The 56,917-nt window shown below is 38.1% G+C and overlaps 1 protein-coding gene across 1 annotated transcript; it reads left to right on the top strand.

Annotated features, from left to right (window-relative positions):
• Window positions 1-21,450: 21,450 nt before the first annotated feature.
• On the top strand, window positions 21,451-52,817 carry LOC306800249 (sodium channel protein type 5 subunit alpha-like; the record flags this gene model as incomplete). The annotated part of the gene is made up of 26 exons (XM_079302209.1): window positions 21,451-21,705; window positions 22,702-22,820; window positions 24,793-24,897; window positions 26,462-26,590; window positions 27,340-27,431; window positions 28,143-28,346; window positions 30,887-30,944; window positions 31,603-31,744; window positions 32,202-32,399; window positions 33,467-33,649; window positions 34,208-34,579; window positions 35,274-35,400; window positions 37,219-37,457; window positions 37,817-38,017; window positions 38,780-39,133; window positions 40,811-41,248; window positions 43,388-43,508; window positions 44,610-44,764; window positions 45,406-45,579; window positions 45,797-45,904; window positions 47,307-47,585; window positions 48,169-48,222; window positions 49,124-49,265; window positions 49,762-49,862; window positions 50,279-50,549; window positions 51,619-52,817. 26 exons carry the CDS (start codon window positions 21,451-21,453, stop codon window positions 52,815-52,817), a joined length of 5,820 nt encoding a protein of 1,939 aa, XP_079158335.1.
• Between the last annotated feature and the right edge of the window lie 4,100 nt (window positions 52,818-56,917).

Genomic DNA, 56,917 nt, shown 5'->3' on the forward strand with positions numbered 1-56,917 from the left:
GGGATTTAACAGATCATCCTCAGTTGCCTGTGCCTGAAAGTTGTACATAATTTGTTCTTTATATCATTCAGTGGATGAAAATTGTCATAATCATAATCAAAATCAAAGAATATTGTGCAAAAAATATTGTTCCCGTAAAAGAATAATAGTGCATAAAATTCCATCATTATCCCTAGAAAGCACTACTTTGTAATCTGAAGAGAAGTTCATGGTGTACCTTGTGAGATAATATTTATTAAAGTTAGAGAAAGCATTTATTTTATTGATTCTGAAAAAAAATGTATGAATGATGTGTAATAATATTTTACTGATTTTTTTTCAGTTTGGAATATGACTGGTTTGGATCCTTCAATAAAGACTTCAGATGCTTAACATGTTTTTGTCTATTTTCTAAGAAGTATCTTTAATTTCTTTTATTACAAGACATAATCTAATATTCAGGGGTAGAACAACAATAATATAATTTTCCCAAAGTAGCTGCCTATTTGCACAAGAAAACTAAAAATTTGCTCTTCACAGGGAGTCAGAAAAGATTAGCATTTTCAGGCCAAGAGTATCAAGAACAATAAAGTAATTTTTACTGTCATTTACCTTGTTAAAGATTATTAAAATAGAACAGGTTTAGTCAAAACTAAGCTATTTTCATGACAAATAAAGGCACAGGCAAGTGAAGAGTTAAAGACCTCAGATACAGTAAATGTATAAATTTATGTGGTCAAATATTCACCACTTAATATTATTATTATTATTATTATTATTATTATTATTATTATTATTATTATTATTATTATTATTATTATTATTATTTATATTATATATTTATTGATTTATTTACATGACCAAATAAATAGATTCATTATGGTCAAACATTGGAACAGCCTCCCCAGGGAAGTGGTGGAGTCCCTGTCCCTGGAAGTGTTCCAAAAATGAAATGAGTGGGTGTGACATTTGGTGCTTGGTGGTTTAGTGGGCATGAAGGTGTTCAGTCAAAGGTGGACTTGATGATCTTGGGGGTGTTTTCCAACCTTAATGACTCTGTTTGCTTTCAGAACCATCTTCTCTCCATGATAAAAAGGTCTGCAGAGCTCTCAGAGCCCAGCAGCCCTGGGCATGGGATTCAGGGATGCCAGGTGGGTCTGTCTCCTGCCCAGCCTGGGTTGTTTCATGCACAGTGAAACGATGAATTTTATTCAGTGTGAGCTGCAATGAGCTCTGGAATGAACCAAAAGATTTTGTTCAACGCTCAGGCTCCATTAGATGGCAGCATTTACTGTGGTTTAGCATGTGGCCAGTCTGCAGTGAACAGGTGAAACTCACACACTTCAGCATAGAGATACTAAATTAACTCGAAATTTTCGGAAGAAAAGTGTAACAAGTCTCTTTTTTCCTCTCCTGGGCTTTCAAGTTAGCCACAAGTCTCAGTAAGTGCTTGTTTGCTGACTGTTCTGGTGTCTGATAGACCTTAAAGGTTGTGGGAAAAAAAAAAAATAAAAAAATTGTTCTCCTGTGCTTGGACTTTCCAAAGGGATAGTTCAAGCATTTCTCTGTAGCACTGTAAAAGGAAATGTTTCTTAGAGAAGAGGTAAGACTGCTTTGTTCTAGCATATTGGAAAAGAAGGAAAAATGGAAATGCCATGTAAGAGAATTTTAAACATTAATCACTCTGATCATAACAATTAAAAAATATTTGTTTGAATGCCACAGCAGGTTTTCTGTCCATACCTAGAAATACTTCAAAGATGAACACTTTATTTCCATTGCAGGGGCAGAAATTTTGGACAAAATCACAGCTGGCATGAACGCATCCTTAGTGATGATGCCACCTCTGCAACATATAAAACCACCTGAATTCACCATGGGGCTAATTTAAAAGTCTGACTAATTTTTTAGCACTGCTTAAGCATTAAGACTGGCATAGCAGGCTCTCTAGTCTAGGGCAAATTAACAAGAGATTTCCCATATACACACCCCTGGAAACTAAATTATGAGTCCTCTGTGACTTCTACAATCATGTCAGGTTTCTTTCTGCAAATTTCCTCGGTACTTTCATCCATTAAATGTATTTGGATGAAGGTGCTGAGCAGTGTCAGAGCTGAATGTGGTGGCACAAGTTTCAACCCTTTGCTCTGCCAGTTCTGGGGAAAATATGTGAAGGCATCAACTTAATAAGTGGTTTTATTGATCTGCAGAGACTTTTGAAAGAACAGTAGAGATGTTTTGGCAGCTCCTCTGGAAAATATAGCTGTTTGGGCAAATCTGTTGCAGTTATCTGCTTTGTGGTTCTGTGGAGTTAAGGTGAGACAGGCCAAGCTGATTTTAATGATAGTTATTAACTGCAAAGCTGTTCTGGTTCTGGGTAGACTGAGAACAACTGAAGTTTCCTCTCCAGTTTCCAGGGAAATTTGCTTTATGCAGGAGCTTTCCAAAGTTATATACCCATAGGTTAAATTTCAGACAACAACCACCCTACCTCATCACATTGGGTAGAATTTGTCCCCAGGCTCAATTTAAAGTGGTCACCAGAAAGAGCAGCTCTTTTCTAAGTTTTCTTTTATATATTTTTACCTTTTTTGAAAAGAAGAGGGTAGAACTGGAGGTAGTACTTTAGTAATGCTCCCAGCCTCTGCAGAATTTATCAGCAAAGATTTCATACCCTTACTCCAACTATATATTTTTTCTGCTTGTGGCTGAAATAATAACACAGACATGATGAGGCAAATAAAAAGCCATCCTTGTGTTCTTCACTTGGTATAATTTTTGCTTCTGCTACCAGTGAAGCCTGTAATTTCTGCAGTCAGAAATCTGTGTTTGGATGATACATCTCCAACATCTGTGCACAGAAATTCACCAAAATATTTCCAGCTGTTTCTTCACCCCCCACCCCATCTTGAACAGTGTACAGAAAATTTCTCCCCCTTTCAATGAGACAACAGTAAGCTTCAATAAAAACAGCAGCAACAGGATTCCACCACAGCATCTTTAGAGAATGGCATTTCCTTCCTAAACATACAAGGTGCCCATCAGTCATTTATGAGGCTCTCTGACATCCCATTCAATAAAACACTTGTGCTTATGTCCATTATGTCCATTCCACTTACCTTCAGCTTCCTCCTATAAATTGTTTTGTCTGCCAGCTCTGCACAAGACAGATGATCCCATGGCTGCCAGAATATCAGATATGATGGGTAGTGGTTAATGTCCCTTACTTTCCTAAATGGGGTCTTACCCCTTAACAAACAGCCAATACAGACCCCCCCAAAAAAAATCCAGATAGGGAAGAGAGAATTAATGTAAAAATTGGGTAAAATCAATGCAGGCTGCACTTTCCAATACACCTGGGTGTCCACCAACAAGAGGGCAATGGAGCTCAGGTATGGTGATTGCAATCTTATTTTGCTAAGTGTAACCTTATACTTCTAGTGTGTTTTTGCCATAAATGAGTGTTTTAGGTTGCTCAAAGAATCACTGGCAGAAGCAGGTTCAATATGAAAGTGAAAGCTTGATGACGTTCATTAGCAAGGTTCACTCTACTACTTATTAGGTGGTTAAAGCACACAGAGAAAAAATCTAAAATCAATCAGCCTAAAACAAAAATCAAGCTAAAATGACCTGTATGGAGGCTGGGGGTGGAAAAAGAGCAAGGCTGGGAAAGCATAAGGATAAAAAGGAATAAAAAAATCCTCCCATTGAGTCACAAGTTTCACAGTGGATCATCCTTCCAAGCTTAGCCCAAGACTTCACCAACAGTTTAGGCCTAAAGGTTTTGACAATATTTGAATATATCAGGGTTTAATTGATAACCTAATTTAAACAATTTAACAAAAGATTCTATAGAATTTGCTCTAAGCACTACAGTAACTTCCTCATAGACCTACTCAAGACTTCAATGAATCCAAGAGAGCAGCATTCCTGCTACATTTGCTGTGTAATATTCACACTCACACATATGGAATATGAATTTCATTCTTATATACTTACAGGAATACAAGCATTTTCTGGGTGCCAGACAAGAAACACATTCAAGAAAAGAATTGTAGAGGCTGGTTTATTTCTCATAGCTTGTCCATCAGGTTTTCATCATGAGATTTCTTGCTACACATAAATACAAAGAAATTAATGTTGCAAAGGGGAAAAAAAAAAAAGATGGAAAAAGGTGAGAAGGAGAAGGAAAGAGAAATTTCCCCTTGGGTTCAGTGAAGTGCTCAGGGCAGATGCCTTTGCATCTTGTGGATGAAATATTGAGCCTTGAGGAGTGGCAGTGCCAGCCCAGGTCCCATCAGCAGATTTGAGCAGTGATGCTCTGAGCACAGAGCTCCACAATCTCCCCACTCAGAGGGGGATTCTGTCCCAGCCCTCTGTGGCAGGAGAGCTCCAAGGGTCTCACTTTGGACTGCTGGAACAGGCTGGCAAGAGATTTGCCTTCAGTCAAAATGATTTCCCACCCTGGACAAAATTTAGGTTGGTAACTTTCTCTGAAAGTTCAATAGCAAACATGATGTTCTGCTTGGGTTGTTATCCAGGCAAGATAAATGAGTTTTTTGTTGGTTAAAAAGCAGAAGCTCATTAGACAGCTCGAGTTCCTGGGAGCCTGTCAGGAGCTCCTGAAAAGCTCAGCCCAGGAGCTGCTCATCAAGGCTGGGACCTAATGAGCTTTTCTGAATTCTCAGAGCAGCCTGAAGGAGTGGGAGGGGAGCAATCCTACCTCCACAGATTTCAGCATATTATGTATCATTTGGCTGAATCAAAATCCCATGTAAAACCAAATATATTGAAATAAATAAATTTGACATTGGACATCTCATGCTCTGTGCTTGGAACAGCTGAAAGAATCTGCTTGGATTATTGGACTCTGAGAATCAGGCATGGCTGTTCTTCTTTCTGAAATTATCCAGGGTCAAGAATACAAATGAGCGAACATTTAGAGAAAAGCTTTTCTATTTGTTGAAGATGGAGCAATGGTAAAAGCAAAAATTATCATTTTGGAACCTTTTTCCTCACCTCAATGCTTATAGAAACAGTGACAACAACCATCTTCATTTAGGGTTTTAAATTTTGTATGTTCACCTATGTGCACCAAAACTGATATTTTAATTGCAGTGAAATTAAATTAACTCCAAAATGTTTTATAGCACACTATGAATAATATATAAGACAAAAATTAAAATCTGTCTCCATATTTCCACATTTGGTGAAGCGAATTAATGGATTTGAATGCCACACTCAGCTGTAGTAAAGGGAAACAATGGGCTGGGTGGGCAGAGCTTTTCATTTCCAGGTGCCCCTCATTGCCTGACTCATCTCATGCCAGTGCCCAGTGGGCCATTCCTCACTGGAAAATGCACATTTTCAAACCTGGCTTTGTGGTCACTGCTTCCCCATTTCTCATGGATTAAAGCAGATCGCTGTCAATGGCTGAGGGGTAATAGCCATTTTCTCACAAAACACTTTCTGGTTTTCTGAAGGTGATTTAGTTAACCTCCTTCTCTGCATAACCAAATGTTATTCCATCCTGCTTGCAAAGCTTTTGTCTAATTCCATCTTTCTGTGGTTGGAAGAGCATAGAGGAATTTACTGGGTTTTTAAGGCTGGTGGCCTTTTCCTGGTGCCAGTTCTACTAAATTCAAGGTTAAATTAAGTAAAGGCTTTGACTGGCCTCAGACTCCAGCAGCACTCCAGGAATTTTGCAGTCTTCCCTTCCCAAATACTTAGGAATCACACAATTATAGGTCATGTACCCCATGTTCATGTACGCCAGATAATGAATACAGAGAATTCTAAAATTTCCCAGGCTGTAAATAAAAAACATACTTGCATGTTCCCATAAATCCCAATAATTCTGAGATTTTTGGATGTAATCAAACTCAGGTATAAAGACCATACCTTCAGCTTTTGCTTGAATTTTAAACCAAAGACTCTTAATGGCCCCAACATCTCATAAATAAAAGTTTTTTATGTACCAACAATGTACCAGCATATCTGTAAAGATTCCAATGGATCCTATTTTTATTTATTTTATTTGTGTATGTGTGTTTGTGAAAAACACTGATTATTTCCAGATTTTGCTACTTTAAAAAGTAATCCCTGATGCACCAGCTCTGGTATTGTGAACTGATGATTTTTTTGCAAAGGAAAAGATCCTTAATGTCAAAAGTCAACTTCCCACCCAGAGAAAAAGAAACTGAACCAAGTTTCAGCAGAGCTGAGTAGGCTCAGTAACTGAGAGGGATATTTATTATGTGAACCTTGTGGATAAATACAAACATTTCCTTCCTTTTCCTTTCCCTTTCTCCTTCCCTTTCCCTCTCACCTTTCTCCATCTATTTCCCTTTGCGACCTTAATTTCTTTATATTTTATGTGTTGCAAGAAATTGCATGATGAAAACCTGATGGACAAGATATGGGAATTAAACCAGCCTCTACAAATTTTTTTGTTGAATGTCTTTCAAGTCTGCCACCCAGCCAGTGTAAGTAATAAGAATTAAAATGTTCATACCAGAAAAGTGTTTCCCCAGCTACACAAACTTTGATTTATTTGGGAGGAAAACACCCAGTTTTGGCATTTGTAGGTGTAAATATTTGGTTAGTGTGTCCATAGTATGTTATAGCAGGTATTGACAGCAGGAGACTTGAACTTTCTCTTCTGCAGGACAGTGAAGCTCACAACTTGAAAGAAATATTAGGGTGACTTACACAGCTGAGAAACTGTTGTTATTTCAGATTATTACTTCCTTCTGCTTTTATATTATTTTAGCACTAAAACACTTGTGACAGATGATTTGAACATTACACATTTCATAGCAGGAGAAAATCCCTTTGACCTTCCAGCTGCATATTCCTGCTGCCACAGATCCAAAACTCCAGTTTTAGCTTGGAAGGGTGAGAGTGAGATGAGTGATGAAACAAATCCTGGACATTTTTTCCTATTCTGTTTGCTGAATTTGATAGACTTTTAAAGCCTGGCTTCTGAGAGGCAATTTCAGACACTTCTCTTACCATCATCCAATTATGCATTGGCTGCAGCTCATTGCATCTATCAAAGTGTCACAGATGCTTTCATGTAGGCAATATATTGCTTTTTCAGGCCCAAGAGAGGGGAAAAATCAGGCACCCCAGCATCTTCTCCTTAAGTAGGTGTTGAGCAAATTAGCCCCATTACAATCCAGCCTGCATTAGTCCATTAAAGAGCTGGAGGAAGATTCCTTTGTGTAAATGACTAGGTGGTTTCACTGTATATTTGTATTAGTCATTTCCTGCTGTTCTTTAAAGAAAGTTCTTGATCACTGATGTTTAAAAGGTCTAAATTTTCACATAAGAGTAACTTAAAATAAAAAAAAAAAAAGGCAGGAAACATTCTCATATATTTTAAAAGGTAATTAATTGTTTTTTAATATAATAAATTAAACTCTGTGGCTCAAAGGACACAACAATTTGCAAACACCCAGAGAGTCATATTTTGATTAAGGTGGCTTCTTGTACACAAAACTTCTCTTTCTTTCCCAAGCCTTTTATGCTGCTGTTCCAGATTTAATGGTAGATCATGCACAGCAGGTATTTGGGGCTTCATTTAGAGGATTTACACATCCCACCTGGAATGAACCTTGCTGAATTCAAACCAGCAGGACTGGCTGGGGCTGTTCACCTGTTTTGAGGCACTGGGTTGGAAAGATTCATGGTGATGAACTGATGCCTTGGCCATGAATTTGGCCACTTTTCACACTCCTGTTGCATATGAAAGTTAAAGACAGACTGAAAAAGTACGAAAAATTGGGGAATAAAAACCTTAAAATATATATCTGCTCACTTCTATTGTACCACGGACTAGAAGAGCCTGCAAGGTCACCATTGGACAGGAAACCACAAAACCAGAGGTGGAGATGCTGAAAAAAAGAACTCACAGAAACATGTCATAGATGCAGAATTATGATATCAAGATTATTAAGGAAAAAGTGAAAAATTACTGCAGAAGCTGTTGAAAAGAGCAGGCAATGAGAAACTCCTGTGTTCCAGGTAAGGTGGAAAGAATAAAAGGTGTAATTTCCAGCACATCACCTGGCACACTGATCTGTTGGGGACTGTGCAGTTTAGATCTTCCTTTACAATTATTTTGTGTTGTGAAATAGGACCTCATTCTCCAGACAGTGCCTGACACTCGGTTTTTTTTCAGCTCTTCCTGTCTGATAAATAATACAGTCTCTAAATAACCACACTCTGCCAAACAGATGCTTTAGTCAATCATCTTATTATGTATTAAATAGCCCATCCACTGTACTCTGTGTTTAGGTCTTTAAAATTTGCCTCTCCTGGAGGCTGTGGTTCGTTCTGACCCATCTGAACCTTAATTCCAGGGTGTGGTATCTTCAAGTACTTAAAGCTGCCTCTGGTTTCCCTCAGATAATCAAATTTTTGTGTTTTGCTTCTTCATAAAAATAAAGGTATATTGGATAAAAAAAAAAAGAAGGTTTTTCAACATGTAAATATCCAGTGTCTGTAACAGTGAGGGAAATTTCTAGATACACTTAATGCTCCTTGATGAAGCAGAATTAGAAATATTAATATTACAACTTTATTTCCTTCACTACTCTGATTATCTTAGTGTTATTCTGATAGGCCACTGAGGAGAGAGAGAAGAGCAATCCATATTTTTCCATTTGAGTAGGTTATAAGCAAATTTTCCTTACGGAAATGTGCATTGGACCATTTAGCAAGCTGGAGATTATTGTGTATAACAGAATGATTTTAATACATACTTACAGAGAAAGCAATTTCCTGTTACTCTGTTATAACAATTATCCATTCAAAAGAGTCAGAATTTTACATCACCATGATTTTTTTCTTTAAATATAATTTCATTCTCTGATAAAAGAAAATGAGATTCCTTTATCCTAGGTCTTTTATTTTGACAAAAATGCCAATTAGCTACTTTATACCATTTAAGACTTCACTATTATGTGGGTCAGAAAATGGCTTCAGCTTCTTTTAAAGCAAAGTAGCAATGTAATGTATGATAAAAGCTATTCTAATCTCTGTGCAGTAAACAGCCTTCATAAATCACTGGAAGCTCTCTGCAGCACCATTCCCTCAGTTTCACACTGGGTGACAAATCCCACATATGTCAATACTCATCCCATAAACAGCAATTTATGAGGATTTCCCTTCTTGGCCAGGAGGTCTCAGTTTCTCTTGTGCTATGAAAAATCCCAAAACATTAAAAAGCTTCAACATGCACAGGTGAACACAATCCCTGAGCTGACAGGCAGCATTTGGGAGGTGAGTTTCCATGCCATAATTTCATTAACCAAATAAAATCAACACTACATCTCCAAAAAATGGGAAATTTATTATATAAACCTCATCCTATGGAGGGGAAAAAAAAAAGCCTAAGTGAGCATAAAGTTCTTTATCTTATCTGTGTAAAACTGTGTCAGTTAAGCGATTCTAAATTTGCCATCATTTTTATACTGAAATATTACTTGCACTGAAATTGCAAAATAATTTGTTCCAGTCTGTGCTGGTTGGCATTAGCAATTACAATGCTTTCAATTGAAAAGCTATAATTTATTATTTTAGTTAGAGGGGTGCTGTTCAGAATGTGTCAGATTCCTTTTGATTAAGGACTATAGAATTCTGCATTGCATATTCCAAACAGTCAACAGTGAGGGGAAAGACATCCCAACACTGATATTTTTTTCCATTTAAAGAATTCAGATGTTTTCACAAATTAGACATTAACACTTCCTATTTGGTTTTCATCTCCTTTCTCCCACATCAGGCAGTTGAAAGGGTTCTGGCTGATGAATCCTTATGCCATGAAAAATGAGGATCTGTTACCAGGCAAAACCCCACACTGTGTCCTTAAAGGAAGGGGATAGTGAAAAGCAAAGGGATTTTACAGCTGAGATTTCCCAATCATATGTAACTCCTCAGGAAAAGCCAGAAATTAATGTTTACCAAACCTGGTGATGTTGTGAGAGTTCAGAAATATATTAAAAAGGGATTGCACTCTTGAAACTCATCCTGTTTCTCCCAATTAAAGCTGCCATTGTGTTTCTGTTACTATAGTGATGAAATCTAGGTAGAGACCTGGAGAGATACTGATTGCTGCATTTCATATATAATTCTTCACAATTTACCTTCCATTCCTTACTTCCTAAATGGCCATAAAATAGCACAATTTATCATAACAGATGGGTATGTGCACACATATCAATTACAGCATCATCAGGAATCACACAGAAATAAATTGGTAGTTGTTTTTAAAAGAACCAAGGAAGGAAATTATTTTGTATTGGTTTGAAATAAACATTCCCTACCTCAAAGTTATTGCTAATCTATGGGGGTTAAAACTGAAGGGCAATTTGACTCTCACTTGAAGCTGAACAGCTTTATTTTAGATTAAACTGCTTTATAATTAATGAATATTCTTCTTTTGTAATAGCAAACATACATCACATGAATGTTTGACTTGCCTTTAAGTATTAATTTTTCTTAAGTTCAAATATCCATTACTATCAAATATTTGCCTTCTTCCCTTAAACCATTTTTGTACCATTTGTGAATGCAGATATCTCTCAGCTCTTTAAATACCTCTCCCTATTTTCCCTCTAAACACATTAATTTTTATGGACATATTTATTTTTTACAAATGGGGAATGCTTTTTGGTTTTCTTCATTGTGATGGCAGCATTTATAGTTCTACTTTCTAAAGTTTCTTTTAGCTTGAGGTTTATTTCCCTCCACCTGCTTCCTAGACTTGAATTTGCTGGGGGTGGAGATTCTTCACTTTTCCTGATGGGGTAGAGGGGACTCAAACAGCTTTGCTCTTAGTCAAAAAAAAAGCCACTCTGCCTCACAGAGAACACAAAACACAAAATTACTGAGAGCTGATCTTGTTTCTGATTCACTCTGGGCCATCTCAAGGTCAGCACAAGGACCTGAGGAAGCCAGAGACAAACATGAGATACCTGTTTGCTTTCTTCATCCATGGGTGACAATAATTATTTCTTGCCTCTAGAAAGTGCAGGTTCCATTTCCCCCTTAAGTACAGAAAATAACTCCTGGGGAGGAGGCCAAGGCCAGTCTGCTTTTCATCTCTAACTGTGAATGAAATGTAAGGAACTTTGGGTGAAAACTCTAAATTTAGGTTAAATGCAATTTTAAATTAGCCCTGGGATGGGTAGGAAAGTTGTCTATGTAACTGGTGCTAAGATCCTTTATGATGTAATTCTTAAGAGTGTTTAGGAGCTTAAATCACATTAATTGCAATGCCACTGCCACTGAAAATCCTATTTGGCATCTATGTATTTCTTTAGGGAGCATAAATATATTTTAAAATCTGCCCTTATTATTTGTCTGCTCTTTTCCTATGAATGGAAGGTGCAGATATTTGTACAAGGGAAGTGAACTTTACCTACCTTCATTGATACCTAAGCTTCAAACTGCTCACACTTCCTAAAATTACTGTCAGATGGTTTAAAAGCTCTATTGGACCTAAGGCAGACTGCTTGGAGAGAACAGGAGATGTTATAAACTGAATTTGTTCTGTACCTGATATTACTTTGAAGAGGGATAGAGGAGATAATTCTGAAGTCAGAAGGGTTAATGAATCTTTTCTCTCTTTAACCTGCCATGAAATTTCCTAATTTCATTTGTGGATAGTCTTCCTCACCCTCACATGTGTGCATCTTCCAATGAAATCAAAATTTCTGTGCAGTGCCCTGTCCAAAGCCTCCAAGACAGAGTTTAACTTTCTACAGCAGCACTCATTAGATTTAGAGCCAAATGAAATAAAGTTCTGGATAAAAGACAGCAGTTTTCCACCAACACATCAAAGATAGAGATCTAGTATTCCACCATGAGTTCTTTCCCTCATTCCTCATAGTCCTGAATGTTTTGAAAGAAGGTAACTTTAAAGATAGGAAGAGACTGGCAACCAAAATTCAACAGAAAATAAAATAGAATTTTTCTCAGGATATTGCAGGACTACTTCCCTTGAAAGTTTCTCTTCTACTTCAACCTCTACCTCAAAGCTGCCAAGGATTAAATAAGAAAAAATAATAAATTTTTTTTTTGATCCTGAGAGTATTTGTTATAGGGAAGGATTCAGCACCATGATCTGCTTTGTCAAAAGTGTGCTCACATTTTTAATGCATTCTCTTGCTGGAGAGGCTCCATCTCAAATTCCGCCCAGAGGTCAGTTGGCTTTCCTTGGATTAATCTCATTTTAACTGGTGCTGACATCCTGAAAGTGAGTATTATCTGTATTGTATCATTCCTATCTTCTCTTTTTAGTGTCTAATAATTAATCCTTTTCTTGTGAAGCCAACGCTTAATGCAGAGATGATATCTTCTTTCTGCCTGAAAAGTTCATCAGCCAGGGTAATTCAGAAATACTGCTCCTTTGGACCAGAATAATCATAAGGTCACACTCTCTGCCCCTAAGTAAACCACATGGACAAACAAGAGAAACCCTGGTTCCCCTGCAGGAGAGGAAGAATCCTCTAAAATTGCAGGAGCTCCTCCTTAGAGTGGTGGGAGTCTTGTTTTCCTTCCCTGTTTTTGAAGGTTAAAAATTTAGTTTTATGGGCAGAATTTTACTATGCTATTTGTCTTCAGGGCCAGGGAATGAACCCCATCCCATTTCTCCAGGAGTGCAAAGACCTCTCCCATCCTACCCAGCAGTGGCTTCAGCCAGGGAGAAGTTGCAGATCTGTGAGTGAATTCTCCCAGGTTTCTGACCTACTTCTTGTTTTTATCATCATTTGTATAAAACTAATTTGAATCTCAGAATCATAGAATGGTTTAGGTTGGAAGGGACCTTAGACATCACCCAAATCCAAGCCCCTGCCATGGGCAGGGACACCTTTCACCATCCCAGGTTGTTTCAAGCCCCATCCAGGTGGTCATGAACACTTCCAGGGATGGGGCAGCCACAGCTTCTCTGGATAATCTGTTGCAGTTCCTTATAACCCTCACAGTGAAGAATTTCATCCTCATATCTCACCAAACCTGCCCCTTGTCAGTGTGAAGCATTTCCCCTTGTCCCATCTCTCCATGCCCTTGTCCCAAGTTCCTCTCCAGTTCTCTTTAGGCACTGGGAGAGGCTCCAAATCTCCCTGGAATCTTCTCCAGGCTGAGCAACCCCAGAACAACCACATATACCCTGAACAACCCATGTGGATTAATCTTACATGTCTACTGACATTTTATTTATGTACATGTTCATGGTCATGCACACACACATAAATTCACACACACACACACAGACAAAGACAGGCAACAGCCACCAGTTTTCCAGTCTTCACCTCAGCTTCAGTCATAGTTTTTTAGTTCACTTTATGGATCCAATCTTGTTTTTTTGTTTTTGGGAGGGGGCTGTACTAATGCAGAGAATTGAAACTGGGATAATCAAAGAAAATATGAAGCCAACACCTTTTATAGTCTGTTAGAGTGCAGACATCTCCCACTGCGAGGCTGACAAACATTTTCCTCCGTGTTTCCCATCCCCTCTGTCCAGCCTGATTCCTGATTTTCTGCGAAAGACTCTCAGAAACCCAGGGATGAAACAAGATCCCTGAGAAATGCTCAGCTTGGAGCCTCCCCAGCTGAGGTCTGTGCCTTTCCCAGGAGAGCCTGGGCAACCACCTCACTCCTTCCATGGCTCTCTGACACCTCCCCATCCACAGAGAGCCCAGTTCCTGGAGGAACAGCAGCTCCAGAGTGGGCAGGGATCGCTGGAAGGGCACACAGAGATGATAAAGGCAGCGAGGAGGATTCCCCAACTATTCCTTGGGAGGCAGCTGGGCTGAGATAATGCTCCTCTTGCACAGAAAGAAGTGACTCCTTGAACCTTCACTGAGAGGGATGGAAAATAATGTAAGTCCTGTGGTTTATTGCACTTTCTCTTCTTAGAAAGAAAAGAGGTGGTTTGTGGTAGACTCTTCTATAGGATTCAGTGACCTTTTATTTGCCTAAAAATCATGAAAAGACCTGAGCAGCAAATTTTTCTTCTTGAGTGGCATGAAAAAAGTGGAAGAGGGGAGGAGTGAATTTTTTTTATTCCTTTGTACAGGAGCTTCCCCAGTGTTTTTGAATAGTTATTTTGTTGAAATAATTTAATTAGAGTCAAAAATAGAATCCTAGAGAAGTGAATAGGCATATAAGGAAGGTTTTTTTTGAGCATGAAAATTGCAGATATATATTATTTTATCTACAAACTTCAGATTTTCTAGTTATAATAATTATTTAAAAGCAAAGATAGAAACATTTCAATAACCTTAAGTTTTGTAACATTATTCTCTCTTACATAGGTTTATGCTTAATAATATTATTCTGATACAGACTAATATTTGGGTTTTGAGACTTAAGAATGGATTTTATTTTAAATAGATTTTTTTGTGTGTTACATCTGTTTTATTTGTGGAATATGTTGTGCTGTGCTTTTATAATGATAAATTGTGGGGCAAAATAAACTAATAAGTGAGACCTAAGAAAAATAGATGCTGTGGAGGTTCCCTCCTGTGCTTCAGGTGCTGCTCCTCTTCCATGTCTCAAAGGTTTAAAATTTTTTGTTGTACTACATTTTGGGTTTCTTTTGTAATTATTTTACTTTATCTGAGATTATTTTCTATATACATGAAAGAAAATTTTTAGAAATTTGAATTTTCAAAAATTGAAAAGGGCAAATAATGAATTTAATAAAGAAAGGTCAGGAACCTAATGACATTATGTATGTCCTTATTGAGTGACACTATTAAATGACATAACTAATGCAAATGTTTTTTTTGCAGAACTAACTTCTTTGATTGGATTTCAGTATATTTAGACCATGTAATTTGAAAATTTTCATTGACTTATGGAACTGCTAAACCTTTGGCAATCCACGTTAAAATTGAGATTGTGCTTTCAAGTCAATTCTTCTTTTCAAAACTTATAGTTGAAAGTTTTTTGCATGGACCAGCTGAATTTTGTTATGGTCTTGGGAGAAATATTTTTCTTGCATTTTGTCCTAAGTTTTTTCCTCCATATATTTAGCTGCTGAGAGACCTTTCTGTATCAAAATGTACTCAATGAAAGGAATCTCCAGAATGACAGAATGTCAAGTCTGTGATACTTTTGGTGCATTTAATACTTTCTTTTAATAGCAACAGTCCAAAATCCAAACCATGACTTTCTACAGCTTTTGTTGTAATAAGTAATGTTTATATAAGTTTATAGAACTATTTATCACATTAACCACTTTTGAACCACTGCTGGAAAGACAAAGAATCTGACATATTGTCAGATAGGATGTTTAAAAACCTAAATCTCAAATGCAAAAAAAATCTAAATTACCAACTGCAGCAATTCTTACATGGATGTGCTTAAGCTCTTGGATATTAGAAGGCAGTGAGAGCTTAGCTCTCATTCCTTAGTGGTGAAGACAATTCAGATTCCCCACTTGCTTCAAAGTTTGAATATACATAAAATCTGCAGATGGTTCAGTAGAGCAGTGTAGCAAATACACAGATAAAAATCACAGCTTGTCCCTCTCCTGGCAGCCAAGTGTAACCTGCAGCAAGTTCTCCTTCTTCCACTGCTGTCCTTGGGCAGGACCCTGCCTGCCAAGCTTGGTGAAATGAAAGAATTTCCCTTTCTCCTTTTCCTCCTCCTCTTCCCCTCTGCAGAGTGATGAAAATGAGCAATTCACACTGTCTGGCCTCACTTCTTAAATCTGCCCCCACACCTGCTGATATTTCTTGGTTTGGCACTTCTAAATCAAGATATGTTCTGTTTTTTATTCATGGTAGGAGAGGGCTGGGTTCTGACCTGTTTCTTCCCTTTGTTTAGTAAAACAACACACTTGAGGTTTATTTCCCTGTCATCTGACCAGCATCTGACCAGTTTCCTTGATAACAGCAGAGGAAAGAGATGATTATCTCAATTCTTTGTGCAGTTGGCACCACATAAAGCCACAATGTGGAGGATCAGTGGATTCAGATATTGTCACACTTTAACCACAAATATATGCAATTTTATAATTTAACTTTCCTGTAAGGCAGCTCCAACCACAGTCCTGAGCTGTGGGGGTTCCTTGGGTTGTGTTCACTCCCTGGGCTCCTCAGAGGCTGGAGAGAGAATTCCAAACCCTGTCGTTGGCTCATGGATTTTCCCACCACCTTTCCTTGTCTTCTGGTTTCACCCACTCTCCTTGGGGACAGGGATGGGCAAGGAATGCCTGAATGATGATGATGACTCAGTTCAAACCACATTGTCACATTTGTTGTTGCAATTTGTCCTGGTCACTTTTGGAGGATTTTGTGCTCCTTGGTGACCAACAGGTTGTTTCCATGCTTTGGCTATTTCCCTGGGGACACCAAAGCTACCAGCTGAAGTTCATGGGCTGATTTAATAACCAGGTGATTTCACCTAACTCATCCTCACTCCTGCAGCAATGGACCCATCCATGGTCACTAAATGCTTTTCAGCTCTTTTCTCTCAGGTTCACTCCTGTGCTGCCACAGTTTCTGAGCTTCCTCAGTGCTTGCAACTGGCCATTTGACAATTGACTGCTCAAGCACTTACAGAAAGTGATCTCTGCACAGATTTAAATTATTTATGATGGCAAAGTAGCTGAAAATTAGTGGCCCCTTACCAGGCAAAAGAAAATGTGACTTAACGCTTCACTAATTGCTAGGAAGGCTTGTGCTGGGAGTAGTCATTAACAAGACAATTCAATATTAGGCAATCATAGAATTTTTATGTGTTCACAGTCTGCTGGTGACTAATGATGTTTGCCCAGTCCCACCACTGACTGTAGAATCACCAATCTTTGGAAGTTTAGCAGTTGTTCATTAGCAGGGGCAGTGAGAAGAGCAGGTGTAATGGATGCAAAGAGTTGAATTTATTTCATCTCACTTGAGACATCTCAGGTCATCAAGTGTAGTCAACTGGCATTTCTTTCCTGAAATTAATGTGGAAAGGGGTCTCAGCAGGCAGTGTGGGAGCTCATGGAGGTGCAGCTGTGTAACTCCAAGATGTCAGCACTGGGGTGAAATGAATTCCAGAGAGGCTTTCTGCATGAATGCTAACTGGCTTTTTTTGAATTATTTTGTGAATCTCCCCACTGTTTGCTACATTCATTCTCCATCACTGGGAGCAGTAAACTGTAAATCCCAGTTTAAAGAGTGGGGATTTATCTCACACTAGTGAGACAAATCTGTTGCTAGTTTTTTTGGGGTTTTTTTTTGTAGTCTTCATGTGTCTATGTTAATCTCTGTGTTTAGTCATCATTAGCTGCTCTGAATTCAGTTTTGTGGATTGCAAGGAGGGAGTGGAATCTGCCTCCCTTGGCAATCTCAGTGGGGCTGCACAGGGTGTGGTAACAGACCTGGGAAAAGTTCCTTGTAGGCTGCAACAGAGGAGTAACTAAATGGGCTGAAGAAGGGTTAATATGTGCTCTCCTTATAGAGAGGCATTTTGGGGGGTGCCTTTTACCTTTCAAATCAAAGACAGGCTGAGAGAGCTGGGGTTATTCAACCTGGAGAAATAAAGGCTCCAGGGAGAGTTTTGAGCTCTTCCAGTGCCTAAAGGGCTCCAGGAGAGATGGAGAGGGACTTTAAACAAGAGAATGGAGTGACAGGAAAATGGATTTCAACTGACAGAGGGGAGATTTAAACTGGATATAAGGGGGAAATTCTTTCCTATGAGGATGGGAAGATCCTGGCAAAGGTGCCCAGAGCAGCTGTGGCTGCCCCTGGATCCCTGGCAGTGTCCAAGACTGGACATTGGGGTTTGGAGCAGCCTGGGATGATGGAATTGTCCCTGCCCACGGGAAGGGGTGGGACTGGATGATCTTTAGGATCCCTTCCAACCCAAAGCATTCAATCATTCTATGAATCCAATATTTTCTTTGTTTTTATTGTGACAATTTTGTACAGTGGGAAAACAAGCAGCCAGAGCCATAAATTTAAACAAGGGGGATCCAAATGTGTTGAGACAGTCAAGTACTGGAACAGGTTACTCAAAGAGGTTGTGCTGACTGTTCTTGGAGATTTGTCTGGGAAAAGCCCTGACCTCATGACTTATCCACTTTGAGGAACCTCCTAAATTTTCTTTCAACCTAAATTATTCTCTGATTAAAAATTTACATGTGTTAATATACAAGTGTTACTTTAATATGTATCTTAAGGGCCATTAAGAAAATGTCAGCTTGGTTTGATTAAATCATCTGCCTCAAAACACAGAAATGTTTTATGGGAAAGAGTAGAACAGTTCTACAGAAACTTTGATCTACTAGTACTTACATTTTTAAATTTAGTTCTAGAAAAATTTGACTTTTCCTCTGGAAATTCAGCTGTAGAAAGATGCAATGCAGAACAAGTGAAGTATAGTAACAATCTTCCAAGCAAGAAAACAAAGAAACAAAAAGAAATAAGGTGATCCTGGCCACGCTGATCATACTAATTACTTTGGTCATGCCAAACACAGGAATAACCAACATTTTTCACCTCTTTTTATAACACATGATGAAGCCATAAAAACAAATAATTGAGAACAATTTTATTCATTAACTGGGATTGAATTGGAGTGATAGTTATAGCAATAAAAGGAATGAAATATTTTTGACAATAACCTTGTTTCCCAGTCTATTCACAATGAGGATTCCTAGAGGAGAATAAATTTGGAAGAATGTGTTTGCACATTCTTACTTTGGAAATATATCTAGCTACACATTTTGGTATTTGAGAAATAATCCATAGAAAGTAAGTTTGACAGCTGAGAGAACAAATCATAAATGCTTTTTTGTTTGTGTATTTTTGTTTTTTAATTTAAATAACTATTCTTTGATTATGGTCATTTCATTGTCGGTGTTTGGTCTTCAGGAATTCCAAGGATAAGAAAAATTTTAGTTTTGAAGAGATATTAAAGATGATACTGTTTTGTAGGTATTTCAAATCTTAAGAAAAGGCCAAAATGGTACTTGGTTTGTTCTGTGATATAAAGGGGAAAATTGGTTTTGCTTTAACATTTATTTTTCCTCTTTAGGTCAAATTGCTCCACTGATACCTGTCACATAAAAACTAAATACATCTCATTTGTCTTTTTCTGCTACCCTCCCTGAGACTATGTGTAACAGAAATTACTTTGGGGATATTTTTAAAGATGCTTGAATGAATCAGGGACATTTTTTCCTCCAGTTACTAAATTTCTAATAATTGTTAGATTTTATTCAACATTAGGCTGACTAGCTCAGAATTGCCCATGGATGAAAAGTGTAGTTTTAGCCTTTTGCTCCATGGCTTGCAGCTGTTCTCATGGAAATTTTGCTGCTGCCTTGTGAGACAACAAGCTCAAGGCTTGATTTTCTTCCCTTACTGTTTGAAAAATTAATTTTTCCATAATTTTTGAAGCAATTTATAAAACCACCAGGAAAGATACCCCAGCCTGCTCTCCAGGCTCTGTGTGCCCTTCTTCCTTCTAATTCCCCATCCTTGGCTTTGGCCAGCAACCTCTTGTTTTCCTAGAATTTCCTCTGCCCTGGAATAGTCTTGAGGGAAAACAGTGTGAGAATCAAAGTTTGTTTTCTGGAAGGTTACAAGATAGTTTATTGGAAGGGAAGACATGAAACCACAATGAAATCTGCAACAAACACAGAATTTTAATGGTGAACTTTTAAGATCAGGTAATATTTTATGGAAGTAGAGGGATGGGTATGTTCAAAAAATTTGGCACAAAACCTAATAAAGTAATTATTGTATCCCTCTGTGCATTGCACAGAAATTGCATCTTTTCATGCATCATTCACAGCTCCCATTACTGATACCACAACATCTAAATTACTCTGAACATCAACAAAACAAACACCACTTTGTCCAGATGAAGACTTGAAACCTTGCAAGTGGATTGTAGTTTTTATTCTTGCTGTAATACTGCACAGAGCTTCCAGACTGATATTGGAAACTATGGAATGAAGACTATTCTTGCCTGACTGCCCTACTTCTCTTCCAGAAATGATACTAATTTGTGCTGGGAGCAAGGGTTACTTCCCATATTCATAATTTTGTGTGCTGCTTTAATGGGAGAGGCAGACAGACTGCAAAAATGGGGCAATTTCACTGCAGTTAGTTTGTCACTGGCCTCCAGCTGTTATTCTCACAGCAATGGTTTCCTACAGCTCAGCAATGTGAGGTCAGCTGAAATCATGTTGTATCTGGGGAGAAATGAAAAGGCATTGCATGGCAGGGGAAGATACAGGCAGTCAGCACATACAAAAAAAAATTGTTTATAAAGTAAAACAAATCCTCTTGGTTCAGGCTGTGTTTTCCTGGGGTGCTCCATGCAGTGTCTGGAAAGGAAAGGTGGAAGAAGAGGTTGCCAGGCAGGAGGAGTTAAATTTCAAGATTAAGCACTCACTGCTGTTATGGAGTCAAATTTGAAGCACACTTGAAGGGGTATGGCAGCTTCTGAGTTAGAAAACCTGACTGTGTGGCTCCAAGGGGATCTTCTGTGCCTGCTCAGCACTGATCCACCCCAGAGACCCTCAGCCAGGTGGGATCATTGCTCAGTGTGCAGGTGGGGCTGCACTGGCTCAGGAGTTCCCTGAACCTTTACTGAATTAACAATGCCTTCTCAGAGATCATAATCAAAGAAAATATTTTAGAGAAATCTCCTTGCAGAGCATACACTCAGGTTGTGCTTAGTCAATGGATTCTATCCAAAACCTGGTCAGATTTCTTAATAAAAAGTAAAAAGTGTTTTTGTAGTCTATTCTCACTTTTTTTTGTTTGGTTGGGTTTTTTTTGGGTTGTTTTTTTTTTTTTTTTTTTTTTTTTTTTTTTTTTTTTCCAGATCAAGCATTTCTCCTTGTCAGTCAGTATCCATGTCTTGGCTCATTGAGTCAGCTCCATGTCATGACTCTGTGGGTCACAAATTAAATCCTCCTGGATGCTGCTCATTCCTGTGCCGCCTCCACCAGGATGGACTTTCCATTTGAATATTCCCATCTTCGTTAGTTAATTCAATACTTGATTCTCCTGCTGCTGACAGCTTCCACATGTTTGATGTTGCACTTTGATGAGTTTTGCTGTCCCATTTCCAAATGTTGGGCTGAACCAGAAGAGTAGGTTGTTTTCTTGTTTGGTTCTTTTTTTCTGAGAAGTTCAAGAACATTTAGGATAATGTGTATCTTAAATGCGCTCTTAAGTTTATAGAGGTTTGTTCACATCCTATCTGTGTATATAATTAGAAAAAATACTGAGCAGACATTCACTGAAAAAGGTGTTGATCATGTATTTTCTTTTTTTTTTTCCTTCTTTGTAGAAGCTGATGGCTTAGAAAATTGATGTTCTTAGCCATGCATGGGCAAACAGTTGTTTCATTTCCCTAATTTACCCATTTCGGAGTTACTTGACTTCCTTTCTACTCGTTTCTATTGTTTGGACAGAATTAGTGAGAGGAAGAGAAGCATGAAAAATGGCTGAATTCTTGCTCCCTGGTACCAACAACTTCCGTAGGTTCACTCAGGAATCCTTAGCAGCCATCAAAAAGAGAATTGCTGCCAAAAAGAATTGTCGAAGAAACACCATAGAACAGAAACCTGAGGAGAAACCACGGCCTCAGCTTGACCTGAAAGCTTTCCAGAAGTTGCCAGCTCTCTATGGAAATCCTCCTCCGGAGCTCATTGGGGAACCACTGGAGGACCTTGACCCATACTACAAAGATCATAAGGTTAGAGCAAATCAAGATACTTGGATTTTATTTTTAATTAATTTAATTTAATTTGATTTGATTTACTGTATTGCCAAACGTTTCTGTGGGCAATCTGTCAAAGAGTTTTGCTCACATCCCTTTATAGAAACTCTCATCCTTTTCTAGGTTAAACAATGCATGGACTTGGCACAGTAGAGTGATTAAGCCAAAGCTTAACTTTAAGAATAAAATAATATGAATTTGCTTAACATTGAAATCAGAATAGAAGCAGAAAAAGAAATTGGATAAGGGTAAAAAAGGGGGGTTGAGAAAGAAATTATAATAATTAGAAGTTATAGTAATTTTGTACATTTTGTACATAATTTTGTACATTTTCATAAAGTCCATAGTTTTGAACAGTGTTTCACTCCATCCCAATGCTTTTATTCCACTTACACATACAAGAAATGATACTTAAGCATAAAAATTATTTTAAAACAATTGCTGATGAATTCCTACAATCTCCTGACTCAATCTCTGCATTCCAATGGTGACATATTGAAGAATATGATTTTTGATAACAAACAGAGAAATGGAATCTAATCCATTGGGAATTATGCTTTTTGCTTGAGAGGAGGTTAAACATTGAACTAATTTCTACAGCCTAAGAACTAGAGGATCACTGTCAAGAATAGCAAATAATGAAAAAGGCTGCAGTTCTTCCTTGCACCTCTTGTACATCTTGACTCAATGAGGGGTTCATTCTATTTTAAGAGAATAATCATAAGCAAAATTAGTTCTGTGCAGGACTCTGCAAATCACAGGATTGAAGAAAGAAGTTTGTGCTAAGGAATATTTTACAGCCTGATAGTTAAAGTTTCTGATGAAAGAATAGCAAATATATACAACCTTTCCAGTTAATCAGGCTAAAGTGAAATTCAAGCTCCTGATCATGACTGACACAGTAGACTATAGCACAAAAATATGTTCTGTGTTCATCTTCCTGACAAATTCTTGCTTGCTTATTTTTAAAAGATTTTCATAGTGCTAAACAAGCAGAAAACAATCTACAGATTTACTGCTACACGTGCCCTGTGGATCTTCAGTCCCTTCCATCCAATACGAAGAAGAGCAATTAAAATTTTAGTACATTCATATCCTTTTATCAGCTTTATTCACTCTTTTGGATTATGAGACCTTACATAATCCTATGTTTTTGTATTTTACAGCATTGAGTTGATCTGGTCTTTTCTTCACTACAGACAGATTCTGCTTATAAATCATCTTAGATGTTTTTAGTGTTTGGATGCTCTTGTGATATTTAGAAATAAGTTTTGAGTATTTGGCTTATTATGCCTGTTTTTCTCCAGATTTGTGTTTTGAGCTCTGACATTGATTTCCTGATGTGTCATAAACAAGTATCTCATTCTGAAGCCTTTCTCAGCAAGAAGATGGATAAGATCTCTATCCTCTTTTTCATCTTCTGCTTGCCAAATGTGGAAATTAAATTCACCTCACATGACAAAGCTGATCAACCATTGGCCAGTTTTGAGAGAAAAGTTTGAGATAGGCAAGCACACACAGGAAAACATCCAAAAAACCCATGGAAACTTTGTTTCTTTAGGAAATAAGATTCAAAAAGTGTACATGTGGTACATGAAAGTAAATATTTCCAGGAATGCTATTGCAGGAATGCTGTTGCAGGAATGACTTGGGATTATAAAGGTAATACAGATCCCACCTTATATATCAAAGTTAGGGGTGGGAATCACAAATGTATTGCTCCAGTTTGACACTGGGAAAGGACACCTGAGCTGTTTCTTGAGGTTGAATCAGACCAGAGTGGAGTCTGTGATGTCCCTGGGTGGATTTTGGATTTCCATCTCCTGGCTCTGTGATTCAGTGACTCTAGGCTGTCATCATAGCAGTGTGCAGACATCCCTGGATGGGTGATTCCTCTCATCTGGGGTTTTTTCTGGGCAGAAATTGGCTGACATTGGCCTTTCCATGAGTGGCCCAGCTCCTTCTGAGAGCTGGACCATGCCTAGAGCTAGGAATTTTTTTTGTGGGGATGGAGAGGATGGGTAATAGCAAAGATGGATGTCCTTCCCATACTCGTCTGTCCTATGGATTGCCCACAGGTGTGGTATGACAAGATCCAGCTCCAGAGTGTGTGTGAGCTTGGGTGTCAAAACATGAGCTCCTAGGGGCCAGCAGGCCCCTAGAGTTGGCTGAACATGGGCATCACAATACAAAACCCTCATTAATCCATTAGAGAGCATCCAAAAGAGGGCTTTGAAGATGGTGAAGGGTCTGGAGGGGAAGCCCCATGAGGAGTGACTGAGGGCACTTGGTCTGTTCAGCCTGGAGAAGAAGAGGCTGAGGGGAGGCTCACTGTGGTCTTCAACTTCCTTCTCTCTGCTCTGGTGACCCCTGACAGAACTCGAGGAGCCAGCTGGAGCCAAGCCAGAGGAGGTTTAGATTGGATATCAGGAAAAGGCTCTTCACCCAGGGGTGATTGGGCACTGAACAGGCTCCCCAGGGCAGTGGCCACAGCACAAAACCTGACAGAGCTCAAGAGGCACTGAAACAATTTTCTCAAGCACACATTGTGACTCTTGGGATGTCCTAAAAGGGCCAGGAGTTGGCCTTGATGGCCCTGATGGGTCCCTTCAAACTCAGCATACCCTATGATTCCATGATCTAGAGCTGTTTGAGACTCCTGCAATCACCCTGTCAGATTTCGTGCTCTCCTTTGGAAGAGAAGAGCTTTGCCAGGTCAGAGGAGTTTGGGCTCCACCTCTGTGATTTGGGCAAGTGTTTAACATGTATGTTGTTTTATACAACACTAAAATTGCATCTTTCCACCCAATGCTAGGGTGATTGAGAGTCCTTTTTCCAGGCTGGAAATGCTTGGAGCAGCAAATCTGTAATCAACACAGAATTCCATTAATTACAGCAGTGGTGTTCTGTCATCTAACATGGCTCAAAATCAGTGAATTCTGTGCATGCTGTTCTTACATGTGCTTTAAACAAAAAGCCAGATAATATGCCAGTGACTGTTGCAATATTTAGTTACATTTCTGAATCCATGTCACATTCTTTGCCTTCACTCCCATGACTTACATTGTTCACCTGGTTTATCATGTGCACCATTATAACTAATTGTGCATTCATGGCTCTGACTGAGTCACCCAAGTCTTCATCATCCTCATGGAACACATATGTTGAGTAAGTATCTGTGGGTATGTACATTTTTAATTTATGTAGTTGTATTGAGTTATTGAGACTTGACACTTTCACTCAAGATAATTTGTGGGAGATTTAAAAGGAAAGTTTCTTGTCTTAAGGGGGTTTTTAAATTTAGATTTTATTTGAGGAGGTAGTTTTGTCTTTAAACTAAATATATACAATAATTTTGGTGTAAGGAGAGAGTAAGTGTAGATTGAGCTCCACTGTTGAACTGGCTTCGTGTCTGTTGTGCTGCTCCAATTTTCCCACTTTCTGAAGTTACTCAGTAATTATTTGCTCTCTATCAAGATGCATTTCCTGCTGTTAGTGATGCTGATTGAGCGTATAGAAGTTGCTGCCTTTCAAAATTCTGGCTAATTATATTGAAATGCAGAGTTTTCCTCTAATAAAATGCTCTGTCAGAAGCACTTGGCCTGCAGAGTGCTTTTAGAATGTAAAGCTTCTATCTTCAGGGCTGCCAACACCTGCAATGTTAAATCACAATAAATCCATGCTTTGTAGGCAGTCTTGAAATATATAATGGCATGGTTTTTTTGGTTTTGTTTGTTTTTTTTTTTTTAGAGACTATTTCAGCTGTCACTTTTTCACTTTGGCAAAATGCTAGAATATGAATGCTGATAATTCTGACACCTAATGTAAAGGAGATGATTCCTCAACACTTAGTATTAAAAACAGATGTAGAATTATTTTTTACTATATCATGTTAAATGACACTGAAACAGCTTGGAGTGGCAAACTCTCATGCAAGCAGGAACAAGACTCTGCATGGTATTAAAATACATATCTCCAGAAGATATTGAGTTGCTTCCCTGCCTATGAGAGAGTTAAAGGTTGGATCAGAGTTGTATCTGTTGTTGGCATCAGCTACCATTCAAATGCATCTCAAGAATAATTTCAGAATACTTCTTTCCAAATAAAAGGGGAAGCACTACATCCATATAATTTCTTAGTGCATTTGCTGACTACCAGATGAAAGCCTTTGAATTCTGTAGGGATATCACTGCCTTCTTGAAATTATAAGTGCACTCAGTTAAGTCCAGAAGAGCTTTTACAGATAATTTTCCATTAATAAGAATAATTGCCATCTTAAATTGAAAACCCTCTACTCTGGTATTCCTCTAAGTGTTTTAAATACTCTGCACAGAAAGGGTTGCTGTGTGCCCAAAGGAAATAACACAGCACATCACACGTTCACTTGACTGCTTGAAACTGGAAGAAGATACAAATTTGGTTCTTTATTTTACCTAGTAACTGGGAGTTGGGTGTTTCTGAAATTATGGGGACTCACATGAAAGAATTTGAAAAAAAAAAAGTCAAATGCCAAAAAGTGTGTCATGGATTGCATATCCATGTTGCAGTCAGCCACTGTCTCCACCTCCATGTGAGACAGATATTGATGGAATACACAGAAATCCAACAGAAATCTGTTAGATCTCCCAGCATTGTCTCATTTGTCTGCCCAGACATTAAATAATCTGACCGTGCCTCTTCTGTTGGGTGCTAACCCTGCTCTTTCCCTTTGGCTCTCTTCTCCCCTCCTTAGATTTACTTTCACTGGCATTTACACTTTTGAATCATTGATAAAAATACTGGCAACAGGATTCTGCCTAAATGAGTTCACTTTCCTTCGGGATCCCTGGAACTGGTTGGATTTCACCGTTATCGTCATGGCGTAAGTGGGGACAAATAAAATAAAATAAAACCTGACTCTCTGTGCTGGAAATTCTCATTGCTGTGGTTTGAAAACCAACCCATGGCTCCTAATTGCACCTGAAACTGTCTAGAACATTGGTTTTTCCCCTCGTTTAGCACTCACTGTGTTGCAATAATGTTTTAACCTTTCAAGAAAGGAATAGAGCTGTGCAGAGCAATTCCCAGTGGTGGGTATGTGTGAATGGGTGTGATTAGCCAGGTGAAATGTAAGAGCTGGGCATAAATAGAGACCTGCTGACCACATGAATGAAAATTTAATTTTGCAGTTAGGTTGATGGGTATAGATACCAGGATAGTGGATTTAATTACAGCTTCATGTCCAAAAAAACATAGGTAAAGCCTAACTTTCTGGTAATGAGCAAGTTTCTATATACTGGTTAAATGCAGCTACAGAAAGGAGATCTAACCAATTCAACCAGCATTTGTAAATTCCCGATTTTGAGTGGTACCTTTGTATCTTAAATGAATGATGTTTGAAGATGCCCACACAAAAGCAACTGTGGACAGTCCAGGAGCCACCTCAGAGGGAAACTCTAATAATGAAAAAATGCATTTCTATTTTATAAGTCTTCAGACAAATCCTTGATATATAGTCTTTTTAATATTTAAAATACAATTGGAAAGATGGACATCCAAGAATGACCACTGTAAATAACTGCCCTGTTAACTCTGTTCAGCCCCTTGGTGTTTCACATCTGGTCTTTACAGGTACGTGGGAGCATTTAGTGACTTGGGGAGTGTGTCAGTCCTCAGGACATTCAGGGTTCTCAGAGCTTTAAAAACTATTTCAGTAGTCCCAGGTAAGAAATCTTATTTGCTGAGTATTTTCTCCTACTTACAGCTCATTCTTTGCTTCACTCAAAACATTGGCTTTTCCCTTTTTTTTTTTTTTTTCATATCTTTCACAAGTTGCAGACACAGCTGAATTTGTGCACAAAAAAAGTGTTTCAGTTCATCTATCCCAGTCAGAATGAATCAAGTGTTAGAATGAATATTGAATATAGGGGGGTTTTTTATTATTATTATGCTTTTAAAGATACTTTTCACAGTTTATAATGTCAGTTTTACAGAATGTTCTTTTTGTGTGTTATGGTTCCACAGAAATAATTCTGGATATTGAATGGACTTTACCACTAATGATCTTACATCATCAGTGCATGCCAGGAGAGATTCAGATTGGATATTATCTTCACAAATTACCAGTGTTGGAAGTATCATTTGGATTATGCATATTACTTTTCATGGATAAAGAAAACTAGGCTATCTCTGGTTTGTCATATTGCATGAATATTTTTCAGGGATTAAAAGAACATCTAAAAATTGTAGGAGGAAAAAGGAGGAAAAAGATTAGTCACTCTCATCCTAAATATACTTGTATTGCAAATATATTTACCACATATTATCCTGTAATTCTTATACTTTGGTTTTATACATTGTTTTAACTCTAAATAAGTATGATATTTGAATCTCAGTTCTTCATCCTGCTTTTCCTCTTTGCATTCTCTTTTTAGGGCTCAAGATCATTGTAGGGGCACTTATCCAGTCTGTCAAGAAACTTGCTAATGTGATGATCCTGACTGTTTTCTGCCTGAGTGTTTTTGCCCTCATAGGCCTCCAGCTTTTTAAGGGCAATCTCAGGCAAAAGTGTATCAGGAACACGACAGAGTTTTGCAATAAAACATGGGAAAGTTATGAAAAGTTTGCTAATGATTCAGGTAATTTTTTCTCCTTAATTCTTCTTTAGATGCTATAGACACCTGTGCATACATGTATAACCACTGCTGTGAATTATATTGGTGTTTTGATTGATATTTTGATGAATAATTACCTGATAATGGCCTTCTGACTGCCAGAGCAGGCATCCAGGAATGCACTCCTTCCTTTCATTAGAAGAAAAAGCACTCCCAAATTTTCCAGTAACATTTCCCCAAATGATATGACAATAACTGAAACATGCATTAGCTCATTCTCTGTTGTAATTCCCCAAAGCTCACCTTTTTTTACTACAGGCTGAAGAGCCCATGCATCTTCATTTTCCTGCTCAGTGAGAACTGCTGCTCTGCTTAAAACAGAGCAATTTATTGAAAAGTCAAATTACTTCCTTCTTGACATCAAATAGATCTTATTTTATGTCTTATATAAGATATATACAACACACGTTTCATGTTTGCACCTTGGCTGATGCTGGTGATGGAACCATGGAGCAGAGATCTGAAAATGCATCAAAACATTCTCAGAGGAACAACTGTAAGATGATGTAATTCAGAATAGCAGAGCAGAGCCTTGTGTTAAAGGAGAAGCTTTAATATATGTGAAAAAACATATTCAAAATAATCAATGTCTGTGCCAGAAACATGAAGAAAGTTTTATCACTGAAGAATATCCCTCCCAGTGAGTTCAGACACAGCAGCAGTGCAGGCAGGGAGAGTTTTCCCAGGGGAACTCTCAAATACATGAAAAGTCACTCAGAATTGCTGTTTACCCACACACTGTGTGGGAGATTTGTTCAGGCAGGATTTGTTCAGTAACTTCAAAGTCCAGGGGAAGAAAGTGTAGAAAATATTTTTGAGGAAAATCTTTTTTTTTTCCTTGTTCCTACCAAAAGACCACACATAAGAAGGAAGTAATTTGCATGTACACAATGTGGTAAAAATCTTAATTGAAAGCAAACTTGAAAAGGAGCCAATCAGTGACTAGAACACTGTAACAGAGACCATGAATGTGAACAAAGCTGGGCTAAAAATGCTGATTTTTTTTTTTTTTTGTGCTGAAGAACAAGAAGTAAAAGGATCTATATTTTAGTCTATGCAGAACATTGAAGCTGTATAAAGTCAATAGTGTGGGGAAAACAGAGCTCAAGAAATATAAACTTTGTGTTGCTTCACAACCTTTGTGTTGTTCAAATCCTGTGCCAAAAAGGAGAGCCTAGGCAGGTTTAATGCATTGTAGATTACTTTCTTACAGGATTTAGGATGCATAGCTCTATAAGCCCAGTTTTCTATAAAACTATTTTTATATATTTTAATGGACTGCTTTCATCCTGATTTTGTGGGTAGTTGCCATCTCCCACATGGATAACTATATGCTGTTGATTCTCTGAAGTTCAAACACTGAATCTTCTTAAAAAAAACTTTTTTTTTTTTCTTTCTTTTTTTTCCCCCCTGTTTGCAGGAGTGGAGCTGAGCAAAATTTCAGTGGGAAGTAGCCCAGATAGATATTCATTCCTCTATGGGGTATTTGCAAAGGTTCCTGGTGCTTCTGAATTGTGCTGACTTATAAGTACAGGAGATGTTTGAGAAGCACCAGGGAGACTTGAGACCTCCCTTACATCTGGGATAATAAATCCACATCTTAATGGAGATAATTAGCTATTAGCTAAAGCTTTTACTTTGATTCTGCTGATAACAGAGTAACTAATGCTAAGAGAAATAGGGGAAGAGTTCAAAAAGGGCACAACTCCAGCATCCTACTGGATAAATCTGCATTTCTCACTGAGGGGGGTTAGGAGCTGCTGTTTGGCTCAGCAGTGGGGAAAACTCACACAACCAAATACTCTTTCTTCCCCCTCAGAACCAGACTTTTTTTTTTTTTGCTCATTGGAAACAGAACTGATCTATTCTACTCTTAGCAATGTTTGCACACATTCTTGAAGAGGGGTCATTGCTACAGGCCAGGACTCTGCCAGGTTGTGCCAACATTTACCAAATACTAGATTGGTTTAACATTTAGATTAGACATCAAGGAGAAATTCTTTATTCAGAGAGTGGTGAGGCCCTGGCACAGGTTGCCCAGAGAAGCTGTGGCTGCTCCTGGATCTCTGGGGGTGTCCCAGGTCAGGCTGGACAGGGCTTGGAGCAGCCTGGGACAGTGGGAGGTGTCCCTGCCATGGCAGGGGTTGGAATGAGATGAGTTTTACAGTCCCTTCCAACCCAAACCCCTCTGGGATTCAGTGACTGTGTTTGAGACTATGTCTTCCAATTCCTCATTTCCTTTATATAAGTGTAGCCAAAGTGATTATATCTTTAAAAATTCTGAATTAAAGGACTGCCTTCAGTTTGAAACTTCTGCACACACATATGCATGTTTATAAATGAGGCCAGGGCATCCTGCAATCTGTGCAGTTAATGTGAGCATGGCAAACCTGTGCACTCAGTCTTACAGGTCACTGGTTACTCATCACTACTCATATTAAATGATAGGACTCAGACTAGAAAGTGCTGTGGGTTAAATTTTTTTTTTTTTTTTTTTTTAATAGATGACTTTGCTAGGAAAAATGGTACTGTGGATATTTTGCTGTGTGGTCCTGGTGCTGGGTGAGTGCACTTAAGATTATTTCTTCCTTGGAAGTTTATCTGCCTCAGTGCTCCTATATTTGATCAGTCATGTGAGACAAAAGCAGAAATTCCAATCTTTCTTTGAATGCAGAAACAGGAGGACAAAAAACAAAGTATAGTAAACAGTCAGATAATTTAAGTCTTGTAGGGAATGAAGTATGAACTTGCAGTTGGCTTATTCAGGACTAATTAGTCTTTTAGATTTCCCTGAAGTGTTGTCTTCCTCTTTCCCATGGATGTATGAGAACTGAAAATGTGAAAGATGTGGGATATTGCACAGGACAGACACTCCAGAAGGCTCATGAGTATTAAACTGAAAAAACAAAACACAAATTTTGGAGGGCAAGTTGAGGCAAGGAGGGAGCTGTGACTGCTTTGTATGAAGGGAAGTGGATGAGGATTGGTGATGAGAGAGCTGTCCTGGGATGGTGGTTACTCCCTCCTGTCTTATTCCTTTGTTTCTGGATTGTGGGTGCTGCTTTTCCCATCTCTCAGCCAACACTACTTGGAATAGAAAATTGTTTTGCACTCTAATGAACTGCAGAGCTGAAACATAATCAGAACTCTTACACAAAGCTGAAGTTTCCCTTGAAACCTGCACATTTATAAGAGCTCTGCTTTTTATTATTAATTCTAGGGACTGTCCTCCTGGCTATAAATGCTGTAAAATTGGGCCAAATCCTGATTATGGTTTCACCAGTTTTGATACATTTGGCTGGGCTTTTCTTTCCTTATTCCGCCTGATGACCCAGGACTGCTGGGAGCGTCTGTACCAACAGGTACCAGTTTTGTGCATGGCTCAGAACTGATCTCTAGTTGAATCAGAAAATGTGTAGAGAACACAAGAAACCTCAAACAAAAGCAATAGCTGCAAGCTGTTGAGCCCACATCTTCCCTCCTACCTGTGATTTCTAGAAAAGGGATGCTGAAGTGCTTCCCACTCCTTCCACCCTGCTCTTGGAAAAAAAGTCCTAAAAGGATTTTTCAAAAATGTCCCTTCAAAAATGTAAAAATGCCTCCTCCATTGTCTTCGTGGGATCAGTGATTCACACATGAGGGGTATAGGAGGAGGGAGGAAGATGGGGAAGAATAACAAAGAAATTTCTAATTCCATTTAAGCTTCCTGAAGCATTGTGTTTAGGAAGCTCAGTGCTTTAAAAGAACTTCAGGGACACATTGAAAGCCTACTTGGTATTTTTTGTGGTAATGTTTATCTCTGGGGTGTGTTGCTTGCAGACCCTCAGAGCTTCTGGGAAGGTGTATGTAGTCTTCTTCATGATGGTCATCTTTCTGGGCTCATTTTATCTAGTCAACTTGATTCTGGCTGTAGTAACAATGGCATACGAGGACCAGAACAAGGCCACCATTGCTGAAACTGAGGCAAGGGAAAGGAAATTTCGGGAAGCTATAGAATTACTGCAGAAGGAGCAAGAGGTACGTAAATTATTCACTTGCAAGTGTTTGTCTCGTTGTTCTATTCTTGGTCAAGTAACATGGTTTAGGTTGGAAGAGACCTTAAAGACCATCTCATTCCAAGCCCCTGCCATGGCCAGGAATGCCTTCCACTAGACCAGGTTGCTCAGAGACTCATCCAGACATAAGAAAAAACATCACTCCCTGTGTACAACTGTATACAGAAACTACTCATGGAAATAGGAGCAAGTGATAACTTAGTGAAATTAGTGATTCATGGAGCTGCTGAACAACTGAACAGCTCCTTGTTCAGATGTGTATGTTTCCTGTGAAACAATGACTTTTATTTTGGTTAAAAAGCATTATAGGTGATGTTACTTTGAGAAAAGCAGCGCTTTTAAATCTGGAAAACATAGAATTCCATCAACTAGCAAATTCCAAAAGAAAATATAGTTGTTTTTAAATTATTTTTTATTCTGTTTTGTCATTTGGGCTGCTGAGTAAAGAAACATACAGTAATTCTGCTGCATTAACATCTGAGCCAAAACCTATTTTAGTTGAATGAAAAGTCTCTTGATAACTTATACAGCATAGAAGCTTCTGGAACAAGATAGTCCTATTTTTAAAATATCACCCTAAATACAGCATGGGAATGAAAATCATCCACACTGTGAATATAGTCCCTAATGGAAAAAAAGACTTTTATTAAGGTTTGAACATTTATTTTGGTGAAAGATTATTTTCTACTGCATTATTTTCAAACTGAGCATTTTTATTGTAAGCAAATTTGCCATATGGAGGAATAGGAGCTATAATGTGATTATTTTGCCTCTGGCAGGCCCAGTACATGTGATCTTATAACACACTTCAAATAGCAAATTGTTCAGTGCTCCATATGCTGGGGAAACTCTCATCTTTCTTTTAACATTAGCACATATTTGAAGATTTTTAATGAGTTTTGTGAAACACAAATTGTTAACAGGAAATAATAATATAGAGCATGGAAGTGTTTTCTTTCTGCTTTTATTCAAAGCACCCAGCAAAAATATCATCCTTTTTTTTTTTTTTTTTTTTTTTTTAAATTTCAGTCATTGGGTATTAAAGGGATTGATATCCTGTCCCTTAGCTCCTTTGAAGCCTCTTCTCTGTCACCCAAAGAAATCAAAGAAAGGAGCAATAGGAAAAAGAAAAATAAGTCATTGGGAAAAGAAGATAATGAAGAAGAAGAAGAACTCCCCAAGTCACAGCTCCCAGACAGTCAACGAAAGTTGGTAATCTATTATCTGAATCTGAGATCCTTACAGCTTTTCTAACTTTAATTTAAAATTAATGGCTTGAAATCATAAACAAAAATCCCATTGCAAACATAGCTCACTTTTAAGTCTTTAAAACAAACAAATTTTGGGATAAAGAAGAATTAGATGTAAAAATGAATTTGAAAAGGAGGTATTATAAATGAAAGATGAAAGCAAAGTTAATATTTAAATAAATTTTCTTTAACAACAAGAAATAAAAAGAAGTGGATGACTGTCAGAGCTTAGCTTTTATACAGTCATTCTGTGTGAAAAATTTCATACTAAAAATGTAAGTATGAAGCTTATCTCAAAAATAGCTGGCACACCTCATAAAGTTTTATTATCTGCTGTTGAGAATCTAAAGAAAATCCTTCCCGAAAAATCTAAATCAAGGAGTTTTAGTCCAAACTAAGGAGTTTTTCACTTGCACTGGTTGGTAGTAAACGCTACAAAGCTCTAATAATTTACATCTTCCCCAGATTTTCTCTGCGATGTTGTGATGTTCTCTCTGTTTTGCTTTTCCTGGGCTCCCAGTCTCTCCTGGGCCTGGCCCCCAGCGCCAAGCGCCGGCTGAGCCACGGGAGCATCTTCAACTTCCAGATCCCCGCAGCGGAGCCGGGTCCCGGCGCCGAGGACACCCACGGCCCCGGGGGACACAAACCCCGGTGCCAGTCCCTGTCGGGAGCACGGCCAGGGAGAAGGCCCAGCCTGCAAAGCCAGCGGGGGCACAGCTCCCACCCCGCCACCCCCAGCTGCGCGCGGAGCACCAAGGGCGGCGCGGACGAACAGCCCGGGGTGGGTTTGGGGCTGGGAGTGGGGAGCAGCAGGGTGCACAGCCAAGATCCCGTGTCCTCTGAAGGAGCCGTGCTTCCACCAGTCATGGAAGACTTGGGAAAAGGGGGTCTGGTAAGGGAAAATAGCATGTTTTAAGTATATGCTTTATATTGTGGTTTGTCGATCCGTGGTAGGGTTGGGTTGTTTTTTGTTGTTTGAAGAGTTTCACCTTAATGGCAAACAACTCAAGCAAGCTGAGGTGGGAATTTTTCAGTAGAAACAGGTTTTTATTTGTCTGATACTTTCTGAAAATTGGATTTTGGCCTTCCTGTTGTAACGTTATGTTTCTGCTATTCATTAATGGTACTAACATAGTTTGAAAGGTTTCTAGTGCTGAAATTGCGAGTCACCCAAGAGTCTTTTCATCCTAAATGCTGCCCAGGGGTGTAATTTTGAATAATACCTGTGATTTTTTTGTAGCTGTTGCTCATAGCCCCTTTAGCATCATGCAGCAGCTTTGCCTGTATGTTCCCCAATTTCCCCTATTTATCCTTCACCTCTTTCCTATTCCATTAGTCTTTTAAATAATTCCTAGGCCTATTTCCCCTCATTTCCAAGGCTGTGCTTGCACCACATTGCATCCATTCACTGCAGCCCCATCAAAGAGTAGGACCTTCAATCTCACCATCTATTACATCTTGTAAAAACGTACATTTATTTGGCTGCATGTCATTGTTCCTATTAACTCTCACAGTTGCCCATCATCACATCCTGGCTCATTTCACTCCTGTGGTATCTCCCTAATCGTGTTTACTTCTCTGAGCAGCCAGCTGTGCATGATGAGAGCAGCATGATGCATTTACCTCCTCATCTGTCAGTGGAGTACTTTAATGAGGCTCTTCAGAGACAAAGGGCAGCAAGTGTAGTCAGCATAATTACCAGTGTCTTGGAGGGTAAGTGGTTGCTCATTAAGTTTATTTCAACCCTTTAAGTAATGTTACCATGAAAGAACAAAACGTATTTCTTAAAGGTTAGCAGAGATTTCTAGGCATGTGGTTAAGAATTTCATTGTTAATTTGGACTTATTTTAGAAAAAAAAAGGTGTTTCACAGTGTATATATGCTGGAACACATCCTTTGCCTACTGTAAAAGCTTGTTCTGTAGGACAAAGAGTGAAGGGGCTTGGGGTGAGAGTGGGTGGAAGATATTTCTGATCATCTGGCCTGCAGGACTAGGACAGTTTTCTCCTCCTGATCCTCTGATTTCTGTTGTGTCAGTGGCTGAATTCAGAGGATTCACAGGCATGCAGAATTCAACAATTAATAAGATTATGGAAGCAAAATTACTTGTGGCAACTCTTGGATATTGAATATTTAACTTCACAATTTTATACCTTTAATTTACCTTCCCATGTGAATTTTTGATGGGAGTTAATCAGTGACAATTATTCTGTTTATTGATAGTCTTGTTGCAGATCTTGCTGAAAAATTTCAGTCCAAGTTATTCACAATAATGAACTTTTGTTTGCTTTTGGCCCTTTTGAGGAATCCTACCACCAGTTCTTGGACCACAAGTATGGGATTGAACAGGGAAGAGCCTGTGGCAGAAAAGTCCCTTTCCTTAATTTTTTAGATTTTTTTTTCCTGGTCTAATCACAGTTGCAACACATCCAGTAGAGCTTTGCCTTGCAGTGTAATTCATCAAAGATCTGGCTTTTGTTGCACAGTTTCATCTGTGAACTGGGGTGGAATAGGACTTGTAGCTCTAGTGGAAGACAAGAGCTAGACCTGGAGTGAGGATTGAATCAAAGTGATCACTCTGGAATAAGTGGTGTAGGGTGCAGGTGTAGGTGTTGAGCTTGGGAGAGAAGAAATGAAAATTAAACAGAGGGAAGAAATAAGGATGGGTCCAATTAAGAAAAGGATATGAGTCAGATCCAGCTCATTTATTCCTGAAAAGCTTCCAGCTCTCTGAAAACCAGATGAGTAATTCCTACTGTGCTTGTTTTTAAAGCTAGTTCCAGTTGGTCAATGAATTTGCAGAGGACTTACTTAAGATGGGTCAAAATTGTTTTGAAGGGCTCATTAATATTAATGGTGAAGAAAGAAAAGCTATAAGATTTAGATTTGATTAAGAAGATGAAAATGACAAAGACAAAATGGCTTCTGTCCCAAGTTCTACTTGTGGAAAATGGGGATGAGTTCAACTTGCATTAGCTGGGAAATGGTGGGTGTGACCTTTCTCATAGAAGAGGCCAAATGCCAAATTTCAGTCAATTTGGATTTACTAGAGTCAGAATTCCTGTGTCTACTATTGATTCTTTCAACTGCCTTGGGCATCAAGGGAGACAAAAAAATGTTGGTGTGACAGAGCCATTGTCCCAGACACACGTGTGAGGACAAGGTGGGAAATGCTGTGGCTGCTGTATTGTCCTACAAGAGCATGAGAAGCTGTGGTGAGGCCTCTGCATCACAAATATCTGCATTTTCAGATGGTTGTAGTACCAGTCTGTGTCAGACAATTAAAAATCTTTCCAAAGGCTTTTGAAGGAGGTACTCACAAAAGAATTTGGAATCCAATTTTCTCTGAATTTTTATTTTCACGTTTATCTGCTGATGTGAGAACTACATGAATGGTAGAATGTGCAGGGAAACTCTATGAGAGATGAGAGATTTCCTTTTTCTTTTCTGGTCATTTCAATACTTGAAGTTGTTATTTCACCATCTTGCTCAGTGATAATTAATGATAGAAGGATTTTCTTCTTCATTTAGAACATGAAGAAGCTCAGCAGAAATGCCCACCACGCCTGAAGAACTTTGCTTTAAAGTATCTAATTTGGGACTGTTGCCCACTTTGGTTGAGAATCAAGGAAAAAGTGGCTGCATTTATAAAGGATCCTTTTTTTGATCTCACCATCACCGTTTGCATTGTGATGAACACTTTGTTCATGGCGCTGGAGCACAATAATATGTCACCTACTTTTAAATTCATGCTTAAAATAGGCAACTTGGTAAGCAAGTTCTGTTATGTGACTTTTTATAGGATTAATTAATTGGTTGATGTCTGCTTTCACTTGAAACATAAAAAATAACAGTAAAAATTAAAAATTAGCAAACCCTGCATTTATAAACTTTGTTTCTAATATAGATAATTCCCAGATTTGTATACACTGCTTCTGAGGCATGCTTCTGAGAAGGCAGAAAAAAATTCTCCCACTTTAATTAAACATGGATTTTATTAATCCATAAACATAATCCATAAACATGGATTTTATTAAGCTGTCCATAATTGTTTTTGAGAGAACATGACCTAGAGATAAGACAAATTCATGGCTACTTTCAGGCTGATGCTACTCTTTCTTTGTCACAGGTTTTTACGGGAATCTTCATTGCAGAAATGATCTTAAAAATCATCGCTCTAGATCCCTATTACTATTTTCAGCAGCCCTGGAATATTTTTGACAGTGTCATTGTCACACTGAGTTTAATTGAACTGAGTTTCCCCAAACACAAAAGCAAGAAAGAGAGGAGAAAAGGAGGAACCCTGTCAGTTTTACGATCCTTCAGACTGGTAATGCTTCACGCATGCTCAGTTGTATGAAACTTTATCTTGTGAATTTAATAGAGAATACTTCTGCAGTTAGGAGGCAAGAAATTATTTTTTTAACTCCAATTATTTTTATTTCCTCTTCTTGTCTATAAGAAACATATTCAAACTCTTTGTGATGTCAGAGTAAGAGTTTAAGAAGTAAATTTCTTTTGAATTCACTGAGAAATACTCAAAGGAAAAAATATTCCAGAAGGGGCATGTTAAAAAACTGATGCAAATAATTAAAAATTAGCACAGGAAATTAGGAAAGAATTGTCATAGTACAAACAGAAATAAACAGTATTTAAAGAGAGATGTGAGATTATGTCAAAGTATCCACTTCATATGCTGGGACTGATTTAAATTGCTTTATCAAGATATAGACTCTTTTCATAGTGCTACAGCAGCAGTCCCTGAACTTTTGGTCCTTTGTTCTACATGTAAATTAGGCACCATTTTCTCCATCAAGAGCATTGCATGGACACCTGTGTGTATGGGCCAAGCATTTATCAGGGTCTCAAGTTAGTTTGGTCCTTTGAGGTGATTAGTTTATGTTTGCAGCATTGCCCAGACAAAAGAAATAAAAATATCTATAAATACTTTTAAAAAGTATTAATGTGCAAAAAATGTTGCATTGCTGGAATAGTTCAGAATATCAGTAATTTGGTTACTGTAGGATTTGCATGGTGCAAAGATGAGTTATCTCTGCCTATGTCTAACACTATGTTTTGTGTTGCTACACAGCTGAGGGTCTTCAAACTGGCAAAGTCCTGGCCAACTTTAAACACTCTAATTAAAATAATTTGTAACTCCCTGGGAGCACTGAGTAATCTGACCCTCGTCCTGGCTATCATCGTTTTCATTTTTGCTATAGTAGGGGTGCAACTTTTTGGGAGAAATTATGCTCTCAACTGCACTAAAATATCCAAAGACTGCAAGCCACGCTGGCACATGAAGGACTTTTTCCATTCATTCCTCGTCATTTTCCGAATTCTGTGTGGAGAGTGGATTGAGACCATGTGGGACTGCATGGTGGTTGCTGAGCCATCACTGTGTCTTGTTGTCTTTCTGCTGGTCATGGTGATGGGAAATTTAGTGGTAAGTTTTGCAATGTGTTCCTCTCTTCATCCTGCCTGTGGTGGACTCCAGTTAATGGCTGTTCTGACAACAAAAGGTAGTTTCCCTAAAAACAAGTGGAAAAGTTGTCTATACATGTCATAGTCTGCAAAATCCTCTTTTTCCTTTCACCTTTGAGCCATTGTCTGTATTTTCCCATTTTGTGAGCTTTGCACACAGCATCACTTGACCTTTTCATGTGGCAATGTGATGAGAAATACCTTTGCAGTAAACGCACGACAGGCAGCTATGTTTCTTCACATCTTGGGATTTGGATGTAAATAATCAGTGAGGCTTATGGCTTACCTGCTTGAATTAATTAGGCCAAGTGCTTAAGTACTCTGTAAATCAATTTTATTTATTTTTTAAGATGTCATGCAAGTACTGAATTCTTTATCATGGCAGAACCTACAGTACTACCACAGCAGTCACAATTACTTTTAGGCATCTCAAAGCACTTTCATATCCAAGAGCTTGATCTTACACACATGCTGTGCTGGGACATAAGGGACAGTCTTATGGTCCTTGGTCCTTCCTTGATCCTGTGCTGTCCTTTCTTGATGAGCAAATCCTAAATATTTTCTTTTAGTGTCTTTGTTCCTCATGTCCTTCATTCATATGCCATACTCCTCTTAATTGTAAAACAAATCTGAACATATTTAACTCTAGGCAAATCTTTTATGGGAAATCTCTGCTCTGTGGCTGATTCCTAAATATGTATTTAATGTCCTGCCTGTTCCACACTGCAAGGATCGATGTCAGTGATGAAATTCTGTGAGTGAGACCTATATCACATAATGTTATCTGTCAAGCAATGAAGTGTTTAGCCCCCACATTTTGTTCAGGCTTTCTCATGATCCAAGGAAGCAGAGGGAGGTATCTGGGTCTGAGATTTATTCCAGCCTAAAGCCAATAACTAAGACAGATGGGATGAATTGATCTCTGAAGAGCTGATATTCTCCACTGCCTGTGGTCATTGGATGGCTTAGAGTGTTATCTGCCCAATTCTGCCATGATAAAAGTTAAGATACATGGATCCCACTAGAAACCAAAATAGTAGTGAAAAAATTAAATTTTCACATTCCCTTAAAAGCAAGCAAACAAACAAACAAACAAACAAAAAAACAACAACAACAACAAAAAGCAATTTTAAAAATTCCTTTATTTGAAGGAGAAAAAGAAAGTGAATTTTGAGATTCCCTTGGTTTTGATTTCTGTGATAATGTGGTAGATTTGAGGAAATTTCTGGGCCTGAATCTGTTCTCACAGAATTTTTGAAGTAACTCCATAGAGGCCCAATTAAATTCTAATTTGAAGAATGAAGAGGCAATTAAACTGACAGGATGTGAGTCTATGTTTTTACTTTAACCTTTGAAAAGTCGCTTTTGCACAATAATGCATTTGGCACACAGATCTGTTTTCTCTTGTAGTTTAAATTACATTTTTTGAGAAGAGAGGAATGAGAACATTGAAATTTCTGATAGAGTTGGTTTCATCAACAATGTGATCAGGTGCTGCCACTTCCTCATCACCTTGTTTTGGTTTGCTCAGGAGAGACTGAACTTTGGCACCACCTGTGTTCTTCAAAGCTAGAATTCAGATTTTCAAATGTTAGCCTCCAGACTTAATTTTATTTTTTGTTATTTCGTTTTCTTTCAGGTTCTCAACCTTTTCATTGCACTGCTGCTGAGTTCTTTCAGTGCTGACAGTCTCCAGACAACAGAGGATGATGGAGAGATGAACAATCTCCGGATCGCCTTCGCTCGGATCCGCAAGGGATTCCGCTTGGCCAAGGGCGCCACGTGGGACGCCTGCTGCAGGAAGCTCAGGCAGATAAAGAAAGTGCACAGGAAGAAAATCAAACTGACTGCACAGAACTCATTTGGGTTCAAGAGTGAAGAGACAAAAACTTGTAAAAATAATTACAATAATGGGTGGATTGAGAAAAACGGGGACAAATGCCCAGGTCTTGAAGATTTTGTTAGACACCCCAATATATTTGTTTGTGTCCCTATTGCTGAGGCAGAGAATACAAGTGAGGGTTTTGAAGATGATGATAAACTGAGCACATTTACTGACACAGAATGCAGCAAACAGGTAAAAGATTCCTTTATTTATAGTGTTGGAAAGGTAGAATTGTGTAGAGACATGAAGGGAAGGAGAGATGTGAGGGAGAAGATCATCTCTAGCAGAACAGGGTGGGATATGTTGATCCACTTCCAGACAGTTGCAAAGTTCTGAACTAGAATCAAAAGTAAAAATATTTATAGAAGAGGGAAATCATCACCTGGAGCCTTTTAAAATCAAGATTCTTTCATGTTTTTAAAAGAAAATTTTTGGAGGAATTCTAGCTAGCATGCTCTGGTGCACATAGGTAATTGCAGCAGTCCTTGGTGAACTTGGATTTTTTAAAGTAAATATTTATGAATAATGTCAACTGTTTCAGTATTATTCACACAAACCAGCAAAAATACATGTTCTGCATACAGAACATCAACATGGACCTAGAATATGAATTTATAGCTCTGATCCTTACTTTGTATTTTTCCTTGCTGTGTGTAGCATGTAGTAATTATTAGAAGGGGGTGGGAATAAGTATGGAGTGACTCTATCAAAGGACATATTTTTGATAGTACATTCTATATTTGCCCTATTCTTTGTGCTCTATGAATTTTTCAGTTCTGTTTCAATCACAATTGTCATTCTTGTTTCATAATTTCCCAACTTAAATTTCCCTCTCAATGATCATGTAAGAATTCTCTTTTAAGTTTTGAATAGACCACGAAAATCACTTCATTTGCTGCATGTCTGGAGGGAAAAAGTTCTATCTTTGGGTAAAATCAGACCCTCTAAATTTTCCTTTCTTATAACCCTTGTCTGGACATTCCCACCTGAAATTAAATTTATAGCTTATTGGTTTTTCCCCTCTGGCTTGTACACTCCCTAAAAAGGCAAAAGAAAGCCCCTCTAATACACAGATTAATTTCAGGATGAAAATCACCTGAGGCAAAGGGGAGACAGAGGAAAAAACTCAGGCAGCTCAAGTAAAGGATCAGGATTTTCCTCTGAAGAATTCAGTGTGCTTTATCTAGAAAAGGACAGGAAGAGTGAACTCTCATCACCAGAAGGAAAAGAGGTATTTTTTTTTTTTTTTAAGTGCTGTTGACTTTCCAATACTGGTCAAACACAGGAATATTTCTGTTCAGGGCCTTGCCAGAGAGAAGTTTAGTGCCAGAAGCAGCTCTGAACTTGCAGTAACCTGGTCTGGCAGGACAAAAGCCAGTACTGGAGCTGGAATTCTGTCAGCAAAATCAAAGGAATTCTAGATATTTATTTTAAAGAAAAATATAATTATAGGAAATAGAGTATGTAGAAATGGGAAGATTATGAGGTAATTTTAGTAGTAATTATGAATGATTTGTAAAATAATCTCTGATGCTTTCCATTTCTTAAATTCTGACTCCACAAAAAAGGAGGATTGAAAAAAGAATTAAAAAGAGATAAGCTTCCATGTGGGAAATTCCAAAAGTGCCTGTGTCCTAAATATCTTGGATTCAAGAAACATAATACTTGAAATGAGTTTCTCTCTGTGATATTAAAGATCATTGTTACCAGTTTAGAGTTTTTTAAAAATAATTTTGAATGTAGAATATATTCAAAGAGGTAAAAAACAGCATTATGGAAATATGAAAGAACAAAAGCATAAAGTAATTGCTAAGAAACTGCTGACTCATAGCACACTGTCTTTGGTTTAATGGGATGGTAAAAAGCTTTGTAACTGAAGAATACAGGGTATGATTGCAATTTCTAATTCCTAAATCCTGTCCTGGGTGCTCAGTTCCTGGTTGATAACAGATATATTTATCTGGGTCTCCTGTGTGAATTCATCTTTCCATGATTTCATGGTTTTAACCCAATAATTTCTCCTGTTTTGAGAACTACACTCACTAATATCAGTTTAAAAGCTCTTCAATTTCCCAGCTGGTTAGGCAGTTACATCTGGTTCACATAGATAGATATTGCAATTATGGAGCTTTGGCCTCTCTTTGAATGCACCTATTGGTACTTCTAAGCTTATATCTTTTAAAATCAAGAAGTTTATTCCATTACCAACAATACTTGTAATATTAGTACATAACAAAGCTTCAGTTTTGAGCTTTATTTGTTCATGGATTAATTTATTGATTTGGATCTGAATTAGAAAGAATCAATAACTGACATTACTGTGCTCGGTAGTTGGACACTATCAGCTCTTCTGCAGTCAGCACAGTGGATCTGACAAATCCTGAAGATGTTTTAAAACAGATTCCAGAATTTTCTGAAGACTTCAAGTCTCCAGAACAATGTTTTCCAGAAGGTAAGATTCTCATAGTTTCACTACTGGGAAGTGAGAAGAGTGAAAACTCAACTTGTTTCTTTAGTGGTGTTGAGCCAATAGGGTCAGATTATTTTCAGTTAATTTTAGTTATCTGAAAAAAAGCTAAATAGTTATCCCTATCTAGTCAGCACAGAGACTGAGACACCTGAAAAATAAATCCCTTTCCCCTAAAAGCCGATTGCTTCCAAGTAAGACATGGGCAATGGCATAGATCCCCTTCTGAAAAATAGGATTGTGAGGTGAGATGAATTTCACTCAACAGCAACCAAGTCACTCTGGGGGTTTAACATAAGAGAAGTTTGTGTGGGGTCAGGACATGGCAATGGTCACTTGGCACATCAGATTTATTAGTGCTTTGCAGAAGTAAAAGTATTCCTTGTATAGCATCTCATGAACAAGCTCAAAGGAGTGAAATTAAAAAAAGAAGCTGCTGAGGTGAACTGAATTTCTATAGCATGATGACTAGAGAATCATAGAATGACTTGGGTTGGAAAGGACATTAAATATCATTCAACAATCTGAGGATTCTTTTCAAAACACCAAACAATATCTAGCTTTGCAAGTTGTTCTAGGATGTGTTCAGTACTTTTATGATTTCTTCCCTACCCTAATAAGTAACAATGCTGGCTTTCATGATATCAATCCTGATAAATTTGGTGCCTTTCTATGCTGGGGTTACATCATCTCATCTCTGCTTTCTGAAGAGTGTGCAGAAACTGAGAAGGGCTTTTGTAACATCAAGACTCTTCCAAGACCTTGAAGTTTTGTGTGCCCCAACAGCAGGTCAGTGAGAGCCTGTCCAGTGTCTCAGAAATAATGGAATAATGAAAATAATGAAATAATGAAATAATAAAAAGTTGTCCAAAGGTGCCCTACCTCCTATGTATATAAATAGGAATTACAAGGCAAATTAAACTAGATGTATCCCAATTTCTTTTCTCTTGGTGAAACAGGGAAAGCCAACAGTAATGATGAAATAACTGTGACCATTGACTTTGTCCTGTCCCCAGAAGTTTCCTGGCCATGCTTCCCATTCATGTGCTTTCCCTCCAGGCACTCACTGTTGTCTCTCCCTTTCAGGTTGTGCTCGGTTCTTTCCTTGTTGCCTGGGCAGTGCTGCCAACTTTGGAGGAGAAACCTGGTGGAATCTGAGAAAAACCTGCTACCAGATTGTTGAGCATTCTTGGTTTGAATCCTTTATCGTGTTCATGATTCTCCTGAGCAGTGGAGCCCTGGTTGGTGAAGCAAAGTTTCATTGTATTCATGAAGGGTTTTTGGCTTTAGTTTGTGCACAGAGAAGTTGTTTTTAGCAACAAAGTGAATATCTTTGAAATCATTATAAGGGAAGAATCTACAAATAACAGTAATTTATTCACCATTTTAATTATTGCAAACCTATTATTGATATTATTAAAAGTTATAAAAGAGCACGAGCTAAGCTAAGAATATATGAATCTCAGAAGCTGTTTCTCTTCTGGCTGTATACTGGATTTTTCTCAGGAAGTTATGTCATAATTGTGAAATATTAAGGAGATTTTATACCAATAAAACAAGCAAGTGATTCTTAACACTTGGAAAAAAATACTTAATTCTTTTCAATAGATAAACTTTATGATATAAATTTTTAAAAATATATACTCTTTTAGGATTTCATTGTGCAGGATTGATGCATCCACAGGACCATATTATATAGTGAAAAAGAAAGAGGAAGCACAGGGAGAATTATACTTTTATCAGCTGACATAGATTTGAGTAATTAATTGTGTTCAAATCTGTATTAAATTGAATGATGAAGAGGTCTCAGTGTTGCTTGACTTTCATTATACAATGTTAATTTCTGATTTTTGCCATTTATCTATATCTATTATGATTTCAGGCATTTGAAGACATCCATATACATAAAAGAGAAAGAATTCAAGCAGTATTGTTATTTCTTGACAAAATGTTCACTTTCATTTTTGTTCTGGAGATGCTTCTGAAGTGGGTGGCTTATGGCTTCAAGAAGTATTTCACCAATGCCTGGTGCTGGTTGGACTTCCTTATTGTAGATGTGAGTTCTGCCTTTGCTGTTTCTACACAGCACTAGCAGCAGAATCCCTGATTATTTTCTGGATGAAAATTTCCCAGTGCCCTTAACCCCTGTAGCACTGGTGTCAGGGTATTGTACTCCAACACCAAAAGCATAGTTTTGTTTGTTGCTTGGGTTTATTTTTAACAAAAATAAAGGAAACAGATTGCTAATACTTCTCCTTTTTCTTCCCACCCAGGTCTCTTTGATAAACCTCTTTGGCAGTAACTTTGGCCCCATGAAATCTCTCAGGACTCTGCGAGCTCTGAGACCCTTGAGAGCACTGTCACGGTTTGAGGGAATGAGGGTAAGGCTGATTGCAAACTAAAGCTTATCAGAACTGATGAGCACACAGCAGGTTTGTGACTCATCACTGTGTCTTCATGAAGTTCACCCTGGATTCAACTTAGGAACTATAAAATGAATTTTTAAAGAGACCCTTAGTTGTGCTCTTCTGTGCTTGGGCATTCCTTACAGACTTTCCTGAGTGATTGATCCAAATGCTGTTGAAATTAAAACTGGCCTAGGTGGAGCTTTGCTCCATCACTGCTCAGACATTCTTGTGTTCCTGTCTTACTGAGATAGGCAAAAACAGAGAATAAGAACTGTGAGCACAATTTTATTTTTTGAAATCTGATAGCAAGCTAACTTGGAGGAAAGAGTTGCTTCAATTTTGAAAGTTTTTACTGCATTGATTTACAAAAGCTGTAGCCTGTTAAAAAGTACTTTGCTCAAATTGTTGTTTCAAATAGAGTTCTTTCAGAAAACTGAAGTGTTTGTCTGTAGAACATTAGATTTTCTTTTCCCATCAAAATAGCACATTTATTTATTATTCTTTATTCTGGGAGACTGAAAATTCTGTGGTTGCAATCTTGACACTGTGAAAACAGAGAGAAATGTCATTAAATTAATTAGCAGAATGTATCAAAATTTCTGTGTCTGGAGTAAATTTGATATTGAAACAGGTGATGTCATACTTTCTGTCTTGCTATGAAGAATATGTGTGGCACAGTCTCCAAAAAACCTTCACAAAACCTTTGAATTTTTCTGTTGGTCCATCAAGGCTACCTCACAGATGAGTTCACTGCCTTCACTGTGAAACTCAGATAAATGTTCCCACCATTCCCTTACTCAGTTTTTTTTATCAATCTCTTATGTCTTAGCATACATTTAAAATCTGCATGGACACTTTTCTGTGGTTGTACACCCTCTAGCACAGAAAATGTACCTGGCTTATGGTTGTAGACCCCAAACACAATCATAATCCACTAAAAATAAATGAAGCAAATTACTAGTGAATAATTTTTACTGGTCCTTTTAAGAACTACTTTTGACAGTCTTAAAAATTGCCCTCTTCACTAGTGCTCATGGATGAATACTTCAGAAATTTTATGTTAATAAAGCCTGAGACAAAGAAATAAATGGACTATGTCCTATTCTAAAAAACAGGGAAAAGTTAAAAAGAAAAAAGGGTGGACTTACATTTTATTAGTTGTAGGATCTCACAGCAGACCACGAAGTATCAACTGTTGATTTGAAAGCCTAATAGAGACACTAAAGATATTGTTCAAGATCCCCCTGCCAGCTGTGACTAGTATTTACATGAAAAACATCAGGTTTTTTTGCAAATATTTTTTAAGTGACTGCTTACAGATACCTGGGTTCATTAATTTTCTGAAGTGTATTTTTCCTCTCCCTTTTCATCCAAGGTTGTGGTGAATGCCCTTCTAGGAGCCATCCCTTCCATCATGAATGTTCTGCTCGTCTGCCTTATCTTCTGGCTCATCTTCAGCATCATGGGAGTGAACCTCTTTGCTGGGAAGTTTGGGAAATGTGTCAATATGACAGATGAAAATTCCGAAATAAGTAACGAGATCAAGAACAAAACAGATTGTGAGACGTACAACAACACTGGAAAAATATTCTGGGTCAATGTTAAGGTCAATTTTGATAATGTTGGCTCTGGCTACCTGGCTCTTCTTCAGGTGGTAAGTGCTGCTTGTCCTCAGTACACAGCACTTTGGCAGATGGGCTTGACCTTTCATAAATTCCTAACTCATCTCTGAGGGTGATGCAAGGAGTGAAATATCCTGCAGCTTGGTGTCCCCCTGTAGTGGCTGTTCATGCACACAAATGGGAAAAGGGGCATGGATGAAACCCTGCTGTGATTTTTCAGAGATAAAAGAACATTCAGTGGGCAAGTGCTGTTACAGCCTCCACCAGCTGTGTAATCCTGAGAGCTGGAATCCATCTTAGAAGGAATTCTGGGGCAAATTGTGGCTTTTTCTGTCAAAATGTGGATTTGATCAGCCATGAGGGTTGCATGTCCTTTAGTGCCATGCTGATGAGGGTTTCCTCTGTCAGAATCCTGGATAAAGTGTTCTGTCTCTCCCTGGAGAGCTTTCATACCCTAATGAGGCTGAGAATGTCAGGCACAGCCAGAACTTGGTGCTTTGTGCATGTGAACATAGCAAAGGCTCTTGCTCCAGCCAGTGTCATTGAGATATTGCAAATTATGTGAAGACTTTTAAGGTCAAAGTCCAACACATTTCCCATAATCTCTCATTCCAGGCAACATTTAAGGGTTGGATGGACATCATGTATGCAGCAGTGGATTCACGAGAGGTCAGTCATTCTATTCAAACCATATTTTTTGTGAATACTACAGCTTTCTGCAAATGCAGTATTCATTTTGCACTTCTACATGTGCTGTTTGTTTATGCTAAATACTATCAGTAATTATTTTTTGTCAGACAATGTGAAAATTTAATTTGCTAATGACTCATAGTATCCTAAAGCTCATCTGTTGCAGTGGGGAAAGGGTTTCATCTCTAGATTTACCCACTTAAACAGAACAAGGTGGGATGACTTAGGAAGGAAGGAAATTGAAATGTAGAGGATGTCTTAATTTCATCAGGAGTTCAAAGGAATAAAGGAATTTTTAAAGTATTTTCATATTATAATATTGTTAATATTATACATGAAAACATACACAATATATAGAAATATGATTATACTAATAATAATGTTTTCATATATTGATATGTTTTTGTGTGTCTTAATGGTTTCTTCTTTGTTTTTTGATTTGGAAAGTTATTTTTCCTCTTCCAATTTTGTTTTTGCTCATAATAGTCATTGCAGAAGTTTTTTTGCTAAGAAGAGAAAAAAGAACAACAACATATCTAGGCCAAGAATTTTAATGGCAAGAGCTTGGAGTCAGACTTCTACATGGTTTGGTTGAATTTTCATGTACTGAAAAATTTACAGCTCCTGTTCTTATTGGAAGGAACTGAGCTGGTGCTTCTGCAATGCCTGTGAAAATCACGTCGAGAATACTCTAACAAAATTTTGTGTTATGTGTTATTGGTAGTTTTAAACTATACCACTTTGTCACAATTAGCAGTAAGGCTGTAAATTTTAATTCCTCCTGGAATCAATTTTTGAGAGGATCTTCAATATGAAGAATATTCTGAATTTGGCCCACGTTGATGTGTGTTATTTCTCAAGTTGCTTCTCATTGTTGCAGAAAAATGATCAGCCAGACATGGAGAACAACCTGTATATGTATATTTACTTTGTGGTCTTCATCATCTTTGGATCTTTTTTCACCCTGAACCTCTTTGTTGGTGTGATAATTGACAACTTCAACCAGCAAAAGAAAAAGATAAGTGTATTGGTTGTGCTTTAGAGAACAAGGTCCTGTACATGGAATCTGAAACTTCTATTGACAGTTAACACGGCATTAATAATGAAGTTACAAGAAATAACTTTATCCCTTTTTTCCCCCTGTAATCTGAACACCTAGATGTTCCCTAGCTTTCAAAGCCTCTTAAAATTTCACTCCTTTTTGGGAACTCAACATGACAGGAGACTCGTTATTTAGAGAGGGGTCTGCCACAGATGCTCTGATGAGTGATTTGGATATTCAGCAGGCCCAGCATTTGGGAAACCAGGGAAAGATTTGATCCTGCCCATGATTTTTGTTTGAATTTGTCCATGCCCTTAGAGTGAGTTGAGTTTCACATCAAGACTTCTAGTCTGTGAATAGCTGGTTTGAGCAAGGTATAAAAAAGGAAGAAATGCCAGTTTCCAGAATTTTAGATATTTTAAGTACAATAGTTTTGCTTCTCATCAAGTAACAGTGACTTTTCTTTGTATACTTAGGTGGGGAAGATATCTTTATGACAGAAGAACAGAAAAAATACTACCATGCCATGAAAAAGCTGGGATCCAAGAAACCTCAAAAACCCACTCCAAGACCCTTGGTAAACTAAATTCTTCACTGGGAAAATGCATTACAAAAATTCAATTCACTGAAAAGTGCATATATTTATATATTAAATATAAATTATTCATACTGTTTTTACATTGATGCTCACACAGTGCTCTAAAGTGAGTTCCCACACCAAAGCGTTGACTGAATTATTTTATTAGTTAAATATTTATTAAGTTCTCTGCATAAATGTTATTGGGTTTAATATTCACCTTGGAGCTGATAGAACTTCAGGATGGGAATGGATTTTTAATGTCATTTTTGTGCTCTGCCTTTCTCCAGTTTCTCTGACTTCATTGTAGCTGAATGACTTTGCAACATAAAAATTGGAAATATTGGAAACATGTATGAATGTGTACTCCTTATTTTCTTAACTGATGTCAAAACTATTTTTTTTCCTCTCTCTAGAACAGATACCAAGGTTTCCTTTTTGACATTGTAACATCCCAAATGTTTGATATTGTCATCATGGGTCTCATCTGCCTCAACATGATCACGATGATGGTGGAAACCTATGAGCAAAGTGAAACGAAGACAAACGTCCTCAGCAAAATCAATATACTCTTTGTTACCATCTTTACTGCAGAATGTGTGCTGAAATTGCTGGCTCTGAGGCAGTATTATTTCTCAAATGCCTGGAACATATTTGATTTAGTTGTTGTTATTATGTCACTTGTTGGTAAGTAAAATTGCCTTGAAAATGCTTTGTTACAGCAATTATTATTCTTTTAAGAAAGAAAAAAAAAAAGTAGTTAAAATTTATTAACTGCAAATAGTCATTGAAATGTAAGCCATAATACTGTAAATTCTTAAGGAAAAAATAAGCAACACCCCTCAAGATTATATTAGATAATGTTAAATGAGATTTTTTAAAAATTCTTTAGTAAAAATGTGTACATATTTATAATGGTTCTTTAGGGTTTTTTTTTTTTTTTTCTCATCTGGAATACAGAATGAATAACCCATCATAGCAGTATCACATTACATGATAATTTCCATTGTCATAGATTTAGTACCAACTAAGAAATATTTAATCAGATCAATTATTTGACATCTGTGTTTTTGACAGATGACTGAAATATATAGAAAGATTCCAGCAAGACTATGGCTCATCCTTGAGAAATTAGGTTTCTGGATTGTAAATACAGAGAAATGTATCCAAAACAGCTACACTTAGAAAAGATAAGCCTCTTCTAGTGCTAGATGTCATTTATTTAATTTAAACAAAGAGTAATATCCATGTGTGGCTCTGTCCCCGAATGAGTCAAAAGCCATTGTAGAGTGGCATCCACAACTTCTATGTTCATCACTGTTTGCTTCTAAATACCATGTCTATGTGATCTAAATTATAACCATGACATTGCATTTTATATTATTTTCTTAGTTTAGCTTTGTAGTGTTAGTATTTGAAGACAAATGTAGAAAGTAACTTCTGAAATATTTTGCAACCAGAGTCAAAGAAAACCATCAGTCATCAAGTGTCAACTGATACAGATATTTGAAGCTGTGCACAGAAAGTTCCTTGTCATCTTTAGTGCAACAGGGACTGTCCTCTGGTGGCTGAAGAAATTGCTGATTTCAACAACTGTTATTTCAACTCAGCTTCTCCTAAAAGTTATTCTGGCAGGGCTTAGCAAACACACGAGATATTTTTGAGCTGTGAATATATTATCATCATATTATCAGTCTCTTTACTAGTTAAAGGAAAAATAAGATATTCTAATGAGTTGTTATCCTCTCCTTTTCAGCCTTACTGCTTTCCAGCATTGGCAAAGCCTTTGAACATTTTTTACCACCCACACTCTTCAGAGTCATTCGCTTGGCTCGGATTGGCCGGATCCTGAGACTCATCCGGGGAGCCAAAGGAATTCGAACTCTGCTCTTTGCCTTAATGATGTCCCTGCCTGCTCTGTTCAACATTGGCCTCTTGCTGTTTCTGGTCATGTTCATTTATGCCATTTTTGGCATGGCTAACTTTGCCTATGTGAAGATGGAAGGTGGCATTGATGATATGTTCAACTTCCAAACCTTTGCTAACAGCATGCTCTGTCTCTTCCAAATCACCACGTCAGCTGGCTGGGATGGTCTTCTCAGTCCTATTCTAAACACTGGGCCACCATTCTGTGATCCAAACATAAATGGTACCATAGGTGAATGTGGAAAACCTGCCATAGGTATTATTTATTTTGTAAGTTACATCATTATATCGTTTCTCATTGTTGTAAACATGTATATAGCCGTTATTCTGGAGAACTTCAATGCTGCCACTGAGGAAAGTGCAGAGCCTTTAGGGGAAGATGACTTTGATATCTTTTATGAAATCTGGGAGAAGTTTGATCCTGAGGCAACTCAGTTCATAACTGTCTCTGCACTTTCAGACTTTGCAGATGCTCTGCCTAAGCCTCTGTGTGTACCAAAACCAAACAAAGTTGAACTCAAAGCCATGGACCTGCCTGTGGTCAGTGGGGACAAGATACACTGCTTGGATATCTTGTTTGCTTTCACCAAGAGGGTGTTGGGAGATTCTGGTGACCTGGATACTCTGAAAGTACAAATGGAGGAGAAATTCATGGCTGCCAACCCATCCAAACAATCCTACGAGCCAATTTCGACCACGCTCAGCCACAGGCAAGAGGAAGCGTCGGCCACGGTGATCCAGCGTGCCTACAGGAGCCACCTGCTCCAGCGCTCCCTCAAGCAGGCTTCCTACCTGTACCAGCACAGAACTCGCAGCTCTGACACCCTGGGAGAGGCTGCTCCAGAAAAGGAAGGACTCATTGCATCTATGCTGAGTGCAAATTATGGCAGGAGTCCCATCAGGTCTGAGACTTCGTCGTCAGTGTCCATCCCCCCGTCGTATGACAGTGTCACCAGAGACAGTAGTGGCAATCTCGTGGTTGAGAATGGAGAAATAATGGGCAATCAGCAATCTCCAGACATTAAGTAGTTAATCAGTGACAAATCTGCTAAGAATATTTTTAATTTTTCACAGAAGATGATATTGTAAATACATGTCAGAGGAGGCAGCCCACTATGAAACCAGGTCTGTTGATGGTGGTCAGTTAATTATGGCAGCTGAGAATCGTGGCCTTTGGCTCTGCTTGGTTCAGATTTCTTCAGTATTTACCTGTTCAGAGAAAGGTTTTGGATCTGTTTTATCAATGGCATCTCACTGCAAAGCAGGTTCCAGAGTACCTGGGTGCTGTGACATATTCACAGCAGTGACAGGCAAACTCAGCTGATATTTCCCCTGTACAGGAAGCACAGAAAAGTCCAAGCACCAATGGATCAACTGGAGAACAGAAAATAAATATAATATGAGTGTAAACTGAGGAATGCAAAGAAGCTAAAATTTATTCCATTCCTAATTGATACTACCTGCTTAACAAATCACTGATGATTTTTAATTTTTTTTTTTTTAATGTTTAGGGACAGATGTGCCACAAACATAGACCCTGCATGATCCACAGATATTTCACAGTGTAGTGGACTTCTTCCCATATGACTGATTTACAGAATAAAACATGGCATGTATGTTATCATAGTTGTGTTACTGAAGTTTAATGAAATAATAAATACAACTCTTAGTATTACAGAAGTCATACTGAGCAGAGCAAAACCATGCTTTATATTTTGCCTGTGAGAATTATTTTTTTTACCTGGTTTCCTCTGGCAATGAGGTGAAGGCAGCTGTACCATCAGTTACTCCATAAAATTTTGTGTTTATTGCATACTTTCCTCAAATTTCTCTTAATGGTTGAGTTTTGTGCCCAAGTTCATTTTGACAATGTGGTAGAGAAGAAAAACACAAATAACACTAGCTGGAAATTTGAAATAGTACTTCAAACACTCCCTTAGACACAGAAACCAAGGCTGGGGAGCTCCACATGGGACCCATCAGAGGTGTCCTTGGTCATGGTCATGAACATTATCCGCAGCCATGGATGTGTCCCTTTGGAGGTAGGAGCCTTTCTCCCTCCTGCCTGTGTTTTTCTGATGGGAGAACCAGCCCTCTCTCTCCTGCAAAGATTAGAAACCAAATTATGAGTAATGCAGGCAATTAGGAAATCTGGGTTGAAGCATTTGGGTCTGGGGTCAATGTAAAACCAAGGATTAATCACAAATTCTACTTCTCATGGAACTACATGTGCAGATGGGTTCTCATGGTTTCTCATCTCACCACATTTTCCTTAAGATGTCCTTTATGTTCATGTCCTTATAGCTTGGGCTTCTCAGAAAAACACATGTCCAAACACTACTTGATCTTTTGTCCTTTGTATATTTACTTTAGAGATACATCCAGCCAAAGCACTTTGCTCTCTGTGGACTGTTGTGTTTCCCTTTGTCACATACTAGATGATGTCACAAATTACCCCTGACATTCTTATGTACCCTAACATCTTTAAGGTTCAAGATGCTTTTTACTTTTCTTAGTTGCAAGGTTACAGCTCTGTGATCACTGCTGGGTTTGGCAGGTTCTGGCAAAGCTCGGGTGAACTTTTCCCTCCACGCTGATTTCAGCCAGAAAAGGACCCAGTGGTGGAGTGGGACCTGCAGCAAGTTTTTTCCTCACTTGAATGTCCCTTCTCTCTGGCAGCAGTTATATTCTTATGCCTTGTGTTGCTTTCTTCTTTTGTCTTTTTCACCTCTTCAGATTGTGAGCTTTTTGGACAGAAATTCTCTTTTACTATGGATGGTAAATTACACCTAATAACTAAACTCTGTTTTCAGTTAATATTGTCTGAAGACTGATGCAAATAAATAATATTTATAGTACCTTTTAGTTTCTGTGGTATTCTCTTAGGTTCTCCCTAGCCATTCCTGAAAACCTTTAGTTTTGATTAATACTGTCTCAGATTTTAAGGTGAACACAGTGAATCTGTGTTATACCAGAGAAGTCAAAAGCTCTGTGCCTTTGGGACCCAGGTGCTCTATTCCTTAAAAAAAAAAAAAAAAAAAAAAAAAAAAAAAAAATCTAATAATTACAAAATAATTAATGAAATTAAATGGGTTTATTTGGCTGAATTTATTTTTTAACCACTTTCACAGCACATGAACGACCCCAGCTCAGGAGCTGACTACATGGCACTGGTGGGACGGTGTTAATAAGTGAATTCTTTGTTGGTGTAAAAAATTATAAATACTAGGGTGAATTTAACCTTCTGAAGACACTCTGAGTAAAAGTGATACTATTTTAGGGAAGACAGTTTATTTGTCATGTTGTTTAATCACAGAATCAAGGAATGGTTTGGGTTGGAAGGGACCTTAAAGACCATTCAGTGCCACCCCTGCCATGGGGACATTTTGCACTATCCCAGGCTGCTCCAAACTCCATCCAGCCTGGCCTTGGACAATTCCAGGGACCCAGGGGCAGCCACAGCTGCTCTGGGCACCTGTGCAAGGGTCTGACCATCCCTATAGCAAAAATATCTTATGTCAAAGATGAACTCTTTCAGTCTAAAACCCTGATAAAAACTCTCCCTCCATCTTTTTTCTAAACCCTCTTTATGTAATGAAAAGCCACAAGAAAATCTTCCAAGCTGCAAGGAGGTCCCAACCATTTGGGAGATAAAATTCTGAATATAAACACTGCAGTTAGAAAATGTGCCCTTAGAAATAAATAATCTTCCAAATCCTTCTGGTTCTCCTCTGAGCCTCTTAATTTTGGATTCTACTGATGTCCTTACAAATTTCATGCTTTCCTCTGGTGGTTGTGTGATATGCAGCCTTATTTTCAGATGGATTGCTTCCTTTTTTTGGTCATTCAGAGCAATATTTCATGTGATTTTATTTTATTTATATTTTATTTTATTTAATCTAGGCTGTATTAACAGCCTGGTCTCTTCAACAGTTGCACCTTCTATAAACTATATACCACTTAAAATTTTACCCCAAATGATTTCATTTTTAAAAAGGTTAATAATACAGACAAAAAGAATATAAAATTGAGGCCTGAGAAATTTTCCCTTTGACACCCCATGAGAAACAACAGCATGATGTATCAGTTTTGCCTTTGATAGAGATGTGGAACAATAAATATATAAATTAATGACATGAGAACTCCAGAACATCTTTACCTCTCTGCAGTGGGCTCCATTTACCACCTAAATCACACACATTTTTCACAGGAAATCAAAGTAATGGAAAATCCTTGGATAATTGCAAACCAGTCAAAAGTGTTAAAGGGGTGGGAAAACCCCAAAAAAAGAATGAATAAAAAGCTATTTTCATCAGAAATATTTTCTTCAGGACCTGTAGCACAAGCTGAACTGATTTTACCATTGAGACTAACATTAATTGAACCACATGAATAATTTAGTTCAGTGTTTCTCAGCTCTTGGGCAAATTGATGGAGCTGTGTGAAACTCCACTTGTGCTTGAAAGAAAGGCAACATTTTTTTCCTCCTGTTCACCAGAGATCTTTGCAATTCAACAGTTGGGAATTAAAACTGATCACGTGCTTGGAAACAATGCTAGGGTGAATAATAATGTGTGATATGAGAAGAGATTCAAGTTTGGTGTTTTCAGAAATAAAAATAGAAATAACAGCTGAAAGGATGCCCTGTAACTCTCAGCAAATGAAACAGGTGGGGAAATATGAGGAGGGAGAAAAATGTTTAAAAGACAAATAGAAGAGTCAGGGGAAAATTAAATTTTAAATTAGAGGTGGCTTCTATTTCTTCAGAGGGTGGAGTCATGCAACTGTTTTTAGCAGGAGCAGAGAGGCCAGTTTGGCTGGAAGGTAAAGGGTTACACGTGTTTTCAAGGGGTTTTGTGCCACAGCCCCTTAGTTCCTACTCAAAATTATTTGAATTTAATAAAATTAAGACTGAGATCTACACCTGGACAGGGAAACTTGTTGAATGCTTCCTCCTAGTGGTTTTTGATCAAAATGACATTTTTACATGAAGAAAAAAAAGAAAGAAAAAAAAAAGTGGGGCCTGTGTCTCAAGTTTCCAGAGTGAAACTTGAACATATAAATAACTTTTAATACTGAAAAAGTATTAGCAGGAAGTAGAGAGCTTAGAGGGAGGGGGAGGAGGTTTG

This window comes from Erithacus rubecula (assembly GCF_903797595.1).
Source record: "Erithacus rubecula genome assembly, chromosome: 3".
Classification (NCBI taxonomy): domain Eukaryota; kingdom Metazoa; phylum Chordata; class Aves; order Passeriformes; family Muscicapidae; genus Erithacus; species Erithacus rubecula.